General features: G+C 42.2%; 1 protein-coding gene and 2 pseudogenes across 1 annotated transcript; all 3 read right to left on the reverse strand.

The window, feature by feature from the left end:
* On the reverse strand, nucleotides 3,822–4,760 carry OR2L28P (olfactory receptor family 2 subfamily L member 28, pseudogene; annotated as a pseudogene).
* On the reverse strand, nucleotides 15,893–16,765 carry OR2L67P (olfactory receptor family 2 subfamily L member 67, pseudogene; annotated as a pseudogene).
* On the reverse strand, nucleotides 26,698–36,212 carry LOC102150158 (ral guanine nucleotide dissociation stimulator). The gene is made up of 12 exons (XM_070254845.1): nucleotides 36,049–36,212; nucleotides 35,535–35,645; nucleotides 34,467–34,660; nucleotides 33,770–33,877; nucleotides 32,580–32,770; nucleotides 31,136–32,437; nucleotides 30,677–30,742; nucleotides 30,099–30,168; nucleotides 28,151–28,177; nucleotides 27,658–27,779; nucleotides 27,349–27,452; nucleotides 26,698–27,007 (listed from the first exon to the last, which is right to left on the reverse strand). Exons 1-6 carry the CDS (start codon nucleotides 36,184–36,186, stop codon nucleotides 31,896–31,898), a joined length of 1,284 nt encoding a protein of 427 aa, XP_070110946.1. The 5' UTR covers nucleotides 36,187–36,212; the 3' UTR covers nucleotides 26,698–27,007; nucleotides 27,349–27,452; nucleotides 27,658–27,779; nucleotides 28,151–28,177; nucleotides 30,099–30,168; nucleotides 30,677–30,742; nucleotides 31,136–31,895.
* Between the last annotated feature and the right edge of the window lie 35,877 nt (nucleotides 36,213–72,089).

The following is a 72,089-nucleotide window of genomic DNA, read 5'->3' on the forward strand; positions in this document are numbered from 1 at the left end:
CTACACTATTTACTAATACTATATGGTAAAATGCCTCCATCTTGCTTTTCAGCAAACTAAATCCAAAGATATGGCATTATTTCCCCTAGGCTATGGTGAGCCAAGGCCAAAAATAGATACAGATCTCCTGATTATCTCCATTATTCACTACCTGAAATGGGTAAGAAGTCTGAAATGGGTACCTCTGCTCAATTCCACACTCTCTAAGATTATTTCTAATGAAAACAGCAGACATTTTCATAATTTTCCTGATTGTCATGACACCATTCCCTTCCTACTCACTCGTTCTACTCTTCTTAGGGCTGGCCTCATGGGCATGTGGCTTGTGTGCTTGCTAGGATCTCACACTCAGAGAACCCTTGCTTTGCTTGATACTCTGTTGTTGAAATCTTACAATTCTTAATAGTTTTATCTCTGAGAATACATGTGAGCAGAACAGCTATGCTGGGCAGCAGTGTTAGCATGCAGCTTTGGTCCAGCAACAATAGTTGCACAAGTGGGCTCAGGCAGCATGAACAAGGAGCAATTGGCCTGGCCTATCCATGCACACACAGGCAACTGTTCAAAGTACCACAGGACCCCGAGGGAGTGGCTGGGTTGTGATTTGGGCTTAGCACACAGGACTCCATTGTGGATCTGTTGTCTCTTTTTTAATAGTAGCCACTGCTACTCTTAGCATTAGATAATATCTCTCAGATGAGATTTTATTCTCTGCTACTGCATCTCTTAGTTCTACTGAAATATGTTGAGACAAGCCAATATCTATGGATCAATTTTTCTTGTTGATATTATGGCTCAGTCACTATCACAAATAGATGCCACCACTACATCCAATAAAAATCCATCAGCTCAAGGAAACTCTCTTGGTGAAGTGCTGGGTGGCAGTGATGACAGCAACATTGGTGGAGGTGGCGACTGCCCACTAAAGAGAAGAATCTCTGCCTGGCAGCAGCAATGGCCCATGATGGGGTCAGGGGCTGACTTACCCTTCAGTCCCGGAGCCCATCCCTGTGTCCACTAAAAAATTATTAACTATGTCACCTGAGTGTCAGGACAGGAAATGCTAGGGAGCTTAGGAAGTAAACTCTGTCAGTAAAGTATTTTAAATGAAAGTGTACACATGATCTTTGCACTAATGCATGTGAGGGAGTTATTAGAAATCATCAGAGTCCAGAATCCATAGTTTTCAAAGCTCCTGCAGGATTGCAAAACAAATATCCACAGGATCAGAAATAGAAATAAAATTTAAAGATAATTTGAAGATTTAAAATTTAATATGAAAGATTATTCATGGAATAGAAAAGTCTTTTTATATGAAGTTTCAGAAATCTATTATTAACAAAAAGAATAAAAATAGCATCGATTTAACCTGTGATAGAAAGTATAATGGTAAAATGAATAAATAAGCATTTGAAAAATGAAGCCACTTTTGCTTTATTATACAAAGTCCATAAGTTACCAGAAATTTGAAAGGAATTACTAAAATACCATTTGTTAGATTTATATTATATTTAAAATTAAATTCAGATTTACATGAAATTGATTTATATGGATAGGTTGAAATTTATTCATAGAGAAATCTTTTTTAGGAAAAAATTCTCCTTGATAATCATTAGTTCTACCTGTACCATAATTTATATTTTGATATAAGGTATCAGAAATTCAGTCTACATTTTCACAACCCACGAGCACTCTTAATATCTCCAGTAACTTAAGCAGATTCTTCTCAAAATTAAAAATCATCAAAACTTAACTGCATGTTAGCATTTGCCACCAGTGAATGACAATATTTTCAATTATATTGATAATAAATGAAGTTCCTAAAAGTACAAATTTTGACGAAAATAAGTTCGAAGAAAAGTGAGCCAGAAAAATCTTACAACCGATAAAGATATTACATAATAAAGTATTATTGATTATATATAAAATTATGATACAAAAATATTTGTAATTTGTATTTCATTTTATAGCTAATAAACTGATTTTGAAGGAAAAACTTTATACTTAGCACCAATAATGGTAGTCATTCCTGCTTTTGGACGAGGCCTCATATTTTCATTTTGTGCTATGCCCTTCAAATTCTGTAGAGTATGACCCTTCCCTCCCTGCCATACCTGATAGGGTAAAGAGCATTTCTACACTTATCACTGATGGGCAGTGCCAGCACTTCACCCAGGGAGTTTCCTTGAGTGGATGGACTTTTATTGGATGTAATGGTGGCATCTATTTGTGATAGTGACTGAGCCAAAATATCAATGAGTAAAATTGATCCCTAGATGTTAGCTTCTCTCAACACGTTTCAGTAAAACTAAGAGATGCAGTAGCAGAGAATAAAATCTCATCTGAGAGATATTATCTAATGCTAAGAGTAGCAGTGGCTACTATTAAAAAAGAGACAACAGGGGGCTGGCCCCGTGGCCGAGCGGTTAAGTTCGCGCGCTCCGCTGCAGGCGGCCCAGTGTTTCGTTGGTTCGAATCCTGGGCGCGGACATGACACTGCTCATCAAACCACGCTGAGGCAGCATCCCACATGCCACAACTAGAAGGACCCACAACAAAGAATATACAACTACGTACCGGGGGGCTTTGGGGAGAAAAAGGAAAAAATAAAATCTTTTAAAAAAAAAAAAAAGAGACAACAGATCCAGAATGGAGTCCCTTGTGCTAAGCCCAAATCACAAGACCGAGACTTAATACCTAACTCAATTATGATTTCAACCTTCCCCAGGGCTGGAGTCTCAGTCAATCTGGAATTACCTGTCAGCACCAGTGAGATAACTCACCTAACATACCCCTGCCATCCCCTAAGGGAAGGTGACCTTCCCTGAAACAATCAGCTCTTTGCAAGAATGACTTTCTTGTCCCACCTCCACCTCTTTACAAGAGCTCCTTGTAAAGCTCTTCAGAGCTCTTTTCTATTTGTTAGATGAGATGCTGCCTGATGCATTCAATAAAACCAATGTACCCTTCAAAGTTTACTCAGTTGAATTTGTTTTTTAACATTACTTAGGAAGTAAACTTAGTATATGTAGAATGCCAGGGATGGGTGTGGGAATGTCTTTGACTAATTAATTCCCACTAATTTGACTAAACCTTTGACCCACTCATCTTATAATTAACTTCACAGTTTCCTTGACCCCTGTTAGCACCTCCAACTTTTTATTGTTGTCCTGGGGTCTACCTGAAATTAAATCATTTCCTTAGAATTCATCACCCTAATAGAGACATAAACCTCTCATATTCCATTCAGAGTGATATAAGGAGTTCCAAATCCGCTGTGAAGTCTTGAAGTCTCAGCTAAATACCTGCAATGATAAGTTTCTTTAAATTAAGAGAAAGATTGACACAGGTAAATTACAGGTTTACTATGAAAATAACAAGAAGTCTTCTGACTTTCAATCGATTCTAATTAGATGTTGACATTTGGGGAAAATTTTTTTTGTTTTAGATATATTTGAAAATGGTAGAACTGCTATGCTGAATGACAACTTCAGTTAGTTTCTGCTTTAATTTCTACATGACAATGATTATCATGGACATCATATCAGCAAAAAATACATGAATTTGAAAATTAATTTGAAATTGATGGGAAAAAGCACCATGAAGAAAAAAGATAAGGCTTAGAATTTTATATACATATATATATATATACTCACATGTTTGTATATTTACAAGATAATTTTGTCCAGACCTAAGTGATATTCCTCCTCTCTACATTAATTGTAGTCCTTGCTCTCTAAGCATAAAATAATATTTTCAATTCTGTACACGGATGAATGAACTTATAACCAAGTCCTGGGTACACACGCAAAAAGCTTTGTCTACATTTTTTCAGTGCAGAGTCTCTGAATCACTCTTCTTAGGGCCCCCATCACCTCTCTGTTTCTCAGGCTGTAGATGATGGGGTTTAGCATTGGGGTCAGGATGGTGTAGAAGGCAGCCAGAACCTCGTCCTTTGTTGGACATCTGAGGGATCTTGGATGTAGATAAGTGTAAAAGAGTGGAACATTGTAGAAAGTCACCACAGTCAGGTGGGTGCTGCAGGTGGAATAGACCTTCTTCCTCCCTTCTGCTGAGTGCATGTGGTAGACAGCAAGGACAACCCGGCCATAGGAACATGCAATGCCAATGAAAGGAAAGATGAGGAAGAGTATGGTGCTCATAAACAGTGTGTACTCATAAACCCAGGTATCCATGCAGGCCAGAGTCAACATGGCTGGGACATCACAGAAGAAATGGTTGATGGCCCTGGATTCACAGTAAGGGATATGGAAGGCGTATGTGGTGTGGGCGCAAGAGTTTACAAAGCCCATTATCCAAGATCCTATTATCATCGGCACACACAGTCTTTTGCTCATACGAATGGAATAGTGGAGAGGAAAGCAAACAGCAATATAATGATCATAGGCCCTAGATGTCAAGAGCAGTGCTTTTGCACCTCCTAAAGTCAAGAAAAAGAAGTTCTGAGCCCCATATCCAATAAAGGAGATAGACTTGCTTCCAAAAAGAAAATTAGAAACCATTTTGGGGACAATGGTGGAGATGTGATTCAAGTCAATGATGGAGAGCTGACTAAGTAAAAACTACATGGGTGTGTGGAGATGGGTGTCTAGGAAGATGAGAAGCATTATGGACAAGTTGCCAAACAGAGCCATTAGGAAAATGAGAACAACGAGAATGAAGAAGAGCAGGCCAATTTTTGATGGTGGAAACAACCCCGATAAAATGAAATCAGTTGATGTTTGATTATAATTTTCCATAGGGCATTAATATGATTTTTCCTAGAGGCAGACACAAGAGTGAGTTAAGTATAAAACTATAAGATCTTTTTAACTTATTATTTTGGACTGTGTATTATTTAAAATTTTACAGCTCTTAAATGAAGAACTGAGCTTATCTATTTTGGGAAAAATAAACCTCATTTTCTGATCCAGAGATTAAAATGTGAATATGCAAACATTTGTGGCCAAAATATTTTGTAAGAAAATGTTAAAATTAGTTTAAAAACCAGGTTTCTGTCTTGACTTAATTAGGATAAATGTGTTGTTCTGCCCTACACAAACTCAGGTATCATTAAAATATATGCTGTATTCAAAATGCATACATATAAAATTTATGTAAACCAATATTTCATGGAGTTCTAGTATCAATAAATGTCTATCACCCTTAAGGGATGACTTTTCTTTCATATATGGCCCCAAAACCTACCTCTAAAATTGCAGTAACCTATCAGCTCATGTTTGAGGAGCTTTCTTTCTTTCTTAAATCTTCTTTTCACAAGAACGTCAAATCAAGTTTTCCTGAAGTCAGGTATTATCATTTGTTTCATTTGTTCTGAAATATAGCATGAATCCTTATTGTCAAGTTCCACTTACACAAAGTTATCCTCTTCTGCCTCCTCACTCAGGTTCTAAATGCTGCAGTTAAAGGAAACCCTTTACTTGACCATCTACACACACTTATTGTAGCGGTCATGACTCTGCTCAAGATTTCCCAAACAGCATGTTTTCTGTCTCTCTGCTTCTCTAACACATTTATAACATTATACACTGCTTTATGACACTTTCTCTTACTCATTCATTTTTCCATTTTGTTTTTTTGTATTTAAAATTATCTCCACTTCTAGATAAGTGTGTGAATTTAAGCATATATGCTTATCATTTATCTCTTTTAAAGCCTAAATATTATGATGATCAAGAAATAGATGTGTGATAAATTAAAAGACAGCAGGTAAGAAAAAGTCACAATGAGAAATGAAATAGTTCAGAACTCTTTGAAAGAAGGAATTTTGGATAGAGAAATGGTCAGTTACTTAATTGGAAAAAAAGGACATGGCACCCTGAGAGTCTTCACGGAGATAGGAGGAGAATTCTCCCCCAGAGACATCGTAAGTGAACAAGCTCCACACAGTATGTAATGTTTTAGTCTGAAATATTATTTTAGAGCCCAATGTTCCCAGACTTTTAAGGAAGTTTCCAACATTAAAGAGGAAGATGCACAAATGTGCATACATACACACGCACACATACGTATTCATACACACCCCAAACAAATATAAAGTGAGTTCTACATCATTGGGAAAATGCAGAAAGAGAATGCATTTTTAAAAATTAGGATTCATATCTTCAAAGAAGTATGTAACATTACTGTTCCACAATATATTATTAGATTTATTTAAAACGTGTCAGATAATAAGAAAGGGTTTTACAAATTAAAAAATATAATAATTGATAAAGTGATTAAGTGAAAGTTTCAAAGACAAAGTGAAAAATTTACTGGATTTAAAATAAAACAATAGCAACAGCAACATAAAAAGATTGTCATTTTGAAAAGTTAGGAGAATTAGAGAATTAAAGTAGGGAAACCAGTGTATGCTGGTTGTTTTTCCTAGACATGCATATTGACAAATAATAATGGAGTTAATATTATCAAAAAAACATTTTTCAGAATTGATATATATGATCTGTGAAGAGAACACAGAAAAGTAAATGAGAAATATTTTATTGAAAGATATTTTCTTGAAAATTCTAAATGTCTTTTTGAAAACACTTTCTGAAAATTGTCAATATTTCTGATAAATTTATGACCTGAAAAATGGCTTGACAGAGAAAATAGTCACAATAATGAAAAGAACTATATATATAAACAGTAATGAAATTATCATTAGATTTTACTATAGTTTATGTTTTTTTACTTTAGTAATATATACTGGACGATGAAACAATGCTGTCAACCTTGCCCCCACAGACTCAAAGTAGGATGTGACCATGTTCAAAGGATGGGAAACAGAAAAAAGGGTGGAAGTTGTGGTGTGTTGAGTGAGAGGGTTTCCATTCTAAACTGTCCACAGACAAAAATCTGTTAGAACTAATAAGTTGAGCAATGTTGCAAGATACAAAATCAGTTGTATTTCCATACACTAATAACGTACAATCCTAAGAAGAATATAAGAAAACAATTACATTTATAATATCATCAAAAAGAATAAAATACTTAGAAATAAACTTAACCAGGAAAGCAAAAAATGTGTGCACTGAAAATCACAAAATATCCTGAAAGAAATTGAAGAAGAGACAAATACATAGAAATGCATCCTGTGTTCATGGATTGGAAAAATAATATCATTAAGATGCCAATACTGCCATAAGCAACTTCAGGTTCAAGGAAATGACTATCATAATCCCAATGAGATTATCTGCAGAAGTGGAAAAATACATGCTAAAATTCATATGAAATCTCAAGGTACTCCGAATAGCCAAAATGATCATAAAAAAAGAATTGAAGTCCTTTTTTCTGATTCAAAACTTACTAAAAAGCTATTATGAAAAAAGTAGTGTAATATTGACACAAAGACAAGCATAAATCAATAAAATAGAGATACCGGAAAAAAAAAACCCTCACATGTATGGTCAAATGATTTTTATCAAGGATCTCAAAACCATTCAATGAGGATGTCTTTTCAACAAATGGTGGTGCGGAAACTGAATATCTAGATGCACATAATGAAATTGTACCATTACTTTACACTATACGCAAAAACTTAATGGATGGAAGAGGTAAATAGAGCTAAAACTATAAACTCTTAGAAGAAAACATACAGAAAACATTGTGTGATATTGGATTTAGCTGTGCTTTATTGACTATGACACCAAAGCATGTACAAGAATAAAAATATAGATAAACAGGACTTCATCAAAATTGAAAACTCCTGTGACTCAAAGAACTTTATCAGCAGAGTAAATCAGCACCCCACAGAATGGAAAAATATTTGCAAAATATATATCAGGTAAGGGATTGATACAGGGAATACGTAAATAACTCCTACAACACAGCAACAGAAAAATTAATTTAGAAAATAAAATTTAAAAAGAGTGGATTCCTGTAGAGTAAAAGAGCAAGTAGGAAGCAACATTAAGATTACCATGGGTGCCATGTAACCACTCTTCTTTCATGGGAAAAAAATATAATAAAACAGCAGGAAGTAAGAAAGGGTGAGCATTACAATCCTTATTGAGTATTTGGACCCTTAAGTGTTAGGTTTATTCTTCAAGTTTCACTTGGGCACATCCAAAGCACACTCCAATGTGATTAGGCCCTACCTCTTCCTGGGATGCTCATCTCACTTCCCATCTAGAAAGTGCATTTATGAATCAGCTGCAAAACCACTTTCTGTTGTCGATTTCATACTCTACAACTCCTCCTGAACAGCATCGAAAACGTGCTGCCACTGCTCAACCTCAAACTGCATGTCAGCTTTTTTATTTCTTAACTAACTCTTACATAGATTACATCACTCATTTTCTAAACTGATCACCTGAATGATTTCAATACTAACAGTAACCAACACTGCCAAAGTGGTTAACAATGAAGTCAATGCTTTTGTGATCACATCATTTCCTTGAATGAAACACCTACATATCTGAAGAATGTAATTCATGCTATGCTCTTGTCAAGCATTTTTTACTTGGCTTCAGTCTTCCCTGTTTCCAGAGTATACATCACAGGCTGTGGATACAATGCATCCTCTCTTATTCAATGAATATTGTTTATCTGTCAATTCCATTTTTTCTAAAAATATCTTGGGCCAATTATGGCCAAATAAATTCTTCTCACATTTGAAGTATCAGTTAAATTCATATAAACTTTTATTATATATTTTATCATAAAGTATCATAATTATTTTCAATTTTATTTCAGAATATGGTATAGTTGAGTCTAGGCCCACATTTTATTCACCGTATTTCCAGAACAGTAGTTCATAGACAATATCATCATCTGCCTTTTTTATTAATTTTACTGTATTTTATCATTTAATGACCAATTATTTACAAATCAGTTCTCAGAATTGTCTAATATCACACTTAATGAAGAACTCATATCTGAAAAAATATGAACAAGTGTTCAAGTAGTCCATCCATTTCTTATTTTTAAGGATAAAATATTTATGTATCTTATTCAAACCCACGATAGTGAAATGAAATTTTCTTCTGGAGTTCCCTGATTAATGAGATGTCTGAATGTATCCATTGCTTATTGTAAACAGAAGTACTTAATCCTGAATAAAGTTTTCTTAAGCACTTGCTGAAGAGTTCTTAAGTGGCTAATAAAGATAAACATACAATTAAGATTAATACCTTTCCTTATCTCCACACTTTCACAAACTCACTGGCTTGCTTAACTGGCAGTGGTCCAACTGTCATCATAATTCTGTAAATTTCCTTGAATATTTTCCAAACAAACATACATAATACACGTTCGTCTCTCTACTTGAAACTTTAGGTATGTCCAACGAAGCTCAGCAGCAACAATGATTCTAGGCCTTTTTTACCTGGAGATTTAGTCTAATGCTTACATAATTTTTTTCTTTTTATTCACTTGGGAATCTTCTCTGAGACTCAGAAAATGTAGGTTAAATCACTAATAGCCCAAGATGGCCACTAGCCAGGTGTGGGGAAGAAGTTCTAATAATTCCCTTCCATGTTTCCACAGGTGTGTTAAAGGTCAATTCAGTGGGGAAAGAAACAAATATAGTTGTTCATATTCTTCCAATATTATTACATCTCTAAAGTTTTACGGATCATATATTTCATATACTGTTGTTCTGTAAGTGCACAGTAATTATGTATCTGCATATATTATTTCCAAGTTTTGATTATATTGGCCTACAAATTTATAAAATTAATGGAACGTGGTTACTTTAATGAAAATGTATACACAGAAATTCTGACTGTATCACACATAGGGGAGTTATCTTTGATTTATTTTCATTATTACGTATTTTCAAATTATTTCCATTCTGTTGGAAAAACCCATTAAACTATAAATAATTTTCACTTAAACTAAATAATGAAAATAATGATAATGCTCACTTTGGTACAATTATAATTGCAAAATATTTAACAATACAATGTTATTGCAGAAAATAGCCTAATTGTTCTTCATATTTCTCATGGTTTCCAGTAACCAAATTAATAACATCTTTTACTTGGGAAGGGATAATATTGGTCTGGCTAAAATTGCTTAAAAATGTTTTTAAAATACTTGAAGTTCTGAGTATAATGTGTCTCAGTGAAGACTTCTGTATGTTCATTCTAGTTTGAGTTTTTTGGGCTTCATGGATCTGGATGTTCTTTTCCCTCTTCAGATTTGGAAAGTTGTCTGTCATTATTTCTTTAAATAAGCTTTCTGCCCCTTTCTCTTTATCTGTCCCTTCTCGGATTCACACAATGCATATATTTGTGCACTTATGGAATCCTGGAAGTGCTGTAGCCTTTTTTCACTCTTTTTTATTTTTATTCTACTGACTGGGTAATTTCAAATGATCTACTTTTGAGCTCACTGATTCTGTCTTTTGCTTGATTAAGTCTGCTGTTCAGACTCTTTATTGATTTTTTCCAGCTCAGTCATTGGTTCTCCAGTTCTAGAATTTCTGTTTGGTACATTTTTCTATTTTTTTAGAATTTGATCTCTTTGTTGAACTTCTCATTTTCTTCACATATTGTTTTCCTCATTTTGTTTAGTTATCTATATATGTTCTCTTTTAGACCACTAAGTGTCTTTAATGTAAATTTTCTGAATTCTATGTCAGGTGGGTTTTAGATCTCCATTTTTTAGGGCCACCTGCTTGTGCTTTATTTCATACCTTTGGTAGTGTTAGGTTTCTCTGACCCTTTGTGAACTTTGCAACCTTGTATTTGTGTTTGCATATTTGAAGAAATGTTCACTTTTCAAATGTTTATACACTGGATTTGATAGAAAAAGCCTTTCACCAGTCAGCCCGGCCAGAGATTTTGGGCACGCCAGTAAGCAGATACTTTGAATGGGCCTGTTCACAGGGTTCATAGGTGAGTGGACTTGATGCCTGGATCCACAGTTATATTGGATGCTCACTTGACACTCCTTTCCCCATGGGAGATCTCTAAAGCAAAGAAAATCTCTCTCTACCCTCTGTTGCATTGCATAGGGGGAAGATAACTCAGATAAATGAAACTGTCTTTTCTACCCACTTCAATGTGGCTTTTCCCATTTCTGTGCTACACCTAAGTGTTATAATCTCTTATCTAGAATTCAAGGCTCTCATGAAGGTATGTTCATACATGGATAATTATAAATATCCATGTCTCTGTGAAGAGGTGTGGGCTAAAAACCCCTATTCCACCATTTTTCTGACTCAATAACCATGTGTGAACAGGTCATGATAGCTCTGTGCTCCATCACAGAATCATTGAGTGAGTCCCTCACAGCCCAAACATGGCCCAGGAAACCCATGAAATGAAGTGATCCTGAAATACTTATGCACTCCCCAAGAGTGCAGTGGAAGGAGTGGAAGGAGGTGGGGATTCAGTGCTGAATACCTTGTAAGGAGAAACCACAAACTAAGCATGGTATGTGGCCATGGCATCTGGTTTATGTTAAGAGAAGAAAGAAGAGTGTGAAACTTAAATAAACTCCTGAGCTCTTTTTGTTAATTTTCTGTGTCCATTCCAGTTCAATTAGTCATAAAGTCACATAGCTCTTAAATGAATAATCACATTTACATATTTTGAAAAAGAAGCCCCATTCTGAAAAATGCAAGATTCAAATGACAAATATATTCATAAAATTTTTTAAAAGTATCCACAAAATCATAAAATAAAAAACATTTCTATACTAATTTCATAGAATATGGATGTGTTTCTAGCCTTTATAAATTGACATATATCTGGTGAGATTTTTTTTAATAAATCAAGAGTCAACTTGAAAAAGATTTTTTCTTTCCACAAATTATCATCCAGATTGTATGCAATCTCACTCAAAATCCCAATTTTTGGTGGAAATTTTATTAACTAATTCTAGTAAATATGTGGAAATGTATTGCTCTAAGAATAACCAAGACATGCTTTGATGTGTAAATGTTTTGGAGGTAGAACAAATACTCAGTAAGCAAGATCTGGGCACATGGAAAACAAAAAACAAGCCATTGATGATTAACAGTTAATGGTTCATATATATCAAATCATGTTGCACATCATAAATATATACAATTTCTATTTTCCAATGTACTTTAATAAAGCTGATAAAAAAAGATGAACATAAGCATGTCCAATAACTGAGAACTTCCACTGCTAAGTCTTTTCAAACAGAATTTTTTAGTAATGTCTCCAAAAGACGTGTACAAAATATCCATAGCAGCAACATTTGTAATAGTTAAATCCTACATTATTCACATATGTCTGTTAATGAAACTGCATATGTAAATAGAGGATAGTTACCAAATGGAGTATTTAGTAGAAATGTGGATTAATGACCTACAAATGTACAAATGACTGGAATGAATTTAACAGACATGATGTGAAGGAAAAGAAGCCAGAAAGAAAAAGGCACATGGTATACAAATAAAACACTTAAATGACAAAATTAATCTATGCTATCAGAAGTTGTAAAATGGACTACTTTTTGAGTGATAGACAATGAAAGAGAGCACAGGGGTAGCTTGTGAGGTTCTGGACATATCTGCTCACCAATCAGGATGCAAGTTGCAGTGGTTTCAAATTGTGAAAATCTATCAAGTGTTTTTAAATCATATTTTAAGAATATTTTTAAAGAAGGAAAAAAACACCTAATGGTCCATGGAATAATAGTGGAAAATATGATTACAATATGGTGATAACATGTTTTATTAGTAGGAATATTGGGATCTATGCAAGCAGAGAGGGAGAATACAGCTTCCTTGTGTAAATGACTCTTGATCTGAAACTTGAGATCAAGGAGAAATATGAATTATCCAGTCAAAGAACTTTATGTGAGGATAGTGGATAATTCAATAATAATATTGAAGATACAGCCCATTGTATACCTGATACTATTCTACTTTTTGAAAGATTTCAGAGAACTGCATTCAATTTAGCATGAAGAGAACATAAAGTTTTAGGTAGGGCATTGCACTGTATGATCCTGCAAATGTAGGGATGTACAAGCTAAAGGAGATAATTACTTACCATACTAAGGAAATTAAAATGATCAATATATATTGTAGCTAAGAAATTCTAGGAGAAATTCAAGCCAGTCAGGATTTAAAGGGAGATAGATGAGAAACAGACGTGCTAGGAGACTGCAGTCATAATAACACAATCATCTCTAGATTCTCTTAGTTCATGAGAATGGCTGTTGGGATCCTCCCCATGAAGGCACCATTCTGGAAAATTTGAAAGATGAAGGACCTTTGAGACACCAAGGGAAGTAAGAGACCTTCCTGTATTGTTGCTACCATATTACATTCACTACTGAAATGTAGGATCACTAGTCTTTAGAGGCACCAATATTCACACATTAGTTGCACAAACTTCCTGATAGGTGCTATTTCTCTGCTTCCATTCTCTGTGTCTATCCAAATAGAGTCATAGGAAGTCTCTGTCAATTAATCAAGGAGTAGAGACTGAATCCTTTCTATTTTTTCAATCTCTCATATCTATTTCCCGAGACTTTGTAATTAAAACAAACTCCTCACATATCCCCATATCTCACTTGTCACGGCTCCTGTAAATAGTTAAATGAAGGGCCACAGGACTTCTGGTTAAGCAGAAAGTCTAAAAATCATTTATCATTATGTTTTATCTGAACTCATTTGAGATGTCTTACAAAACAAACATTTTCATATATATGATAGAACCTAAATGCTTACTTCCCTGCCTGACTTACAGCTATGGCCAAGACATATGTCTACACTGTGCATTAGATTCTCTATTTGCAGGATTTAATTTGGGAGTGGGTCACTCAAAGAACCAGGGCGAGTGCACAACCTCTAAGGGAATATGGATGCAACAGAAATAAACTCATGAAGTTTCTAGAGGAGCCTGTCACATGTTTCTGAGGCTATAAATGGCACCCAGATGGGGCAACACACATATCATCACAGTAATCATTCTCAGGCTGATATTGCACGTTCTTCATGGTTGTAGTCTTCAGATAAGATGCACCTCTATTTCTGGATATTCTATAAGTCTTTCAATCATTTTCAGTATTATATTATCACTGTATATTGGACTGAATTTATTTCTCTTTTTCCACTTAAGAATCCTAGCTAATAATATTTTATTCCAAACTCCATTTTAATTCAGTTAGAAAATCTTGCTAAGAAATATTCTAGTAAAGAGAGAATGAGGACCTGGAGAAAGACAGTGATTACAGGAATTGAGGAAGAGAGATCTTAAAAATGTTCAATTAGAAAACATTTAGAAAATTTTATGGCTAGTTTATTGTAATGAAAGAACAAAAGGCTTACATTACTTTGCAATTGGCATTGGGTCATCATTTTGTGTGAAATATGTCTTTATGTCAATCACAATGTGTGAAGTGCTTTATAAGTATTTGGTCATTGGACTTAAGCAACAATTGTCTTTTTAATATTTTTGTATACCTTTAAATATTTTTTTCAATTTTTCCCAAATTCTGGAGGCATGTAGTTAAGTTGGATGAAGTAAATCTTTCAACAAGCAATTATGACCTTTTTTCACCTTATTATGACATTTTCATCTTGTTACTTGTGAAGAAAAAACTCCACTTAATTTAAATTTGAAGGAAGTTATAACCAATTACTATTCTATAAGTCAAGCTTTTAATGATTTTGTATTTTGGTAAACTCTAAATGCTTAATTGATATGCATATAAAATGTCAAAAATTGTATCATCTATTAAAATCTTTCCCACTGTTGATGGACTGCAAATTGACGCAGTCATTATGAAAATCAGTATTGAGGTTTCATGAAAAATTAAAAATAGAACCACCATATGATCCAGCAATTTCACTTTTGTGCGTATATCCAAAGGAAATGAAATCATTGTCTTGAAGATGTATTTGCATTCCCCTGTTCATTATTCATAATAATCAAGACATGGAAACAGTCTAAGTGGTTATTGATGGATGAAAGGATGAAGACAATGTGGTAAATATATATACAATGAAATATTTTTCAGCCTTAGAAAAGAAGGAAACCTTGTCGCTCACTGTGACAATATGGATGAACATCAAGGATGTTATGGTCTGTGATATAAGCCAGACACAGAAAGAAAAACACTGCATGTTCTCACTGATATGTGGGATATAAGAAAGTCAAACTCTTAAAGCAGAGAGTAAAATGTTTACCAGAGGATGGATTATGGGGGAAATTGGTAAATTTTATTCAAAGGATATATAGCTGCAGATATACAGGATAAGAAAGTTCTAGAGCTCTAATGTAGAATAGGGTGAATATACTTAATTGTGCTGTATTATATACCTGAAATTTGCTAAGAAATTAGGTTTTAACTGTGCTCAACAACAAAAATTAGCTATGTAAGGTTGTGGATATGTCAATTAGCTTGAGTGTGGTGATGGTTTCACAATGTATATGTATATCAAATCAACCTACTGCACAACTTAAAACTATATAATTTTATTAGTCAATTATATTCAATAAGGGTGAAAAAATGTAAATTACTATACAAATAAGTAAAATACTTGGTTCTAATTAGATCAGGTACATCCTAAGTCATTTATTGTTCTTTGGTCTTAATTTACTAATTTTGAGAGATAAAGATTTGTAGAACCGGTATGCTGAATGACATCACGTCTATGCATTTTCCATTTTCATTTATAAATGGTAGTTAAGCCTCTTTGCCCATGAGTTACAGGAAAATACGTTCCTTTCATATTGCTGAAAAAAGAGGGTTACAAAGAAAAACAAAATTTATGCCTTAGAATATACAATTATCATGTGAAACCTTAGTTTTTTTAATCTTCTAGATTAAGTTTAGTTCCTTCACTCTAGACATGGAATATCATTTTCTTCATAACTGGACACAGCTGAATTGATGTGTAACAGAGGCTTGGAGACTAAGATAGAGGGTTTGTGTACCTTGTCACTGAGTGGTTTCTCTAAATCATTCTTCTAAGGGCCCCCATCACCTCTTTGTATTTCATGCTGTAGATGATGGGGTTGAGCCTTGGGATCAGGATGGAGTGGAAGACAGCCAGATTAATGACCTCTCTAGGAGACTGGAGGAATTTCAGGCACAGGAAGTGTAAGCAAAAGGCACATATTAGGGAGTCATCACAGTGAGGTGGGTGCTGCAGTTTGAATAGGACTTCCTCCTCCCTTCTGCTAATTATGTGTGGTAGAGAGCCAGGCGAACCCAGACATCGGAACACACAGTACAAATAAAAGGCAACACAAGGAAGAGGATGGGACTCAAACATTATATACTCATAGACCCAGGTTTCCATGTAGGCCATAGTCAAAATGGCTGGGACATCATAGAAGAAATGATTGATGATCCTACATCAGCCATAAGAGAAATGGAGGGCATACACAATGTGGGCACAAGAGTTGATAGAGCCAATTATTCAGGATCCTATAAATATCAGCACACAAGCTGCCTTGCTCATATGAATAACATAGTGGAGAGGAAAGCAAACAGCTATATGACAATCATAGAACATAGAGGCAAATAGTAAGCCTTATCCTCTTGCTAAAGTTAAGAAGAAGCTCTGAATTTAATACTCAATGAAAGAATACACTTATTTCAAAAAGAAGATTGGAAGCCATTTTGGGGACAACGGTGGAGATGTAGTTCAGGTCCATGAAGGAGAGCTAAGTAGGAAATACATGGGTGTGTGGAGATGGGTGTCCAGGAGGATAAGGAGGATCATGGACAGATTGCCAAATACAGTCATCATGAAAATGAGAACAATGAAAACGAGGTAGGGGCCAATTCTTGATGGTGGAATAACCTCAATAATTAACAATTTTCCATGGGGTTTTCATTAATATTTTCCTAAAGACAGACAAAAAATTGTTAGGATAGAGTAATAAAGTATTTTTAATTTATAATTTTAGTCATACTGTGACTTATTCATGAAAACTTGCAGCTCTTAAATGAAGAACAGAATTACCTATTTTGAAAAAAAATCTACAGTTTTTGCCTCACAGATAAAAGCTTGATGAGACAAACATCTGTGGCCAAAATATTTTATACACATTGTGAATTTTTAAGAAAAAATGTATTCCTTTAATGAATTTATTAGGATATGGATATATTCCCCAACATAATTCCAGCATTACTAATTTCAGACCTTATACTTTAAGTGTATGCAAACAAGTTCAATGTAAACGCATAAAATATAGACCGATATTTGAATACATTTTTATGACCCTCAGGCAATGAGTTTTTCTTTTGTAGTGAAGTCCTGATACATCTCAGACTGCAGCAGCCTATCAGCTCACGTTGCAGACGTAAACTCATTTTTTGAATTCTCCTCAAGAAGTTTGCCAAATCAAGCTGCTTAGATATCATTTCATTATTTTCTTCTTCTTTTCAGAAATCTACAATGAATCTTTATTGCCAAACACTATTCATGCGAAGGAATTTTCTTCTGCCTCTTCACTCAACCTCCAACTGCTCAAGTTAAAATAGACCTTTTTCTTGAGAATCTATCCTCCAGTTTCATTGTAGCCTCCGTGACTCTGCTCAAGGTCTCCCAATAGAGATGCATTCTGTCCATCTGCTTCTCAATGCTTTTATAGCATTGTACATTTCTTTATGGAATCTTTTCTTACTCATTCATTTTTTCCCTTTCGTTTTTATGTATTTAAAACTCTTTCCATTTGTAAATGAGTGTGGGAGTATAAACACATCTATTTATCACCTCTCTGCCATAAAACTCGACTAACATGGTAATAAAAAAGTAAATGTTATCATTTAAAGAAAGTGCGGATGAGAGTAAAGGAGGAGAATCAGGGATGAAAGAGTTCAGGACCTTTTGGAAGAAAGAATTCTGAGAAAAATTCAATCACTTAAGTGGAGAAGGGGAGATGGCATCCTGAGAATCTTCTTCGGGGGAATGAGTGGGGGAATTCTCTTTCAAAGACAATATCATCAGTGAGCAAGCTCAGCATGCCATGCCCATAAAGGGGCTCTAGGTCTTCAGTCTTATAATACTGCTCTAAGACCAAAGGTCATCAGACTTTTGAGGAAGTCTCCAAATGAAAGAAGGAGATACACACACAGATGCACAGGCACACATACTGAGTTAAAAAATGATTGGTAAAAATGCAAGAAATCTCTACAAAACAATTTCACATTCAGAGAAACATGAGAAGTTAAATCCACAGTACAAACATCAAGAGTAATATAAGAGGAAATGTCAGATGACAATAAAGAAGTTCTAAAAATTAAAGATACAATAATTAATATAATATATTCAATGAAAGCTTTTAAAGATAAATTGGAGGAATTGGTCAGAAAGAAAACAACCACAACCAAACAAAAGTCTGACATTCAGAAACGATAGAATTAGAGAGTTAATATAAGACGATACAATATATACTTATGGGCATTCATGTTTTCTGCTATTGAGTTCCTCTAGTGAATTTTTCCTTTCCAGTATTGTATTTGTTATTTTGGATTGGTTCTTTTTTATATTTTCCAATTTTCTGTTGATGATCTCATTGCCTTCATCCATTCTTCTCCCAAGATTATTGAGCATCCTTAGGACTTTTTGTTTGAAGTCTTTGTCAGGGACATTGTTTATTTCTGTTTCATTTAGTTCTTTTTCTGGGGATTTCTCCTGTTCCCTTGCTTGTAACATATTCCTTTTCTTCCTCATTTTGCCTCTTTCTCTGTGCTTATGTCTATTATTAGATGGATCACTTATATCTCCTCATCTTGGAGAAGTGGCCTTATGTGAGAGACACCTTTTGAGGCCCAACCGTGTCCTTCCCTCTCATTCCCAGTTCCAAACATTCCAGGGGTTTCCCCTATGTGGGCTACGTATGTCCTTGTGTTATGGCAGGGTTGCTTTTGCTGCAGATTCCCAGGGCATCTGGGTTATCTCCCTTGCCCAGTTGGTTGCAATGCTCAGGTGAGTGTGGCTGATATGGACCCTTCAGTCAGTTTCTTGGGTTTGGGGAGCCCCAGCACAGTTGGCTACAAGATCTAATAGCACATTCCTGTTGCAGTTTTTCTGTTAAGTGAGTATGCCCCCAGCGTACCTGGTTGCTAGGTTCAGGTGCTTACCATTGCTGTGAGCCTTGGGCCTGCAAGGCTGTTGTCAGCTCTCTCAGGATTGTAGCTGAGTGAGGCTGGGCCCAGGCACAGGCGCACCCAATTGTTTCAGGCTTTGGAAGGTGGGCCTGATCACCTATGTGGCTGTTTGCAAAGCACAGGTCTTCTGCCACTGATAAACCCAATGGCCCATAGGTCCACACACACTGTCAACACCGTCCTGGCCCATGCAAATGTCTTGACCCCCTGGAGTGTCCATCCATGGATCTCAAGGTCCATCCATGTTGGCACAAATGGCAAGATTTTATGTTTTCTTATTGCTGAGTAGTGGTCCATGGTGTATATATATAAATATACCACATCTTCTTTATCTATCCATCCATTGATGGGCACTTAGGTTGTTTCTAAGTCTAACCTATTGTGAATAATACTAGAATGAACATAGGAGTGCAAACATCTTTTCACATTCATGTTTTCACATTTTTTTGGATGAATACCCAGAAGTGGAATCGTTGAATCATATGGCAGTTCTATTTTTAATTTTTTGAGAAATCTCTATGCTGCTTCCATAATGGCTACACAAGTTTACATTCTCATCAGCAGTGTATGAGGGTTCCTTTCTCTCCACATCCTCTCCAACACTTGTTTCCTGTTTGTTAATTATAGTCATTCTGGTGAGTGTGAGGAGATATCTTATTGAGGTTCTGATTTGCATTTCTCTAATAATTGGTGAGGTTTAACATCTTTTCATGTGTCCGTTGACCCTCTACATATCTTTGGAAAAATTACTGTTCAGACAGTCATATTTTCAGCTTTGATTATATCATTTATCCCTGATCTCAAAGTTTCTTTTGAAAAACCTACCTGTAGGCGTGTTGATGTTTTTCGTATGCGTAGAGTCACTTTTCTGTTGCTACTTTCAGAATTCTCTCAGTTTTAAAGGTTTGACAACTTAATTATAAATATTTTTGTGTAGACTTCTTTATATAGGGAAAAGGTGGAGCTCTCACAGGATGATTAATAACATCTATACCCGCCTGATTGCAAACGTCTCTCTCAAAACCAAAACACAAGGAAAGCAGCAAAGAGGCCTTCCTTCTTGTGGAATGTTCCTGAATCCTGAACTGCAGTTCTGGTGACACACCCATTTAGGTGAGTGGCAGGAGAAAAAGAGTATCACTGCTCATCATTTTCTACATTATCAGCGGTTCCAAGAGGCTATCTCTATTTCTCCCCTGAGAAGAGAGCATATTTTTACCTTCTATTACATCCCTACACTCTCCCCAAGGTCCACGTGGCTTGATATTATCTACACAGCTAATTGTGAGTTACCAGGCTTATGTTCCCTCTTTCTTTCTTCTCTTCTGAACTACTTACAGAGACAAAGGCAATTTTACCAAATTATTTTATCACTTTTGTTGCATATATTACTGGCAACATACATTGGTTTTCTCTTATTTAAACACTTCATCCAAAAATTCTTTCCAAGCAGATATGTATGTGGCCACAATACTGAGCCATTATGTGGCTAAACCTATTTGATATGCTCTCTTACCTGGCTGGATAGTAGATTCTAGGTTCCAGGAAAGAGAAGCTAAGAAGCTGAAAAGTAGACACACTACTAAAGGTCCTTCCATAAAAAATCAATGTGGTCCTGGCAGACACAAACTATGAGAGCATGTTATGAAACGCAGATCTGGATTAACCCAGTCCTGGGCTCCTGATTCAGGTATGGCACTGCTTTGTCAGAAAATTAGCAACATATTAAGGACACAAAGTACTATGATTTTATAAATCAACTACAAAATGACCTGGGAGTTTTTAACTATGGGAAAGTTAAGGGAAATAGTCGTCAATGCTTTGTGATGCTAAGCAGAATGGAGTTTGATAACCAGATGGTATGTAAATAAAGTAACCAAGAGAAAATGTAAGTGGGGTCTACCCAGAGAGTAGACATCCGTAATCTACTTGTCTTGGCAGTGCATCCAAACATAAGAAGCTCTCTTATCATGCATACAGGAGGCTCAGGATGCCCGATATATCCATCCACTTCATTCATGGCACTCACACAACCGCTGCCTGGGTGCATATACTCAAATAAAGAGAATAACATGCACAAACCTGCTCTTTCTAGGCATTGGCTCTGAATATAGGTGAGCAGCATGACACAGGATGAAGTTAAGGCATCTCCTTCCAAAGGTGAACTGGTTGCAGCGTTCAGTGAGCGCACGCTTCGTCTCATATGAGGGTTCTGCTCTGATACCTTTACAATCTACCAATCTAGTCTTGAGAAGATGGCATACTGCTTTGCTTCCAACGGGCCATCCTATCACCTCTTCACTGATGACCAAGTCTTCGTCACATAGACTATTGGACCCAAAGTCTCTCATTCTGGCCAGGAGCCCGATACCAGCAGGAATATTTAGTGTTCAGCGTGTCCTATCACGTCACAGCATTTCTTTTTCATCAAAGAAGGTGTGCTCCACAGCACCTTTTCTAAGTTGGGTTTTGTTCAGGACTGGGTGAAGCTAGCAGACAGGGAAGATTGAAAAGTGGAGAGTGCCTTCAAATGAGAAATGGAAGGCGCCTCCTTACAAAGCCACCATTCTTTTCCCAACTTCCCACTCTCAGGCTTTCTCCTTGCTAGAAGCTAAGTTTGGTTTGGGTGTTTCCCATCTGATGGACTCAGGCGACATGACCTTTTCCTCTCAGCTGAGAACAGTGGGGAAGGAATATTTTAGGGCGTAAATATCAAGGAGTGGAAGTGCCAGGTCATATGGTTATTCTATGTTTAACTATTTTAAACAAACTTCAAATTCAGGTTGAAATTTACTCCACGAAATTGAGTTTCAGCACCAAAAATAACAGCCATATTTTCTGTACTATTGGTAGAAAATCCCCAAAACAATTGCTTTGGTAGGTTTTCCAGGTTTTGCTTGTAAAGCAAGATGAGACAGTAGATATAGTTATGGAGAGAGAAGAAAATAGACAAATCGGTTGCTGGTATCCATGACCTCTGACTCTGTCTTACCCTGAAACAGAGCTGTTCAGCATCCCCGCGACAAGCTTATGAAGACATAGCCTCAGAACAGGAGTGTGAATAGCAAAAAGCAGACAAAATTTTCTGCAGTAACGCCTCAGTGCTTCCTCAAGGGCCCCTTCTAATCATTACATTTCCTCTGTATGAGCCATCCTTCTTTGTCTCTTTGTATGCCCTCCAACTTCTTGCAGAAGACTGAGTATTTGGAATAGGATGATGTGCCAATTGTGGATGTCAGGTTCTCCCCATCCCCAGCGTTTCTTGTTTCTGCTTATTACAATAGTCCTTGTTAGTTTCTTTAGTGAATTTTCGGATCTACTCCTGCGAGTTCTGTATTCTGTCACGTGTAGCCCCTGAAGTCTTTGTCCCATTAGCCCAAGGGTCAGTTAGGGTTTCTGAGTTTACCGGGTCTTCAGATGTCCTCCTTTTGAAAGAGGGTGAGTGAATTCTCTATGTGAGAGGGAGAGCAATCATATCCTTTGGTGAAAAGAGAGTGTGGTGGCCAGCATCCACATCTGCTTTCACTCTGGCACACAGAAGACTATGTTTCCTTGACCTCTTGGTTTTGGAAAGGATGTGTGGCACCTTCCGACCAATGGCATCAGTTTTAAGCCAAAGAATAAAAGAGGAGGTGTAAGACCCTAGGTGCTCTTTCTGTCCTTTGGTGGCAACTGAAGAAGGCATCAGTTTCAGTTGGTGTACCAACAAGATCGTGGGGCCTCCATCAGCCTTGCCCCACGTGCCTTAGGAAACAGGGGTCCCTTCACCTCAACTGTCAATGTATGATGGAAATCTGAGGAGAAATACATCTTTAGTCATGAATTTCTCAATTGTTCCATTTATTACCAGAGCATTACCTAAGTTATCCTGGAGATTACAATGACCTACACTCTCAGATTGTCTAACAGATAATTCTTCCAGAATAACATTTGCCGAATCTCATGCTGCTGTGTTCAGCATTATTGTCTCCTGATTGCTGCTTGTCACAGATGGGGCCCTGGAAAGAGACTGTGAGGGGGAGGATTCCATGTGGAAGGTATAGGGAAAGGTTGTGGGGAGATACCCCTATGGGAATTTAGCAAGGCGGGGCTAGTTGAAGGAGAAGCTGAAGCACAAGACAGTTGCCACTGAGTCTCTGCCAACCCTCAAGGATCTCTGGAGCTTTGACTGCCCTTTGGTGTTGTCCCAAATTGAGAGCAGGCTTCTTATTCCCGTATTGGCCAGACATGGGCCTCTGGCTGTCCCTTGAGAGGGCTGTGTCCTAAGTTTAGGTGGTTCCCTATGCTGTGGGCATGTCCTGTGAGGGAAAGAGCTATCAGCTGTCCTCAGTCAATGTTCCCAGGAGCAGTGCGGTGGATGCATTGGCCTTGAGCATGACCCTGGGCTGAGTCTCAGTGTTTCCATGGCACTTCTCCTTCACCATCATCTTCCTTCGCAACCCACTTAATAATCTCACACACTGAGAAGTCCTTGGGATGACATACGTAGAGCTTCTGCCTTTCTGTATGATTGGATGAGAGAACTCATTGGTGAAGGCCAGAATCTCTCTTTCCAGAATCCAGACCCCTTACCAAGGGGCTTTGGTAGATCTCCAGAAGTGTTCCAACCTTAGCTGCAAATGCTGGACTTGTTCCTAAAACAGTGGCCACAGATTTGCTCTAGTCTGGTGGTTGTAGTTAGAGAGAGTTCAATTCCCTAAGGAGAGTCAGAGTGGTCTCCAAGGTCTTGTGGTCACTGGGACAGGCAGTGTAGACGTCAAAACCTAAGGACAGGTTGGGGAGTCAAGAGGGGTTCTCATTGGTCTCCTCAATGGTGAAGGAAAGGCCAGTACCTCTTGGTACTTCTTTCAGAGCCACCAAAACCGAGAGGGCAGCAGTCCGGTGAATGGTCCAATCATGTCATTCAGGGACAAATCCTAAGGTGAGCCAAGGGAAAGGCAGTGTTTGAGAGTCAGGGTTCCCATTCAGAGATCCTCCTGTCTTGGCAATTGGAGGTGGTATGAATACGGTTCCCAGGGCTCTGGAATACTCTGGCATGACTCCATCACTGTGATGAGACATATAACCAAGAGAGGCTTGCAGGGCACTGTGAGTGGGGTGAGGTGGCATTTAGCTAGATGGTATGGCTGTCAATGGGACAGAGTTTTTGTTAGCTCCTGTAAATGGAAGATGCATCAATGAATGGACCACGTGGCAAGACATTCTTGAGGTATGTGAGTGAGGAGTACAATCCCATGTCTTACACCACTTTGGAAAGACTGAGTTCACTCCTAATGTGATCTTGTTTTCACTTTGACTGGAAGACAAGATGGAAGCACCCATCCCCACCTTACACCTGCAACAGTTTAAACAGAACCCGGCTTTCCAGTTCCTCAAACATTTTGAGGATTTCTCTCTGACACTATATTCACATGGGGCATTTCAAGATTCACATTATTATTTTCTCTTGCCTTCAGTTAGCTCTTAGGAAGCCAGTTTTGGTAACTCATACTTTCCTTCAAAAATAAACCTGTCATCCAGATTTTCTATCTGCTTTACTCACGGACTTTAGCAAACAATTTCCAATTTGGAAACCCAAAGATGGCATAAATTGTCCCTCCTCTGCCACAGCTGTACCCATGTAACTTACTGAATGTTGCTACCTGCTGAGCCGGCTCTCAGGAGCATCCCAGTCCTGGAGGAGACACTCTTGGGACATCCGTGCCTTCATCCTGGCCTTGGACTAGCCCTGGGACCTGCCACGACTCTTTCTCCCTGGAGGGACAGCACAGCCTTCCCCACCTTCCTCTGACAAGTCTCTTTCCTGGGTGGCTGTGCTGCATCAGCAAGGGCCTGGGCTGTCGGGAACCAGGATTTATCCTCAGCTTCTGGCTGTCCTGAAATGGCCTCGCTGGCAGAGTCCAGCCTGCCGAGTGTCTGAGTGACACTTGCAGTGATCAGGAAGGAGGGGATAACTCAGAAGTGACAAGCGATTCATCCGGTCCTTGCTTAAATGATGTTTCCTAGGGATGAGGCTCAAAAGGCCGGGTAGTCACCTTTTAGCTGTTGATTATCAGGCGGGTTCTCCGGTTGAGCCAGACCAGTGTCTGTTGGACACCCACATGGGGAGCATTTCTGGATTATACTTGGTGACGCTGTGTCCATGCACATCCACAGAACATTAGTTTGGTGGCATTGCCCGCAGGACCCCCAACTCACACCTTTCTTAGGCCTCATCTTTCCAACTTCCCAACAGGAAAGGTTCACACCTCGATGACAGAACCACAGCACCAGACTGTGGAAAAGACCCCAGTCATCCCAGGGGCTCCATGCTTCATGGGCTCGGGCCCAGCTACTACTTTAGGAAAAGACAGTCAAATAACACCAGAGTGTGTAAACTGGTGATAGTCCAAGACCATGGACCTGAGAACCACACAGGCCCAGAGGTCACCCTGGGCAGCAAGGAACACTGTGGGGTCATTCCTGGTCAGGACGATGGTCTGTTATCCTGGAAAACCAGAGCTCACCTGGGATCTATCTGGTCAAGCCTGGAAGGAGTGGCCAGGATGGACCTGACAGAAAGGCTAAGGGCATCTAGGGAATTTCTGCCCTAAGAAAGAATAGCATGGGGAAGTGCAGGGATGCTGAAAATCCTAGTTCACAGGGAGCACCAGGTTCGTGGAGGGAGACCCGGCTGTCTCTCTAAAAGCTGCCTCCCCAATCTTTCCCCTTGGAGAGAAAATAAGCAGGAAATGGGAATCAGAGTCACTGACCCGAATCGCAGGAGGACCAAGCCCAGGTCAAAGGTGAACAGGGAGACCCTAGAGGGGCCCAGAGAGGGAGAGTCCTGCCTGCCCTTAGTCCATTTGCCCAGGACCTTCCTCTAGCCTCTCCCTCTCCACGTGCACATTTTGAAGTTTTACAGTATTTTCCCCACTTACTGTTGAGGCAATTCCAGGGACTGAATCAAAAAACAAGTTCCTCATTTGGGCAAGAGGAACTGGGAAAATGATCCCTCGTCCTCCAAGTGCAGAAAGGCAGCCACAGTCCTGAGCAGGAATTGTGCTAGGCACAGGCCAGGGCCAGCTTTTTTGTTGTTGAGGAAGGTTAGCTCTGACCTAACATCTGCAGCCAATCCTCCTATTTTTGCTGAGGAAGACTGACCCTAAGATGACATCCGTGCCCATCTTCCTCTACTTTATATGCAGGACACCTGCCATAGCGTGGCTGGACAAGGGGTGCATAGGTCCGCGCTCGGGATCTGTACCAGTGAACCTCAGTCCGCGGAAGGGGACCATGGGAACTGAACCTCTGCACCACTGGGCTGGCCCCAAGCAAGTGCTACTTTTAAAGACATCCCTGTTTCCGTGGCTGTTGTTCTGCCAGAGAAAGTCCCTCCAACGTCTCAGCCCCGGGAGATCGGAGGGGCCGTTTCTGTTCCAGGACCAGGTGAACCACACTGCAATGATCCTGTGCTCTGAGTGAGGGGGACACGGGACTGTCCTTCAGCAGCCAGGGATGGCACTGGCACTTCTCCCTTCACCACATACCCTGAGCTGAGGACTCTGCGAGGTTTCTGAATTCAAGGAGGAATGTGAGATTCTGGATCTCATTTCCATGAGCACAGAGAGCGAAAGAACCACATGTCCACTCCCAGGCTGAGAACAAAACAGAAATTTAATAAAATACCCAAACTTAGCATTTATCATTGACAACAAAAACATGGCCCCTCCAAAGAGGGAAACAGGCGCTTGGGAAAATGTGTGAGGGAGATGGTGGGGGGAGTCGTCCACTCCCTTGTGGCCTTCAGCGGACCCCAGGGAATGGATCACAATGTTATCATTCATGTCAGCATCTGAGACGTGGCCCCGTGCACTTGAGTGTCCCCGCTGTGTCCCTTCTGTGGTTCAGCTGGTCTCAGGAGCATTATCTGCCATCACCGCTGGGCTCTTTTTTGGGGACCTGGTGTCTGGATAGAGAGAGGAATTTCCTAGGGGGCCTCCCCCAGTATCACAGCATACTCTCCCCCCTCCCTGCACCCACTGTACCCTGTGCTCCAGCCCCAGTGATGAGTTCTTAGTCAGCCAATAGCACCCCATTTGTCCCTGACACAGGGGCTGATATTTAGTATCACCCACTTCACAGAGGAACAAACCAGTCCCAGAAATGAGAGGGGAATCGCCCATGACAGGACTGCTCAGCAGTGGAGCTGGGGCCCCAGCACCACAGCTGTCCGACTCCCCTGGCCCAGACTTGGCCTGAATCTGTACTGAGCCCCTGGATTCAGCCACTGCCAGTCCAGACACTCACTCAGCCCTGGGCAGGAAGATGCACGGCTCTTCTTGTCTTTGAAGAAGAGTCGAATTTTTCTGGTCCACTGGTATCGGGACTCCAGCTGACAGGACAGGCTGTAGCTACAGGACAGAGTGGAGCTGTGGGCTCCCAGGAGCCACACCTCAGCTGTGCCTCCCAGAGCCTCCCAGCACCTGGAGTCCCAGGGCCCCAGGGCTCCCCATGCAGCCAGATCTGAGACTGACCATAGAGCCACGCCCATGGACACTGGAGCTGGTCTGCAGAGGCAGTCTGCCCTGCCCTCACCCAACTCCTGCCCCGCCTCACCTCGCTTCCTTGCTCAGGGGCTCCATGGCCTGGAACCAGGCCCCAAAGTGCTCGTCGGGCTGCACGGTGTACAGATTTGCAGCCTTCTGGACCAGCTTGATGTCCTTGATGAATTTGAATTCCTGGGACAGAGGAAGGACAGGATGGAGACATGGCCTGGGTGGGGGACCCTGAAGGGCTCTTGGCGGGGATGAGGAGGGGAGCAAGGAGCCAGTCTGGGGAGTTTGCCAACTTGGGAACCTTCCTTCCCTGCAATTCCAGTCAGGACGTGCCTGTTCTCACAGTTGGCCCGAAATAGATCCTCTACCACTAAGGGGTCCTTGATGCCAGCCCTTCCCCCACCCACCAACGCCATAGGATCCCCAGCTCTGTATATCAAACTCTGCAAATAAATGTCCGAACCCAGGGATTGGGCTAGAGGGTTTCTTATGAAAGGGGGGCTCTCTGATTCCCACACACCCACTCTCACCACAGTGAGGCGTCAGCTCCTTACCTCATTCCGACAGCTGAGCACATTCCCCTGGAAGGCAGACAACCAAAGTCCATCAGAAACAGCCCCCTTAGCCCAGAACTAGCCCTGATCCCACCTCTTCCAGTGTTGCACTGGTGCCAGTGGGCAGGCCCTTCCAGAGACCGGACTTGGACCTGGGCCAGGCTCTGGGCTCCAGACCTGGGGTCAGAGGAGCTGAGACCTTGTAATCCAACCCTCTTTAATGACACATGGGGAGACTGAGGCCTCAGGCAGGAAGGGACAGCTCAGCCACTGATGTGCTTCCTGACTTGGAGGGGCCCAAATTCTCTTCCCTCATGGGCAGGGCCAGAGGGAGAGGCTGAGTCCAGCTCAGACACCCCCTCCTGTGGCCACACAGCCAGGCAGATCTGAGCCTCAGCAACCCAGGGAGCCTGGATGGCAGCTAAGGCAGAGCCTCCCATCACTCGTTGCTGAGATGGGCCTGATGTCCTGGCTTCCACAGGAGTCTGGGAGGCTCTGCAGAGAGGACCTTTCCAAGTGTGAGAGCTCAGGGCTCAGGCAGGACTCTCTCCTAGCAAGACCTCAGGAGACTGATCCCAAGGCCCACCTCCAGATTCACTCACCTCCACATAATAATCCATCTCATCATGCAGTAGCTACAGGTAACTGAATATCATCTCAAGGGAGGGGATGACACCCTGCTCCATCAATGGTGATGAGTTTCAGCACTCAGGTGCCCCCCATGAACCCTCCCCTGAAATCCTTCACCCCAGCCCCCTGCACACCACAGGCTCCCACATACAGTAGCCTAGGACCCTCAGAAGCCCCCACCACACACAATTCCCTCCTCCCCTCCTCTCCAGGAACAACAAAATCCCCCAGTCACGTCCAAGGGCTGGCTGTTGGCCAATCCCAGGGGGTGTGGCCCGTGCCCCTCCCCACCCCAAAACCATCCTGCTCCCAGCCCTTCCAGGCCTCCTCCTGCTCACTGCCAAGGCGGGCACTTCAGGCTCGGTGGCCACAGCAGATGCGCTGGAGGAGGAAGGATCCTCTCTTGAGGGAGGCCTCTAGCTGGGAGGGGGAGCCCCTCTCCTCTGACTCCTGGACACCTCCCCCCCAGGCACCCTCACCTGCTGCCGCTGCCTCTCCCAGGCTCAATGGTGGGCCCTCTGTGCACTGGCCAACACGGAGGTTGCCTCCTGTCAGTGCCGAGGACAGGGTCAGAGAGGCCATGCTCCACTTCACATGTTCCCCAAGGCCCCTGACCTCAGACCCTGGCCATCTGGCTCCAGTCCCCTGCTGCCTATGGTGTTCCAGCCTCCAGGGTGTTCTGATTCTAGACGAGTCCCAGCTCCAGGACTCACTCTTGTGTGACCTTGGGCCTGCCCAGGCCTCCCTGAGCCTCTTTCCTCATCAGGAAAGAGTGAGGAGAACTCCACCTGCGTCCAGCGCTCTCCTGAGGACTCCGCGTCATCTGACTGTCATCACTGCTCTCCCCTCACCTCTTGAGGAGGGGCCAGCGCATATATCCTCCCATTCCTGTCCTCCCTTGGATGGTATCACCCCGCCTTGAGGCCTGCACCGGGTCATCTCCCTCCATTTCCCAGAGGAGGAGACCGAGGCCCACACAGGGGCAGAGACTTGCTCCAGAACCCACTGAGGAGATGCCACTCTCCCTCCCAGCCAGATTCCCTGTCCCTGCTGCCTTCACCCATCGCCCAGCTCCACCACTGATCATGGTCCCGACCTCTGCACTCCCAGAGTGTGTCCCAACAACAGTCAAACTAGGACTTGGAGGGAGAGGGCAGAGGGTGTTGGGGGTGGCCGTGTGGCATCTCCATCCTGGCTCCCCGACAGGGGTCTCTGAACCCCAGGATGGCCTTACCATAGCTTCACTTCCTAGGATGCCCTCAGGATGTTCCCGGCCACCTCCCTCACCCCTCCTCCAAGATCTCCAGCCCCAGGTTACCTTCAGGAACAGTCTCCTGCTCACGTGCTGCTCTCCCCTCCACCACTTCTTAAAGGTGTAGGAACTCTCCCTGGGGGAGTGGGGAAAGAAAGATAGAAAGACTATGGGATGGTTGAAGGGCAAATCCCGTTTGTTTGAGATCCCAGAAGATCCAAACAGCCTGGGGCCTGGATAAGGCATTTCACTGGGTTGCTGTCAGCCCCGAGGTCCCCATGGGACTGGGGAGCGGCCCCTCCTGTTGTCACCTGGGGCCTCCATTCCCATCTCTACCACACAGATCTGTTTTGAACACTCTTGGTTTCAGTTGGATGGAGATTTCTGTTGCTGCAAAGGAAACACTTGAGAATCTCCAACTGGGCTCAAGTCAGGATCTGATATTGAAGGAAATGAATGCCTGGGCAGAACCGCTGGCCTAAGGGCCCTTAGAGGCTCAGACCCAGGAACCGGATCAGTCCGTGTCCCAGGCATTCACTGTTTCCCAGGTGGTCTCAGCTGACTGTGGGGGCCATGGCGACCCAATGCCGTCTGCCTGGTCCACCTTACTCTCGTGGTGCTTGGATGGAGAGCAGCCTACCCACCTGGAAACTTGTCCCCAGGTCTCTTTGAGATGCTTAATGGCAGGGCTCTGCAGAGCAGAAAGGATCCTGTGGAAGGAGGAGAAGTTTCTGAGGCCTCGGCACCCCTGGGGAAGGGAAGAGATTGAGCTATGAGGGGGGGCTGGAGCTCACCAGCTCTGGATTCTGTGCCCTAATGGACTTCGCCTGTCCTGGATGGGACATATGCCCAGGAAACCCAGGGAGGGCACACCTGGGACACGACAAGTAACAGTGCCAGGCAAAAGGATTTTTAGCTGAACACAAGTAAGGAGCACAGGAAGGAAGTGAGCTTGCCACTACCAGGACCTCAAGTCAAGGTCAGTGTGGCCTTGGCACGAGGGTCTAGGGACAGTGCAGGGACTTAGACCACAGACTTCAATCTCGAGAGCTGAGAAACAAGAGGCAATTCCTGTGACTCCAGACAGGGCCTCCATGACTTACCTCAGCCACCTGAATCCACAGCTCCACCACCCTGGCCCTCTCCTGGGCTGTCATGCCTGGGGCCCCGAAGCATGTAGCGATGGCACTGTTGGCCAAGGTGTTCATGTGTGCCACAGTATCACGGATGGTGGGTGCCAGGTACTCGTGGTCCCTGTTGTCTCGCTGGGACCAGATGGGGCCCAGGCACTGAGCAGGCACTAATTTCTTGAACAGCTCCTGAGGAAGATTCAGAGTGTTGCCAGCACTGCCTCACCCCAGCTCGGCATCCACGGTCCCCCACAGTCCCCACAGGCTGGTTGAGGACAGAGCTGGAGCTCAGGAAGCAGAGGATGTGATCTCTGAGGTGTGTGGGACTCCCTGGGTTTTCTCTGTGTGCACTGAAGGTGCCAGCACAAGATGGCCCAGGACACAGTGCTGTGCAGAAGGAAGGGCATTTGCTCCCAGCCCTGTCTCACTCCCTCCAAGCTCCGGAACACAGCCCTCATTGGCCCACCCCAAGGGCCATCTTCCACCCATCCCAGTCCCACTCGGGTGCCACTCCCCATTCCCATGCACATTCCCCTGAGGCAGGGAGAAGTGCAGGCTTTGTGCGATTGTCTCCACTGGAGTCAGTACACATCATGTGCCTGATACGTGCTGAGGATGTGAAGGCCCTCTGGGCACATGCGTGATCGACCCAAGGACCTGGCAGAACTTCAGTGAGCTCCCTCCCACACCAAAGGGCCAGACGCTGCCCAACTTCCTCTCTGTTCCACCTCATTCATCGGCACAGCCATCCCATGCAGCAGGTGCCCTTAGTGTCTGGTTCTGCTGTGCACATGGGGACAGCCAGAGCTTGGGGTTTAGAAAGTGCCCAAGTCACAGTGTTGGTAACAGGGGAGCAGGAATATGGACCCAGATCATCACATTCTGGATCAGGGAATGGCAGGTGTGGGGCAGCTAATGGCACAGGAAGGCAGGACCCCTCTGCCCTGCAAGACCCAATGCTCGCTGCCTCCATCCTTGCCAGCTGGTCTGCCACCAGCTTGGGAGGGAAGTCCAAGAGGTTCGGCTTATCCTCCCTCAGCTGGTTTTCGGTGGTCACAGCCCAGGGTCCAGTGGGCTCTAGTTCAGGAGCTGGCACTGGGGCTGCAGTTAATGGTGGCCCTTCCTCCAGCTCTGTAGGGTCCGATGCAGTTGATACTGGCTCCAGCTCTGCCACAGGTTGTGGGGCTGGAGCTGGAGCTGGCTCTAGCCCAGGGGCTGGTTCTGGCTCTGGCTCTGGCTCTGGCTCTGGATGTGGCAGGAGCTTTGGAGCTGGCTCTGGAGCAGGATAAGGAGAAAGTGTCACCCACACACCTGACAGTTCCTGTGCCTTTCCAAAGACAGGAAAGACTCCACTGCCTTTAAGGAAATTCCAGCCCATGAACCCCAGAACAGTCTTCCCACACTGCAGTCCCCTCACCTTTCTGCTCGGGCTCAATGGTCTTGAGAGGCTCCATGTGGCCCGGCAGAAGGTACGCATGGCCCTCCAAGTCGGAGCCACCAAAGCTGATGTGACCAGTGGCCAGACTCAACATCCAACAGGAAAACTGCAGGGGCTCCCTGAAATCCTGCCCTTGGTCCAGCCAGCTTCCCAGCATCAGATAGATAGGACTGTGGGGAGACAGATGGGCCATAGAGTCAGAGGCCCAGCCTTTCCTTAAACACTGCCCTCCCAAGGCACCCTGGTTAGCATCTGCACCCCTGTGCCAGACACTCCCCCTTCAGATGAGGGCCCAATCCCAGCCCTGAGCCCTGGCTGGCCATCCTAGCAGTGGCAGGACTGCTCATCCGGCAGGTTGAACACAAAGTCTGTGGGAGTCTCCTTTTCCCACTGACACTCTTCTCCCAAAGGGTCTGGACACAGCCAACCCCACCCAGCCCTCCATGCACGTGGGCAGCTGGACTGAGGATGGATGGAAACTTTGAGCCGCTTGCTCAGGCACCTCCTGCTCTGGACCTGGTGGTGGTGGTCACAAGGTGTGGATGTGGAGAAAGGGAGCCAGAAGGAGCTGGGAGTCTGGTAGGAATGTGCCTGTAGGGGACAAGCCAGTCCATCCTCCATTGTCGTTCTGAGGGTCCCTGGGACCATCCACAGCTCTCTATGACTCCTGTCCTACTGGTGTGGAAGCCACCAGAACTCAGCCCTCCCATAGGAATCTAAAGATGAGTGAAATGCAGGGTTCCGCCAGGCCTGCCACAGCCACAGCCTCCATCCTCTCCCCCTACTCTGTTATCCAGAGACAGGAGGCCCTCCTTCTGGACCCAAAGATCACTCACTTTTTCTTTTCGGATTACTTGTGGAATTGATGCTATGATAGTTTACAGCATTGTGACGGTTCAGCTGTACACTATTATTTGTCAGTCATCTTATAGGTGCACACTTCACCCTTTGTGGCCACCTCACTTCCCCTTTCCCCTGGTCATCACTAATCTGTTCTTTTTGTCCGTGTGTTTGTTTATCTTCCACAACTGAGAGGAACCACACAGTTTGTCTTTCTTTCTCTGTCTTACTTTGCTTAACGTAATACCCTTAAGGTCCATCCATGTTGTTGTCAATGGGACGATTTTGTCTTTTTTTACAGCTGAGTAGTATTCCATCAGGCCACTCACATTTTTAGTTGGTCCTGTGGAGAATCATCCCACTCACAAGGGGAGAAGGTGCTTCCAGAACTCCCATAGTGTATGAGGGCTTCACACGGGATGGATGGTGGACAGGACCTGTGACCAAGGCCAAATGTGACTGTCAGACACTCAGACTAGACTTGAAGCCCAGGGAGGGTGTCTCCTTCATTCAGTGAGTTACACTCAGTGTCTCCAGATGTCATGCCAGAGTAGGTGCTTCATATACCATGTTGAATGAACTCCATCCAGAACGATCCTAGATATACGAGTTGTCCTAGGAACACCCCATTCCCCCAGAGATCTGTAATGGCTACACCAAGGACAAGCACCAAGGCCAGCAGGATGGAATCTCAAACTCCTTGACAGGGTGCTCTGCATGTACTTTTCCAAACTCAGAAAGGCCACAAGCCAGTGATGGTATAGGAAGTCTACTTTTCGTGGGATACAGAGAAATAATCACCAACAACCCCAGCATGGCCCACAGCCCTCTCAGAGTCAGGCGGCAGGGAAGCACCTGGATGGCTGATCCCATTCATCCCTGGGAGAACCCTAGTAAGTTCATCCTCCCCCACCACACTGTCCACAGGAGCCAACCGAAGCTCAGAGTGATGTGATGACATTCCCAAGACACTCAGCTGACAGTGGGCAGAGTCACCACTGTGCTGAGGAGGAGATGGGCAGTCACCTGGGAAACAGCTGGTCAAGGACCCGGTGGGATGAGCTGAAGACCAAGTAGTGGCTCATGGATGTGGTATCACTGCAGATGACTCTACCTGGGAAGGCTGGTACCAGGGACTCTGACAGGTGGTCCATCGTGCCTGCCTGGAGGGCATGCATCCTGCAGGCCGCGGTTAGACAGAAATTGGACTCACCTTCAAGCTGGGTGGGATGAGGAGGGACATAGACTCAGTTGCACCACCGTGAACCAACAGGAGGCTCGAGGTCTGCAGCTCACCCGGGAACTCCTAGCCCCTCCCAGACGTGTGCCACAGGAGAGACAGGGGCTCCCACACTCGGCAAGGTTCTGCACTTTCAAAGTACAATCTGACTTTGGGAGGGAGAAGGATTCAACATTCACCTCCCTCGAGGCCATTTGCTCGCTGAGGGAGAACAGACCTCCCTCTGTGAAGAGCACCAGCCCAGTGAATCCTCAACAGACACCCCCTCTCTAGAGAGGAGAATAGAGGTTTAGGCATGCCAAATGGCTTCTCTAGGTCCTGCGGATCAGAAGTGAGTACTGCCCCAAGTGAGGGCTGAGGAACATTCCCTCTAAACTGCCTCAGGCTTCATTGGACCCTGACCTGGAGGGAAATGCTATGTGGCCATCTCACCCCTCCCCGGTCTGGAAACTGTGCATAGGGCAGGGACATGCTCTGAGAATCCCTTTGACTTCAAAAACACGCTGATGGTTATTTCTCTTACATCAAAGGGAGTTTGGAGACCCTCTTGATCGAGGTTCCATGTTCCAAAAAAGGCAAAATTCAAAGATACTCAGGGCCTAGTGGGAAGTGACAACGACATCAACGTTTTCTCTAATCTTCCTCGGAAAATGCAAAGAGTGCCCTCCTACCCTCCTATGCATCTGGTGGGGAGGAGCAGAAGTCCAGATTCCTTTGGGAATGGGACTGTGGGACACTCAGGTGGGACAGCCCTTTTAGGGTCCCAGGAGAACGGCAGTTTGAGTTTGGATTCTGGGCCTGCCCTGGTCAACCCAGGGTCCTGGGTGGGAAGACCCCTCTGTGTCCACTCTCACCTCAGAGCAGCCCTGGTTATTGATGGTGGCGCAGTGCAGCTGCCCCCTGTCCAGGGAGACGGAGTACCCAAAGCCATCCACCAGCTCTTCGACCACGTCCTGTGTGTAGCTCTGCAAAGACAGTGCCCGAGAGCTGGGCCAGAAGGTCTGAGGGACCTGCCTTGGCTTGGCCACAGGAGGAAACCCCAGCATAGATCAGGTACCCAGCAGCGTCTGCATAGACCTCCAGCCAGGGAGGGAATGAGATGACACCCGGATGGCTCGGGACTAACTTATGGGTAGAGGAGCTTGGTCCCCAGCACCCACTCTCCCATCCTGCTAGCCACCACCCAGTCTGGGAACATGACACACTGCCAGGCTTCCAACACTGAGCAAACGGCTCCTGCCCAGGGTGGGTCCCTGCTGAGCCCTGATGTCCCTCACTCCACTCCCCGCCCGACACACAACGAGGCTCAAAGGGGTGTGGGGGTGACATCAAGTTGTGGGCTAACCTCTTTGGCCTGCCCTGTGTTACCTGAGGGCTCCTCCTGACAAATGGCCAGAGGCAGTGCAGGTGAGGGCCAAGCCAGTGTCTATGGTCACTGAAAAGGCTCTTTTTCTTGGCTTTCCTGAAGCCAGAGCCCCGACAAGTCGGGAGACAACAGGAGAACATCCTCTTCTCTTCAGTGTCTCCACTCAAGTGAGCTCAGTAGGAGGCTATGTCTAGAATGTGGTCGCCTGGAGACCAGTTTGCTAAGTTCTGTTGGGGCCTGTCTCCAAGGAAGTGAGGTCACTTCCTCAGGGTTCCCTTACCTTGGCCCCTTCCTTCAATCACACCCACCCAAAACCCCTCTGGGTTCTTGGCTGCTCACACTCCTTCCCCATGTCCTCCCCATAACTGCACACTAATACCCATCACAGTGCCCCACACAGGACCTTGAGATGGAACCAGGGTTCCAGCTTGAGGACATGCAGCTGAGTTCCGACCTCTTTTTTCTACAAGCTCTGTGTCCTGGAAACTCCATTGTGCCTCCCAGGGCCTCCTCAATCACCCAACCTGCATGATGGGGACGATGCCAGAAATTTCTCCCTCGGGACGTCCTCAGGTGTAGAAGAGACAATAGCAGCAACCCCTGTGGTCTGGTTTCCATGTGTCTGATGCACACATTTAGAGATGAATGAATGACAAGAAGGGGTGGGATGTAGTGTGGAGTACCCCTTAAAACAGGCTTGGGTTCCAGGTCTGTGACCTTGAGAAAGTCACTGCCCCTCTGGGCCTCATTTCCAGGTCTGCACCTTTAAGAGGTGGAAATTATGGGAAATTCAGATATTTCCATTCACTGGCATGAAATCTTCCATGGTCTCAGTTTGACTTAGAATCAGACCCAAGTCCCTTGTGTCAGCCTATGTGGAGGGCAGCCTCCACCATGGCTCCCTGTGCTCACTGTCTTCTGCTGTGTGCGTCCTTGTGGAACCACACAGTGGTCACGAACTGGCTTCTGAACAGAATGCAGCCAAGGTGATGGGATGGCACGAAACCCAGGGTTAAGAATAAAAAGCCTGGCCCTTCCTTCTTACTCATTTTCTCCAGCCCCCTCCCTTTTTCCCTCCTCCTGTTTCCATCTTTCTCTCTCTCTCTCTCTGCGTCTTACATCTCTAGAACTGGGGGAGCAAGTGCGCATGTTTTCAGTTGCCCTATGAAGAGGTTCCATAGGAGAGAACAGAGAGAATGATTGGCCAACACACACGCAGGATCTCAGATTTTCAGTCCAAACAAAACCCGGCAACACGCATGTGAGTGAACATGGGAGCAAACCCTCCCCGAGTGGAGCCCCAATAGAGTCACAGCCCCTGCTTCAGAGAGACCTTGAGGCAGAAGCACCCAGCCGAGCCATGCCCCATTTCTGGCACACAGAATTTGTGAGATGTTAAGGATTCGTACTTTTTGGGTGCAAGCTCTTGGAGCAATGTCGTCAGAGATTGATGACAAAAAGCACAGTCTACCAGTTCCCACCACCTGACCCTGCCATGCCCCTATCCGCCCTCTCCCTTCTCAGGCTCCTTCTCACCACACCGCCACATTTCTACCCTTCTCTGGCCACACTCACTTCTTCCTGTGAGTCTCTGCACCAGTGGTGCCTTCTCCTTGACGCTCAAACTGTTCCCAGGCACAGGCAGGCATGCCTCTCATCTGTCACTCTCCTCACAGTAAATGTCACCTCTGTGAAGCCTTCCAGAGCGTCCCAGGCACAATCTCCACCTTCACAGATCTCCCACCTGCAAGGGCATCTCATGATGTCCTTCTTCTTGGTCTCATATGGATAAAGGGAGTCCATGAGGGAGGGCTTTCTGCTTGGCGGACACAGAGGCAACTTCTTCCTGTTTCCTCAGGAACATGACTGTCTCTTCTGGGCTCAATGTTTCCCCTCCCAATTCCATTGTGAAAGGAAACCCTCACTCCCTCACTTTCAAGGGTCTGGTTTCCCCAAGAACACAGGGAGACTCTCCTCTCCTTGGAATGCAGCACCAACCCCTAAACCCAAAGCAAGAAAATTAGCACCCAGCTTGAAACACCACCGGATCCAGAAGTCAGTTCCTGCTGAGGCCTCCCATCCATTTTGTAATCCCATGGGAACTCCTGAGCTCACCTTTCCCCTCAGACCCAGCTCCAAGCCTGCCCTTGGCTTCTCAGAGGAAGAGTGGGATTTCCCAGAAGCACTCCCAGCCTGGGCAAGAAATGTTTTGAAATGTTCTCTATGTATTTTCCTGGACATGGGATATGGGAGAAGCCATTTTGGTTGTGTATGTGCAACAATTTTGATGCAAATAGCATCTTTTTCAGACAGAGATCAAAGAGTGGGGCTACTGGGTGTAACAAGTAAATGGATACACTGAGCCAACGTCTTCATGGTGTGAAGTCTTAGAGAGCAAAGAACATGGTTAAAAGCAGAGAATATGGAGCCACATCTTATGTTCAAATTCCAGCTCAATCACTTCCTAGATATTGGTAGAGAGCAAGTTACTCACCTCATCGGTGCCTCACTTTCTTCATCTGTTGTTGGCAAGAATGATAAGCATACCTAATCTGTGAGGATACGGAGAGTATTAATGGAGTTAATGTTTCTAAACGCTTGCAACATCCAGCACATTACAAGCACTGTACCTATCCATTATAAATGAAATGCAAATGTTCTTCTGAGGCTGTCTGTTTGCTTCAGAGAGGACACTAGTGCCTGGATGGATGTAGCCAGCACTCCCTGAGACAGGACGGATCGATGAATGAACAACACTGTTGAAGGCATTACCAATGGTACATCCGCCTCCATACAGACATTCCCAAGCACAATCATACCCAAGCATCCCTCCTCTGTCCTGCATCATCTTCTGGGATTCTATCCAGGAATCACGGGGGCTTCTTGAACCCTGGGACCCACATCCACTACAGGTTCTCTTCTCTCTGGCAGCAAACCCCAGGCCTTGTGTTAATGGCTGAAGCCCACAGGTTCTGCTCTCTGATCCTTTTCTTCACCTGAGGGAGAAGTGCCATCCCCAGAGCTGGGCACCCAAAGTGTGAGCCTTGGAGGGAACGTCTCCCTGGCCGGTAGCAGGTGGAAGAGTGCCGTGACGGAGTGGGATTTGGGGAGAGTCCTCAAGGTGTGATCAGAAGGGGCCCAGCCAGGGTATTTGTCAGAAGGACTGGTCTGGTTGGTGGATCTTGGTGGGAAAAGAGTGGCTGGGGCAGCATGTTTCAGAGGTCCTGGCACAAGACAATCCATAGGATGGTCATCAAGTCAGAATCAGTCTAATGAGGTCCAGCTCAATCCACTGTCATCTGTTCCCTGACTGGCTCACTAATCCAGGAGTGATTTACAAGAGTGATATTCATGTTCTACCATCTTTTCATTGATTGGCAGGAGCTATTATTCTTTACACAACTTGTATATTTTTACATAGGAAAGGAAAGGTGAGTTCTGTAACAACGCTTCTTGCAAAGTTCTCCCTAATGTATTGAATCACTAACAGAATCCACCGCTGGGAACCTCTCAAAAGATCCTGACCTTTACTCTATGGTTTTAGATCTTCTTGATTGGTAAATTCTCTTGACTCCTGGCTGCTTTCCTGAGGTTCGTCCACTTAGGACAATGTAGGAGTGCAACCTCTTGCCACTTGAGAAGAGTGGTGCAACTCTATGATGATTTTGGTCTTGTTTTCTATGTGTGTGTGTGTGTTTGTGTGTGTATGTGTATATGAGACTGTTTTCTGCATCTTGCTGTGTGGGTCAGATTGACTCCTTTCCTTGGAAAAATTATCCCTAACCACTTTCTCTGGGCTTTATTCTCATGGCTTGAACAGTGCTGTGCAACAGTAGAATTTCTCAATCTGTCTTCTGGAATTTAATTTTTTTTAGTAACCACATTTAAAAATGTAAAAATAAACAGGTGAAACTAATTTTAATAGTATATTTAAACCCATTATAACCAAGCTATTATCATTTGTCCATGAAATCTATATAAAAATTAATAATGAAATAGTTCACATTCTTTTTCTTTTTAATTGGGATCTACAAATCCATTTAGAGCACAGTCTTCATTTGTAAGTTGTATATTTTCTCATCTGCATTATCTGTATTGAGATACTATAATGCTCACAGTTGTAACATAAGATTCACATATCTAAGGAGCTCCAAGCTTATCAAAGTTTCCCACTGAATGATTATGTCAGATGAATGATGAAAAGCCCCTATTGGTCTAGTAAGAAAGGAGTCAATGTGGCCTTATAAGGGAAGAAGCCATAGAATTGTGAGGGCAGAGGGAGCATGGGGTTTTCTGAGGAGGTGTTTGGAGGTGAGACCACAGAAACACATAAGGTAGATGACCTTTACTCACTGCTTCATGTCAAAAGGGAAGGAGAAGAGAGCAATTTCTCTGTGAAATATCAGGCAAGTTAAGGGACCCTGAATATGTATGAAGGAAAAAGAAATGTGTGGAACATTGAAAACAGGCTTTGTGGAAAATCAAGGAGTAAATATGCCAATACATAAAAGAAATTAGAATTTCCAGGCATTAGGGATGTTTCCCAGTTGATGCAGCTGATTTTGCATTTACACTGGTACCAAAAAATCCTGTTTTGTCATAACATCATAAGATCAGCAGCAGCTAAGGCATGGCAGACAATCAGGATCTTCTGGGGTTGAAATTTTACTAGACAGATATGATGAGCAGTAAGATATTTTGCATGGCTCCAAGGGAATTACTGAGATCATAGACCACAGAATGCAGGAATGGCAGGACAGGAGAAGAGAAATTAAGCTGAGAACACGGTGATGTGGCATCACTTCCGATCTTGAGGAATGAGTATCTGTTGTTTGAGTGTTTGAGCAAAATCCGGCCATCAGGGATTTGTGGTGGGTTAATATGTTTCTGAATTATTTATTTTTGAACATGATCCTTTGGGTTGATGGAAACATGTGGGACAGGGGAGTCAGTCACTCAGAGTTGGGCAGATGACAATTTCACAACTGGTTCAAGATCTAAAAGAGCTATGAACACCAGCTGGCCGATGGGAGACACTATCTGCACAACAGATCCTTAGCAAAGCACGTATATTTATAATATCCAAAGAGCTCTTACAACCCAATAGTAAGAAGACAAGCGACACTTCCCTGCTTACTAGGAGACAGCAGTTCAGGCATGTGATGAGCACCAGTAGTCCTGCTAAGCAGATGAGGACGATGGCCCAGGAGGGGAGGTCTGGGGAGACAAATGTCGGGCTGAGCCACCTCCTGCTATTGCCCCAGGGCTCCTGCTGTTGCCCACTGTGCTCAGCAGTCCTTGGCATGGTCTGGCCAGCTTTCATCATCAGCCAAGACCCTGTGTGCAAGGTGCTCTTTGATGAGGCACAGCATCAAGATATGAAGAGCAAGCCCCACCCTGGGATAGGACTTCCTTGAGACTTACTAGAATTCTCAGTCAAGGCATCACTTCTGTTGGTAAAGTACCCTGGAAGTCAATAAAATGGAGAATACATGTGAATGTGTTTTACTTTTTTAAATAAAATTTTTCAAACAGGTAGAAAAGTAGAACAACTTTGGAAACATCCATGACCTAGATTTAACAATGTAAACTTCATCCAATTAAAACTATATTTCATCCAATGTGTAAATTATTCAGACCTGCCACCCATGCTTTCTCCCATATTTTCACTGAGCTATTAAAGTCAAGTAGACATCCTATTTCACCCTATCTCAGTTTGCATATATGAAAAATTAGGACACTTTGCTACATAATCCAAGGCCATGATCACATTACAAGAGTGTAACAAATTAAATCAAATTTATACCTCTGGGCACAGAGGACTGAAATTGCACCAGGCCCTCCTATGATGGCGTGGGGGAGCATGGGTCATCAGTTGGCAAGACCATGGGACCTCTTTAAATTTGTAAATTCCCTCTCAAATTATTTCTTCCCTGTCTAGAAACACATTCCTCCCCTTCTCCTTTACCATGTGTTTCATATTCATATGCCAGGATTCACCTACAATGGAATTTCCTTCAGGATGTCTTCTCTGATTACCACTCCTAAGTGTGGAATGGCTAGCATCAAATCATTTATAACTTTCAATCATCTGTTCCTGTTATTGCCAACTATGCCATCTACTCTAGGGGGTACAGACACAGAGCACTCATTGGGCACCAGGGGAGGGTTGTAGGTCCCCCTACTTGTGCAACTTCTCTCCAGGTCACTTCTTAGAGATGTGTTGTCCAATATGGAGCAGCAAATGCCCTTTTACATTAAAATTAATTCTAATTGAATAAAATTAACAGTCTAGTACCTCAGTAACATTAAAAATCAGTAACCATAAAAACCAATCACAATGCCGCCCTTCAAGTACTCAATAGCCACAAATGGAAATGGCAAGCAATAGGATATATTGGAATATATGAGGAAGCCATTTGGCGTAAACCTAATTCGGCCTGACTTTCTTTTTCCAAAGGGGCCTGGCCTGACATGGCCATCAAGCATGAGTTGTATATCTGCTTTAAACATTTCCTATGGCAAGAACAAATGCCCTTAAGATAAAGGTGCAACTTCCCCCAACACTGGCATTTCCTTAAGGATAAGTGTCTTTCCTTAGGCTAGGAGCTGATTGTTGTGCTCACCTTTGACCACCCAACTCACCTGTGACCACACGGCTCAAAACAACAGACCTGCCATTCTGCTGTGTCCACTGAGACAGAAGACCTACCTGCTGTGTCCATTAATCGCTGTGCTGACAGAGCAGTCTCGTGACCATTGTAAAAGGGACATTTCAATCATATGTGAAACATCCTGTTTGGGGGTATATAACAGCTCTGTACACCCCACTTCTTTGGTGCCCTTCCTTCCTCTGGGAAGAAAGACCCTGGGCCATGGTCCTCACATTTTAGCTCAGAATGAAGTCACCCAAATCTTCATTTATGGATTGGTTATGGATTATTTTTGTTGACATTTTCTGGTATAGGCATGGCAGGATTTCAGAGAAACCCACCGGTGACCACCTGAAATCTACACTGAACCAGCATTTGGTACTAATAGGGGCCCATTCAGCTCCCCGGATCATTGCATTCTTCAGGTGACCCTGGTGAGTTCTCCTGAAACCCAGACCTCCTTATTTTATGTTGATGGTCCAAGAGCTAATATGATCTGGTTAAGATCTTAAGACTAGGTGTCTTAAGGGGTACTGGTACATACCCTAGGTAAGAGGAACCTAGGAGGAATTTGCTAGGCCAGAGCAGCCTAGAGGAACTTTGAAGCGAATGGGGAAGGCTGACCTTTTTAATTTGGCTTTAAAATTGGAAATAATTGTGTTTGTAAAGTCTGAACAAACTGCTTGATAGAGAAATGAGAGACTGAAGGTGTTCAGCTCCAAAGAAAAGGGACACCTGCTCCTCCTGGCCTTTACCAAAAGGAGTCCTTTGGTGACTAAGGGCCTCAGCAGGAGTGTCAGAGGATCAATCCTCAGGAAGTGCAGCTGTCCCATAGGGAACTCTATTATCATTCATGTTACCTAATTATAGGTCAATCTTTCCTCCCCCTGTCATCCCACCACCACCAGCCACAAGGCAAGCCAAGCCTGCAAGAGTGAGAAGAGCCAGCTGCAGCTGCCCACCCGACCCCGGGGACAGCCCCACGGAGACCGGCCACCATGACCCCAGTGGAGCCCGGCTGTGACACTCAGTGATGATTGGCGTGTGTAGTTTTAGCCTCCAAGCTGCGGGTAGACGGGATGCAGCTTCAGACAACAACCCATGGTGAGGGCCTGGTGCTGGAACAGCCCCATCTTCACCCCAAAAGAGGCCGACAGCGCTATTTGCAGGACACTGCCCCGAGACTTGGTTTGAGGCATTTTCTGAAGGGCCCAAATCGTCTGACCCCTTAAGCCCTCTCTGAGGATGTGTTATTTCCCCAGGTGTCTGTGACTTTGTCCTCATGCTCTGTGCTAATTCCGCACTTTTCCCCCATGTTCAGGCTCCCTAGTTTTGTGCCAAGCCAGGTCATGTTGGGGGGGGCCATCTGCTGCCTGTGGGGAGGATTCTGGGACCTCATCCCAGCCCTGCGGGAGAGCTCGGTGGAGGGTCTGCAGCATCCCGGGAACAACCGAGGATGCAGTGATGACTCCTGGCACCAGACACGCTGAATTACAGAGAAATGCGTGTTGTGTGGGTAGTGACATAGCAATAAGTTTAATGAAGTGTGTTTGCCTCCGACTCTTCGAGGTGGAGTCTGAGGGAGGCTGTAGCTCCTGGAAGGTGATCCCAGAGGCAGGGGGACCAGGTAAAGACGGGGAGGCGGAAGCTGTGTGGGGCTGTGGGTTGAGTGGTGGCCCCCACAGGCCCTGGGCCTCCATCCCACATACCTGCTAACAGGCATGTGGACCACCGGCCTCTCAGCACCATCTCCCAAACAGCCGCAGGGAGCCACGGGCAGGGAGTTCCCCAGTGGCAGGATGTGACTCCCCACTCCTGGGCTGTGGTCCTGCCTGTGGCCAGCAAGCTAGTTGGAGAAGCTGCCCCTGCCTCAGTGGCTGGAGCTACTGGTCCCCACCACTGGGGTTGCAGTCGCCTCCGCTGACTCGAGGGGCTGAGCTCCATGGTGTCAGCTCTGTTCTCCAGAGGACAGCTGACCCTCTCTGCACACTGACCAGCCACGCTGCACGTCCACCTCGCTCACTGAAGACCACCCTCTGAGGGCCAGGACCTCAGTAGGGAGCCTGGGCCAGCACAGCCGTGTCACCAACCCTGATCACCACCTACCCTGTGCCAGTCCTTGTGGGTCCACCTGCCCCGTTTCCCTGGGTCCTGATGGTTCGTGTTCTCTGGGTTTAACCTGTTTGCTGGATTTCTGTCTGGCATTGTGCTGGGATCTGACCCTGGTCATTATTCTAGAAGAGCGGGGGGAGACCAGCCGAGGTGAGGAGGACGATGCTTACACAAGGCCTGGGAGGCCTGGCATGACCTCTGGCTTCCAGGTAAGGGGCCTCTGTCCTCTGTCAGGGAGTGGGACTGCCCCTTCGAGCTCAGAGAGCCCAGGACTCCAGGGGCATCTGCCTGAACCTCCCTGACCAGGCTCCGGGTGCCCTCACTGCATATGGGTACTGACCGCGATGTGGAGGGCCGTGAGGGCCCACAGCTACCACCCCGTGGCTCAGCCACACGCTGGCCATGCCAGGGGAGCAGCTGCAGCTGTTCAGCCTTCACGGCAGGCCCCCATGGATGCCATGCTCTGTCTTCAAGGCTCTGCAGCTGCCTTCCACAGTCTTTCACCATGCCGCCCCTCACCTGCCCAGCTGTCTAAATCACCGGGAAACCCAGGCTCCCCTCCCACTCCCTCCACCGAGATTCTCTGTAAATGGGATGTCACCTATGAAGGGGGGATCACCACCTCACCTTCTAGGGTCCAGGGCCCTGTCAGCCCCTGAGCAGGGTGCCTACCTGCACAGTCCCTTCCTGGGGCTCTGCCCTCAGTGCTCCACCCTGGAATCTGGGCTGAGACGATGCCTTCTAGAGAGGCGACCCCAGGGAGCAAATGTGATAAGAGAGCCAGACAGAGGTAGGGAAGGCCAGTAGATGGTGTGCTGCATTCAAGAAAATCCCAGCTCCTGGCCCTGGGTTCCAGCCTCCTGGACCTGCTGAGAAGCCAGGAGAACCACCCTCAGAATTGCCGATCTACAGGGAGAAGGTCTCCCAGCGCCCACCAGTGGAGGATGCCAGAGGGGCACCAACACCCCTGCACTTGGGGGCTGCACACATGTTAGTCAGCTGTTGCCACAATGATGCTAAGTAACCACCCGCCCCAGTGCAGCGTCTTAGATAACAGGCATTTATTGTCACTCTTGGGTGGGGAGAGACCAGCAGGAATGAAGACAGGGTGCGCGTGGGGTGGAGCAGATGGAATCCCAGTGAGGACCTGGAGGAGTGTATGTGGGGGCCGCCAGGCCTGGCCAGCATAGCATCAGAGGGAATGGCCGTGCAGGCACCTTGGGGATCTCCCCTGGACAGACACAGTCCTTGCATGGGTTCAGCAGAGCAGGGGCATCCCTGTGAGGATGTAGCTGCCATGGCTGCTGTGTTGAAAATTGAGAAGGGCAGAGACAGACACAGTCTGCATTCAAACGAAAAGGATACAGAAGGATTACAGAGGCAGCCCCACCACCGTGGCCTCTATTAATACAACTAATGACTGGATTAGCTGAGGCTGTGAATTGCTCTCCTCATTTTTTTCTACTTAGATAATGCAGTTGCAAAACTTTGCTGCCTACTGTGTGGGTGAGAGGTCCATGCTGAGGGTCTCTGTCTTGGAGCCAGGCGCTCAGGATGCTGTCAGCCACCGTCTGGTCCACACACCCTCTGCTCCACTTGAGCAACTGTCCACACCTTGCCGTGTGCATTGGCCACCAGCCTGGAGACCAGAAGTCCACCTTCAATTCAGCCTACCTACTCCTTCAGATCACTCACTCAGACCTCGTGCTGTGTTCTTTTGTGAGGATTTTCCATCTGACTATCTGCATAGCAGTCATAATGAAAATAATGATTTTTGATACTATCTTTAATATTTATTCTTTCCGCCTATTAAAGAGGAATCTCAATATGTCTTATTTCTCTCATATTAAGCTATGCGTATATAAAACTTGAACTTAACAATGAGCTAACAGAAAAAGATCTCAAGAACTCAATCCCATTCACAATCGCAAAAAAAGAGTAAAATACCTTGGGATAAACTTAACCAAGGAAGTGAAGGATCTATACAATGAAAACTATAACACTTTCTTGAAAGAAATTGACGATGACATAAAGAGATGGAAAGACATTCCATGCACATGGATTGGAAGAATAAACATAGTTAAAATGTCCATACTACCTAAAGCAATCTACAGATTCAATGCTATCCCAATCAGAATCCCAAGAACATTCTTCACAGAAATTGAACAAGCAATCCTAAAATTCATATGGGGCAACAAAAGACCGTGAATTGCTAAAGCAATCCTGAGCAAGAAAAACAAAGCCGGCAGAATCACAATCCCCGATTTCAAAACATACTACAAAGCTACAGTGATCAAAACAGCATGGTACTGGTACAAAAACAGGACCACAGATCAATGGAACAGAATTGAAAGCCCAGAGATAAAACCACACATCTATGGACAGCTAATCTTCGACAAAGGAGCAGAGGGCCTACAATGGAGAAAAGAAAGTCTCTTTAACAAATGGTGCTGGAAAAACTGGACAGCCACATGTAAAAGATTGAAAATTGACCATTCTTTTTCACCACACACCAAAATAAACTCAAAATGGATCAAAGACGTAAAGATTAGGCCTGAAACAATAAGTCTTCTGGAAGAGAATATAGGCAGTACACTCTTTGACATCAGTTTCAAAAGAATCTTTTCAGACACTATAACTCTTCAGTTGAGTGAAACAATAGAAAGAATAAACAAATGGGACTTCATCAGACTAAAGAGCTTCTTCAAGGCAAGGGAAAACAGGATTGAAACAAAAAAACAGCCCACTAATTGGGAAAAAATATTTACAAGCCACTTATCTGACAAAGGGTTAATCTCCACAATATACAAAGAACTCACACGGCTTAACAACAAAAAGACAAACAACCCGATCAAAAAATGGGCAGAGGAGATGAACAGACATTTCTCAAAAGAAGATATGAATATGGCCAATAGACACATGAAAAGATGTTCATCATCGCTAATCATCAGGGAAATGCAAATCAAAACTACACTAAGATATCACCTTACACCCGTTAGATTGGCAAAAACATCCAAAACCAAGAGCGACACATGTTGGAGAAGTTGTGGAGAAAAAGGAACCCTCATACACTGTTTGTGGGAATGCAAACTGGTACAGCCACTATGGAAAACAGTATGGAGATTTCTCAAAAAGTTAAAAATAGAAATACCCTATGACCCAGCCATCCCATTACTAGGTATCTATCCTAAGAACCTGAAATCAGAAATCCAAAGAGTCCCTTGCACCCCTATGTTCATCGCAGCATTATTTACAATAGCCAAGATGTGGAACCAACCTACATGCCCAGAAACTGATGATTGGATAAAGAAGATGTGGTATATATACACAATGGAATACTACTCAGCCATAAAAAAGACAAAATTGGCCCATTCACAGCAACATGCATGGACCTTGAGAGTATTATGTTAAGCGAAATAAGCCAGTCAGAGAAAGATGAACTCTATATGACTCCACTCATAGGTGGAAGTTAGCATATTGATAAGGAGATCTGATCGGTGGTTACCAAGGAAAAGGGGAGGTGGGGGGAGGGCACAAAGGGGGAAGTGGTGTACCCACAACATAACTAACAAAAATGTACAACTGAAATCTCACAAGGTTGTAATCTATCACAACATTAATAAAAAAAAAAAACTTGAACTTTGGATGGTTTTTTAAGTCCATTTGAAAAATGGCTTAACAATTCTCCCGGAATAACATGATAGCACATATTCATAAGTAACATGATTGTTTTTGAATTGAAGCTGAAGGACTTCTGAGTGCTCTGCGCTGTGTAAGCATGTTTCATATAATAGGTTTGGAAACCAGCCTGCGGTAGTCGCCTTTGACAAATGACAGCTGAGGAGTAGCTGCAGGGTGAGAGGAGGAGCCACAGGGACACTTGACTTGTCTCACTTTCCCTTGAGGGGAACTCGCAGGATTTTCTGCCTATGAGCTTCCATCTTCCCCAAGATGAGCCCAGGCAGACAGACTACATGACGGAGACGACTGTGAACACCTGGCTCATCTGGTGCCAGTTTTACATTGTCAGTGTGTTTGTTTATACCCTCTGTTAAGACTCTGCTGGCCTCTGAAGAAGGTACAAAGTAGAATAATTCACAATCCCACGCCTAATAAAAGTGCACTTTGGTGATGGGGCAAGGAGTGCCTGCCTGCCTTTTATTTCACGTTTCTGAAAGCTGCTATTTGTCTCATTACTCTGGAAGACTCCGGCACCAGGTCTCGCCCATCCCTTCCCCCTAATTCTCCGTCATCGCCCTTCCCACATGGAGCTTCCTGACATCCACATTGTTGTCATTGAATTTACAGCCAACATGGGGAGAAGAGGCATCGTACACAGTGCTGAGTCCTCCTATTTTGTAACAGTCAAGGTTCAACAAGAGAATCAGAATCAGTAGAAGGTGACCACAGGTCGACTTATCCCAAGGAGTCAGCTTTCATGACTATGCGGTCTGGCTGGGCAAGTCCAGGAAGGGCAGGCTGGAGCTTTGGGTGCAGGCTGGAGCCGCTCTGCACAGGTGACATTCCTTCTCCCTCAGAGAAGACTCAGTGCTGCTCTTAAGGGCTTTGAGCTTATTGGACCCGAGCCACCCAGACTATCCAGCATAATCTCCCTTCCCTCAAGTCAGCTGATGTTGACTTTGATCCCATCTGCAAACACCTTCATGGCAACACCTGGATCAGTGTTTGACTGAGTAGCTGTCACCATATTCAAGCCAAGGTGACACACAAAACTAACCATTATGGTCCACCCCTTGTCAACTTGGCACCCATTTTAATCTCCTTAAGCCATACTTAATCCCCTAATAAAGACAGTATTAAAGGTATGCTTTCACCTAATATATTACTGTCTTTTGTATAACCAAAAACGTGTTAACATTTTCCCCACAAAAGGATGCAGAGTCCTTGGGTGACACTCACGCTTATCTTTGATGTCCCATAACCTAAATGCTAGAACATAAAATTAACTGTTATTAACACATCTTACATTAGATGATAATGGAATAAGAAAGGGAAGAAAACAAATACGTTAGCTTAATTTATCTGCCTGTCTATCTATCATCTATATATCTATAGCCATCTATCTATGTACACACATACAGACAGACAGACATTCATGACAAAATAAGGAGGAAACACTCATGATGATTACAGTCCTCATTTCTGTAACTGGGGTCACGTGGTCATAGCTGCCATCATAACCAGATTCTTCCACCTCCCATTCTGTATTCCTTTACACTTGTAAGTACCACAGCTGGTCATGGTCTTTACCTGGTGGGGTGACCCAAACTTTCACTCCTGAAGGATAGGGGTCATGATGGGCAGCCCTGGCTGCATGGCCCATGGTCAAGCATTCAGTCTCTACTAAGGCCCAGTAGCAAGCCAACTTTATGTGTCAAAAAGATGATTACACTTTTCATGAATACAGCATATCTCTCCACTCACATAAGTCTTACGTAATGTCCATAAAATAAAGTTTTATAATTTTCTCCAGTATACTTTAAATATCTTTTCAGAAACACTCAAGTACATTACATTTTTGTTGTTATTATAAATGGCTATTTTTTAATTACACGTTTAGTCATTCTGGCATATAGAAACATGACTCATACTGGTATATTGATCATATACCCAGCCTTTCTGTTAGATCTTACTGTTTATGATAATTTCACTGTGTTATTAGTTTTGCACTTCCCTTTGTCTATGAATTATGACAGTTCTCCATTGTCCCCCTGTTTCTTAGACACTGTGCTCCCTCTCCTTTCTCGTTGTGCTATTTGGGTCACCAGGAGAAGTCACAGTGGACATCCTATTGTTTTCTAATGCTTCTGACCTTCTCTGTTAACACTGGGGTTTGCAATGTTTCAGGTTATGATTTTCCAAAGGGCTATAACAAGTGTGTTAACCTGAATTCGGTGTTTCCCCCCGGCAGATAACTATGATGACACACTAGTTTCTGCCCTGCCCTGTCCTCCTCCAGCAGCTCCTCTGAGCTGTCCATCAGCCACAGTCCTGGGTTTGCAAGACTTAACCAAAGAGATGGTAAGTCAACTTCCTACCACCTATTGATTGTGTTAGGCTCATGATTTTCAAAATCCCTGCACTTCTTTTGACAAAGTATTACAAGTGAATTATCTATTGCACAGAAAATAAAATTCCAAACAAATATTTAAACAGATTTACAAGCATGCTTCCATTTGAAATTTGTGTAGATATTGTCTATCTGTTGATCACCAAGAACGGCAAAGCTGGTTTATCTCCCTGCACGTTGGGGCCATGGAGCGAATCATGGCTGAAATTGTGTGACCTGCACTCACATAAATATTTTGTAGTAATTTTACCATGAAAATATTTAAACACCTTTGGATATACTGTGGGGGAGTGGAATTGCCCCCCGCCCCAAGATACCTCTCTGGCATGAGGGTTATTTGGGGCTGGTTACTTTTAAAAACTGCAGACATGAGAGAAACTCTGAAAAGTAGAATTTACTTACGCTTTGTTGAGAGACATTTACATTGTAAATGAAATCTCTACCTGTAAAGTTGTATCCCTCTCTGAACCAGGAAGAAGGGGGGATGACCTTATGTCTAGAAACTCTTAACAATGCAGAAGGCAAGGACTTAAATCTGCATATAACCTTACTCTTGTTTACTGTGCTTTTTTGGTAATCTCCCATAACTGACTCTCCCCACCCCCAACATCCTCCTTTGTCTTTAGCTGAGGACAGAATTTAAGGCGAGTTACTCAGCCATTTTGGTGAGTTACTCAGTTTTTCTGGGTCTCTTCCATGTATACATGTTGTAAAGCTTTGTTTAATTTTCTCCTGTTATTCTGTCTCGTGTGAATTTAATTCATTGTCTGGCCAGAAGGACGCAGAGTGGTTAGAGAAAATGTCTTCCTCCCCTACAAAGGTGTGTAAGTTTCTTATTGCCTCCATAGAAGATCCCATTAAAAATTCAGTGGCTTAACCCAGAAGTAAAACCACACATCTATGGACAGCTAATCTTTGACAAAGGAGTTGAGGGCGCACAATGGAGAAAAGAAAGTCTTTTCAACAAGCAGTGCTGGGAAAACTGGAAAGCCACATGTAAAAGAATGAAAATTGACTATTCTTTTTCACCATTCACCAAAATAAACTTAAAACGGATCAAATAACTAAAGGTAAGATATGAACCATAAGGCTTCTAGAAGAAAATGTAGGCAGTACACTCTTTGACATCAGTATTAAAAGGATCTTTTTAGACAAAAAATATTTGGAAGTCATACATCCAACAAAGGCTTACTATCCATAATATATAGAGAACTCACACAACTCAACAACAAAAAATCAAACAACCTGATCAAAATATGGGCAGGAGACATGAACAGACATTTCTCCAAAGAAGATACATGGATGGCCAATATGTGCATGAAAAGCTGTTCATCATCGTTGATCATCAGGGAAATGCAAATCAAAACTACACTAAGATATCATCTTACACCCATTAGAATGACAAAAATAACTAAAACAAATAGTAACAAATGTTGGAGAGGTTATAGAGAAAAAGGTATCCTCATACACTGTTGGTGGGAATGCAAACTGGTGCAGCCACTATGGAAAACAGTACAGAGATTCCTCAAAAAATTAAAAATAGAACTACCATATGACCCAGCTGTCCCACTACTGGGTATCTATCCAAAGAGCTTGAAGTCACCAATTCCAAAATTCCCATACACCACAATGTTCATTGCAGCATTATTTACAATAGCCAAGATGTGGAAGCAACCCAAGTGACCATCAACAGATGATTGGATAAAGAAGTTGTGGTGTATATATATACAATGGAATACTACTCAGCCGTAAAAAAGAACAAAATCATCCCATTTGCACCAACATGGATGGACCTTGAAGAATTATGTTAAGTGAAATAAACCAGATAGAGAAGGACAATCTCTGTATGACTCCACTCATATGAGGAATTTAAAAATGTAGACAAAGAGAACAGATTAGTGGCTACCAGGGGAAAGGTGGGGTGGGGGGTGGGCACAAAGGGTAAAGGGGTGCACCTGCAACACGACTGACAAACAATAATGTACAACTGAATTTTCACAAGGTTGTAACCTATCGTTAACTCAATAAAATTAAAAAAAAAGCGTGAGACAGCTGGCTCTCAATGCCTATAATATGTTGACTTACTGGTCACTATGCAACGTATTATTTTTTTAACTAATAGACTCTTTTTTTAAAACAGTTTAAGTTTGCAGTAATATTGAGCAGACAGTAGAGAGTGTTCTCATATACCCCCTCATGCCCCCACCACATACACACACAAGCAGAGTTTCCCCTATTATTAACATCTTGCATTAATGTGACTCATCTGTTACAATTGATGAGCCAATAGGATATATTATTATTAACTGGAGTCCACAGTTGACATTAGGGTTCACTCTTGGTGTTGTACATTCTATGGATTTTGCCAAATGCATAATCTCACGTGTCCACCATTACAGTATTATACACAGCAGTCCTCTGTGCCCCACCCATTCATCCTGCCCTCCTCACCCCTGGCAAACACCGATCTTTACAGTCTCTAGGGTTTTCTCTTTTCCAGAGTGTCATTTAGTTGGAATCATACAGCGCGGAAACTTTTCAGATTGGCTTCTCTCACTTAGTGATGTGCGTTTAAGTTTCCTCTGTGCCTTTTCATGGCTTTACCACTCCTTAGAGTCTGGCTCTGGCCCTAATGGTGTGGGCCTGAGGTGGGCTCCACTTCACAGATCAGCTCCCTGCCCCTACCCTGGCCGCTGTGTCATCCCCACAGCATCCCGCTCTGTCCCCCCAGGTTCTCTGCTCAGGGCTGGGGTCACGGGGAGCACCGGGCTCTGTGCTGTCCTGCTGCTGTTCCTCCTCTTGCCCTCTGTCAGTTTGCCATCTATTGGTTCTCTGTGCAGGATGCTGAGGTGCAGTTTCCTCCGTGAGGCCCCCCTCACTGCCCTGCAGGGCATTTGGCATGGTTCCTTCTGCCGTCACGACTCCCCCCATCCCCCATGGATCTCACCAGCAGCACCACCCCTGAGTGAGCTCCTGATCCTGCTTCAGATGCCCTGATTTTACTTTGTCCAGAGTCTGGGAACTCCTTGCAGCAGGGCTGGGTCCTAGGATCCTTGCGTCTCAGCTAGACGTTTGGCTCCACCGTAAGCTAGCTGTACCCCGACGAGTCCTGTAAAGTGTTAAGGCTCAATGGTGGGCACCCCGGCACGAAGGCCAGGAAGACACTGGTTCTGAGAGTATATGGCCTCCACTGGGTGTCCATCCATCACATGGAGCACTTGGACCCTCCGTGGACACCTGACCTCCAGTGTGAGGAAGTCACATGACCTGGCAGCACACAGATGATTCCATTCAGTCGTTCATTATGTGATGCATATAATCACGAGGGCAATTTTTCTAGGTTTAGAGATGCACACGTTCTTGCCTGGGTCTCACCTCCTTCCAGACACATTCTAACATTTCCTCCTCTTCCTGTGTCCTTCCTGTTTCCTCTCCACCAACAAGAGCTGGGGGCTGGACGCCACTTGTGTCTGACAAGAACAAGTGGCTGCAGATTGACCTTGGAGAGAGGGCGGAGGTCACCACGGTGGCCACTCAAGGTGGGTCCGGGAGGTCCGACCTGGTGACCAGCTACCTCCTGATGTTCAGCGGCAGCAGCAGGAACTGGAAGCAGTACTGGGAGGAAAGCATCTCCATATGTCCCATTGATGTGACACGACTCCCTAGGCCACAGCAGGGCGATTCCTCACCCAGCCACAAAGGTCTCAAATCCAGCAGAGAAATGCAACCAGCAGAATTACTTTGTGGAGGTTTTTGTGCATTTCAGATGCATGACAAATGCATAACTAGCAGGTCTCCAAAAGTGAAATTATTTTAGAGCATATTGGAAGAATTGAGGAGAAGGTCCTTTGTTTCACTGAATGTGTGGACAGCGTCACATGTAACAAGCTGTGTGCCACAGCACAGAGGCCTCACTGTCCCCGAGTCATTTCACATGCATGCAGGGGCCATTGTCTTCACTCCTTTGATCCCAAGTTTCTGAAGGGCACCACTGAATGACCTCCATTCCTGGCATGTGTAGAAATTGCCACGTGTGGTCTGCAGGGTCTGTCCTTCCTTCTGTGGCCACGTTTACTGAGTTTTTGGGTAGAAACCTCAGTGGGATTCTGTGACCTTGTGTCTCTGAACACCAGTGCTTCTTTGGGACAAAGGATTTTTGTTTGGTTAACTTTTGTGACTTTTAGAAAGTTATACAATTGACTGCATCTCTTTTATTACAGGATCATTTAAGGAACCTTTGCTAACCTTTATTCAAACTTGCCTATCTCTGATAATGGTTTAAATTGTTGGATTTTGTGGCTGGCGTGTGGGCTGATAAAGGAGGGACTGGCCATTTAAAGAGGCAGGTTATTTAAAGAAGGCAGTGGTGACAAAGCCACAAATGGGAAACAAGCACTGAGGGAGCGAGCTTGAAGGAGACTGTCAGCAAAAAGACCTCCTTCTTTTCTGATCTAAAATGACATACAAAAGTTAGTCTGAGTTTGTGCCCACCAAGTACCATGTCGCAGCTGGATAACCCTCAATTCTTTGTTCTGAGCTGTCGTGATGAAGTGAAGATGCAGAAAGTAACCACCAGTGATGAGCAGACAGCGAGGGGACCCATCCTAATGGGTGTAGGGATGTGGGGTGATATCCCATTTTGGTTTTGATTTGCATTTTCCTTTTTTTTTTTGAGGAAGATTAGCTCTGAGCTGACATCTGCTGCCAATCCTCTTCTTTTTGCTGAGGAAGACTGGCCTTGAGCTAACATCTGTGCCCATCTTCCTCTACTTTATATGTGGGACGCCTACCACAGTGTGGCCTGTCAAGCAGTGCCATGTGCACACCCAGGACCCAAACTGGTGAACCCCGGGCCGCCAAAGCAGAGCATGCAAACTAAACTGCTGCTCCACCAGGCAGGCCCCATTAATATTCTTTTAATCAGAGCTGTTTTTACTTTAAGAGAAGTAAAATCTCACAGTTAATAATTACTAGTTTTATCCTGTTGTACTCACTTAAATAACACAGGCTGCTCCTTGTGTCTCCAGCACTGTCATTTGTATTAGTTAGTTCCTTTATAACAAATCAACATCTTATTAGAAATACTGCCTTTTCCATATGCAGTTGTATTAGATTGAAATTGTAAAAGTCAGAAGCATTTAAGTATTTACTTTCATCCCCTAAAATATTAACACTCTTGTTAATGAAAATAATATACTTACCCTTAGCCAAGTCAGCATGTTTGTAGATCTCTGACCTTTTAAATTATTGTTGGCGTCTGTGCCTTTGAAATGAGGATTCTTTGGATAAATACCCAGTATTGGGATAGCTGGGTCGTATGGTAGTTCTATTTTTCACTTTTTGAGGAATCTCCATCCTGTTTCCATAGTGGCTGCACTGGCTTGCATTCCCGCTAAAAGTGTACGTGGGTTCCCTTCTCTCCACATCCTCTCCAACACTTGTTATTTCTTGTCTTGTTAATTACAGCCATTCCGATAGGAGTGAGGTTATAATTCACTGGAGTTTTGATTTCCATTTCCCTAGTCATTAGCGATGTTGAACATCTTTTCCTGTGCCTGTTGGCCATCTGTATATCTTCTTTGGAAAGATATCTTTTCAGATCCTCTGCTCCCGCCTTTTTTGTGCGTGAGGAAGATTGGCCCTGGGCTAACCTCTGTTGCCAATCCACCTCCTTTTGCTTGAGGAAGATTGCTCAATGCTACTTATGGACCTTCTGTCAACAAGAGAGACCGGTCTGAGTGGCAAAATGGAATAAGGCCGAGAATCAGGACCTGGCAAGTTGCCCTAAGTGAACGGTGAGAATCTAGGGGTGTTTTCCTGTTCTGTCTTCTCTTCTCTCGCTCTCTTTCTCAATCTCTCTCTTTCTTACATAGAATTTCTAGCGTCTGAAAACACCTGGTCGATTCTCCACCTGCCATTTCTCTATAATGAAGGTTCCCATTATCACTACCCCATTTCTTAGGAGTGGGTGCCTTAGCCCCAGACCCACCCCAGGCTTGTTCCCTGGAACAGACATGAGCTTGGGCTCTGAATAGGGGCACAGAGCTGAAGGGGCACTGAGGAGGGGGAGGAGGAAGATGTGGAGGAGGATGAGGAGGATGTGGAAGAGGAGGAGGATGTGGAGGAGGAGGATGATGTGGAAGAGGAGGAGGATATGGAGGAGGAGGATGTGGAGGAGAAGGAGAATGTGCATGCGGAGGAGGAGGATGTGCAGGACGATGAGGAAGATGTGGAGGAGGAGGATGTGGAGGAGGAGGATGTGGAGGAGGAGGATGTGGAGGGGGAGAATGTGGAGGAGGAGGAGAAGGATGTGGAGAACGAAGAGGATGTGGAGGAGGAGGAAGATGTGGACGAGGAGGAGGATTTGGTGGAGGAGGTTGTGGAGGAGGAGAATTGGAGGAGGATGAGGAGGATATGGAGAATGAAGAGGATGTGGATGGATAAGCAAACTTTTGTCTATTCAAACAATGGAATATTATTCAGCAATAAAAAAGACAGGAACTATCAAGTCATGAAAAAAACGTGGAGGCATAGGCATCTTAAATGTGTATTTCTTAGTAAAAGAAGCCAATTGGAAAAGGCTACATACTGCATGATTCCAATTATATGCCATTTTGGAAAAGGCAAAACCAGGGAGATGGTAAAAAGTTCAGTAGTTACCAGGGCTTGGGCAGAGGGAGGGAGGAATGAATAGGAGGAGCACAGAGGAATTTTATGACAGAGAAATTATGCTGTATGATACCGTAAAAGTGAAAAAATGTCCTTATACATTCGTCAAAGCCCATTAAAGATAAAACACACAGAATGAACCCTAATATAAGCTGTTTACTTTATAATATTGTGTCAATGTTGGCTCATCAAATATAACCAATGTATCTCACAAATGCAAGATATTGATAACAAGGGAAAGTGTGTGTGAACTGGGGTATGAAGGGGCTATTGGAACTTGTGCTGTCTGCAGAATATATATATATATTTTTTTTGGTGAGGAAGATTGGCCTTGGGCTAACAAGTATTGCTAATCTTCCTCTTTTTGCTTGAGGAATACTGCTGCTGAGCGAACATCTGTGCCAATCTTCCTATATTTTGTAAGTGGGACACCACCACAGCATGGCTTCATCAGTGGTACATAGGTCTCCACCTGGGATGGAGCCTGCAAAACCTGGGCAGCCAAAGTGGAATGTATGAACTTAATCACTATGCCACCGGGCCAGCCCCCTGCTGAATTTTTCTATAAACTTAAAACTATTCTAAAAAGTAAAGTCTATTAATAAAAAAATTAAATTCTAGAACACGGAATTATTTGAGTACTGATAAATAAAATAATGAATGATATTAATTAGTAAATCACAAATATTCATGAATATTAAGTAATTTAGATTAATAAAAACATCCAATATATATGGGTTTTTTCTTTTTACATTTTTGAATTTCCTATTACAAAGGCAATGCATGTTCAATATATAAAAATAAGAAAATTAAGTATAAAATAACATGAAATACTCATTGGTCTGACACAGCTATGAAATGGCACAGTCTAAACTTGGATACATATGTTCCCAGATGCTGGGTAATGAATATATTATGGTATATCCCCTCCTTTCATACCTTTTTACTGCAAATTTAATCTACTCAGTTCATCAATTTTTGGATAAGTAGATTTACCAACAAATTATTTGATATATATTTTTTGCTAAACCCAGAGAGCAGGAAGAAAATACCAGATTAGAAATAGAAACAAAAAGCAAGAAAATGGAAAGTATTCTGAAAGATGGAGTTTCACATGACCACTTTTTAAAACACAGAATCTGAGATATTCATTACAAATGGAATCCATCCCTTTGACTAAACTGTGCTGTGGAACTATTTGCCCAGGAAATGGGCTCCTGGACTCGTCCATCCACACCACCCTACAGAGACAGTGCAGGTTCTCAGTGTTGGAGAATGCAGGGCTGAGGAGGAGTGATGGGCACAGCAGCTCTGGGGAGGCTCTGGGCCCCCAGCCCCCCAGGAACGCCCACAAGTGGAAACATTATCCAGCATCCTTTCCATCTCCTTCTCCTGGCTTGGGATGCCAAGAAGGGCTAGGGTAGTTCATTCGTGAGTGGTAAAGGGGAAGGGATGAAGTGGCTTTATAGGGAGGTCAGAACATTAGCATCCTTTTGGCCAGATCCAAGCCCCTGGAAGATAGAGAGGGTAGCACAGAGCTTCCACCTGGGGCACACTTTGCACATGCCAGCTTCAGCACATTTGACCTAGAAGGTGCTGGAAGGTAGTGGTCATGGCTCTGAACTGGAAGGCTGGGGAATGGGTAGAGTAAAGGTAAGATCGCAGACATTGGTCTGCTCTGGAGGACTTCTCAGGACCCTGCTGCTGTTTACTTGTTTACTGCCATTGTGACATAAGGGATGCTTGTTTCCTTTTTCCTTACTTGGTGGTGAGGTTAGCACTATGAATGTCACTCCCTGTGGACAAAGCCACTGACAACCAGGCCTCACCTAGTTCCCCAAGACTCATACTCCTGGATGACTGCTTGCACCTTCTTGGTAAAGCTGCCTGTGTCCTCCTCTCATGCCATAATGTGGAAGGAAAGACAGAAATTTAAAAATCACCATTAAAACACATGGTAATAATTGCTGCAGACAATGGATACATGCTAAAATTAGAATTTAAGAAGTCAAAAGGTTTTGTGCATCCTCAAGTTAACATCCACAAAGTACTTACTTAATTTTCTGTCATTCCAAAAACACTTCCTGTTTTTCCAAAGAGAGAGAGAATCACTTGATGGTGAATAAATCTGGCAAAAACTCAATCAATGTGATACACCACATTAGAAAAATGAAGAATAAAACTCACATGATCATCTCAATAGATGCAGAGAAAGCATTTGACAAGACCCAACAGCCATTTATGATTAAAATTGTCAATAAAATGGGAATAGAAGTAAAGTACCTCAACATGATAAAGGCCATATATGACAAACCCACAACTGACATCATACTCAATGGTGAAAAACCGAAAGCTATTCCTCTAAGAATGGGTACAAGACAAGATGCCCATTCTCTCCACTCTTATTCAACACAGTGCTGGACATCCTAGCTAGAGTGATTAGGCAAGAAAAAGAAATAAAAGGGATCCAAATGGGAAAAGAAGAAGTAAAACTTTCATTTTTTGTGGATGATATGATTCTATAAATAGAAAACCGTAAAGAATCCACCAAAAAACTATTGGAAATAATCAACAAATGCAGTCACATTGCAGGATACAAAATGAACATAGAAAAATCATTTGTATTTATATATACTAACAATGAACAAGGCCAAAGGAGAAATCAAGAATGCAATCCCATTTAAAATCAGCACAAAAAGAATAAAATACCTAGGAATAAATTTAACCAAGGAGGTGAAAGACCTACACACTGAAAACTGTAAGATATTATAGAGAGAAACTGAGGAAGACATAAAGAAATGGAAAGATATTCCATGCTCATGGATTGGAAGCATAAACATAGTTATAATGTTCGGATTGCCTACAGAAATCTGTAGATTAAATGCAGTCCCAATCAGAATCCCACTGACATTTTTCATGGAAAAACAACAAAGAACCCTAAGATTTATATGGAACAAGAAAAAACTCTGAATAGCCCAAGCGGTCCTGAGAACAAAGAACAAAGTTGGAGGTATCACACTCCCTGAGTTCAAAATAGACTACAAAGCTATAGTAATCAAAATGGCTTGGTACTAGCAGCAAAAGAGACACACAGATCAATGGAACAGAGTTGAAAACCTAGAAATAAAACCACACATCTATGGATAGCTAATCTTCAACAAAGGGGCCAAGAATATGTAATGGAGAAAGGAAAGTCTCTTCAACTAAATGGTGATGGGAAAACTGGACAGCCACACACAAAAGAATGAAAGCAGACCACTATCTTACACCGTACACAAAAATTAACTCAGGCTGAATTAAAGACTTGAATGTCAGACCTGAAACCATAAAACAATTCGAAGAAAACATAAGCAGTACACTCTTTGACATCAGTCTTAGTGACAACTATTTTGTGTGTGTGTGAGGAAGATTGGTTCTGAGCTAACATGTGTTGCCAATCTTCTTTTTGCTTGAAGAAGATTATCACTGAGCTAACATCTGCTCCAATCTTCCTCTATTTTATGTGGGATGCTGCCACAGCATGGCTTAATGAGTGGTGCTAGGTCCGTGACTGAGATCTGAACCTGTGGACCCCAGGCTGCTGAAGCAGAGCATCCAAACTTAAACACTGTGCCACTGGGCTAGGCGCAGCTATATCATTTTGAATACCATGTCTCCTCAGGCAAGGGAAAGAAAAGAATAAATAAACAAATGGGACTATATCAAACTAAAAAGCTTCTGCACAGCTAAGGAAACCATCAATAAAATGAAAAGACACTCACGAACTGGGAGAAAATACTTGCGAATTATATATCCAATAAGGGGTTAATATCCAAAATATGTAAACAACTCATACAACTGAACAACAAATAAATGAACAACCTCATCAAAAGTGTGCAGAGGATATGAACAGATATTTTTCCAAAAAAGGTGTACAGATGTCCAACGGGCATATGAAAAGATGTTCAATACCACTAATTCTTAGGGAAATGCAAATAAAAGCTACAATGAGATATCACTTCACACACATCGGAATGGCTATTATTAAAAAGATAAGAAATAGCAATTGTTGGAGAGGATGTGGAGTAAAGGGAACCCTCATATACTGCTGGTGGGAATGCAAACTTGTGCAGCCACTATGGAAAACAATATGGAGATTCCTCAAAATTTAAAAGTAGAAATACTACATGACCCAGCTATTCCACTTCTGGATATCTATGCAAGAATATGAAAGCATTAATTCAAAAAGATATATGCACCCCTATGTTCATTGCAGCATTATTTTCCATAGCCAAGACTCGGAAGCAACCTAAGTGCCCAACAATGGGTGAAAAGGTAAAGAAGATATGAAATATATATACACAAAGGAATACTTAGCCATTAAAAAAGATGAAATTGTGCCATTTTGACAACATGGATGTATCTTGAGGGAATTACACTAAGATAAATAAGTCAGACAGAGAAAGACAAAGACCGTATGATTTCACTCATATGTGGAAGATAAACAAACAAACTCACGGATACGGAGAACAGATTGGTGGTTACCAGAAGGTAAGGGGGTGGGGGGGCAGAGGTAAAGGGGCACATATATATTGTGATGGATGGAAACTGGAATTTTGGTGGTGAACACAAACGCAATGCAGTCTATACAGAAGCCAAAACATAATGATGCACACCTGAAATTTACATAACGTTATAAACCAATGTGAACTCATTAGAAAAATAAAACAGGAAAACAAATATAACAAAAACATCAACAAAGAAATCAGGCAGACAAAAACTTAACTACAGGATTCAAGTTAACATCATCAGTAAGAAGAGAGATTAACCTCACGGATCCCTTGATATGATGCACCGCCGAAGGCACATCACCTTTGTGGTTCTTCTCAAAAATGTAAAATCTCAATCTAATCATAAGAAAACATTAGAAAGATTGAAAGCGAGTCTAACAAATAACTGTATTTCAAAAGTGTCAACATCATGAAAACAAGGAAAGACTGAAAAATTGTCCCGGATTGGAGAAACCTGAGACGGCATGAGGGGTAAATGTAATGTGGGATGCTATTGGAATTCTTGAAGTGAAAAAGGACGTTAATGGATAAATTGCTGAAATCCAAATAAAGACTGTGATTTAATTAATTATTTTACACTAAGTTGATTTCTTAGTCTTGGCAATTGCAGAAGATGTTAGATAAGATGTATTAGGGATGCTGGGTGAAAGATATGCAGAAGCTTTGCTACTCTTTAATATCTTTATTGAAATGTAATTCACATACCATCTAATTCACTCATTTCCAGTGTAGAATTCAATGGCTTTCAGTATATTCACAGATTTGTGCAACCAACACCACCGTCAAACTTAGAACCTTTTTAATACTCCCTCCAAAAAGCCCACACACCTGTCGGCCATCACCTGCGTCCTCCCCAGCCATAGGCAACCACTAATCAATTTTTGATTACTATAGATTTACCTGTTTTGGACACTTCATATCAATGGAATCATATAGTTTGTGGTCTTTGTGACTGACATCTGTCACACAGCATAATGTTTTCAAGGTTTATCTCTGTTGTAGCTTGTATCAGAATTTCATTTCTTTTTCTTGCCAGATGATATTCCATTGTATGGCTATACCAAATTTTTTTATATTCATTCATCAGTTGATGAACATTTGGGTTGTTTCCACTTTGGGACTATTATAAATAATGTTGCTATGAACATTTGTGCACAAAGCTTTCTAGGGACATCGGGTTTCATTTCCGTTGGGCATATGCCTAGGAGTCAAATTGCTGGGTCACATGTTCACCAGGTGTTTAGCCATTTACAGAGTTGCCATGTTGTTTTCCAAGCAGGTGTGTCTTTTTACATTTCTGCCAGCAGTGAATGAGGGTTCCAACTGGTATAAATATCACTTGTTATTGTCTGTCTTCTTAAATTGCAGCCATCCCAGGGATGTTGAAGCAGTATTTCATTGTGGTTTTGATTTCCATTTTTCTGATGGCTAACGAGGTTGAGCATCTTTCCATGTACTTCTTGGCCATTTGTATATGTCCTTTGGAGAGCTGTCTATTCAGATCTTTGACCCATATTTTAGCTGGTTTATTTGCCTTATTTTTATAGAATTGTAGTAGTTCTTTAGATGTTCTAGATACAAGTTTCTCATCAGATACATGATTCATAAACATTTTCTTCTATACGGTTCATTGTCTTTTCACTTTCAGAATGGTGTCCTTTGAATAGAATAAACTTTGATGATAACCAGTTTATCTAGTTTGGTTTAGTAGTTTGTGCTCACTGTATCACATCTAAGAAACCATTGCCTAATCCCAGGTCACTATGATTTATGCCTATGTTTTCTTCAGAGAGCTTTGTGCTTTTAGCCCTTTCACATAGGTCTTTAATCCACTTAGAGGTTATCTTAGTGTGTTGTGAGGTAGAGATCAAACTTCATTCTTTTGCATGAGAATATCCAGGTGTCCCAGCACTATTTATTGAAAAGAGTTTTTTCCCAAATTGAATTGTCTTGGCATCATTATTGGCAATCACTGTAAATGTGAGGGTTTATTTCCAGACTCTTAATTCTATTTCATTGAACTCTCTGCAGTATTTGTGACACCCTGATGTTGCAAAGTCTAAAATCATTTCAACATTTAAAAAGTAATGTTATCCATTTTGGACTTGTAGCTTTCATTTCATTGAATTTTCCCTATTTTTATTTACTTCTGCTGGTTTAAACTCTCAATGACTGAGGGAAATTGAAGGAGAACCTTAAAGAACATCATTTTATGTCAAAACTTTCCATTCAACCTCATAGATTTGCCCATTTTAATTATGTGTTACTGGGATCTAAAGTAAGATACATACAATTTCAGAACTGTGACATCTTCCTAGTGAATTAAACTTTTTATCAATATATACTGATTATTTTAGGTCTACAGTCATCATTTCAAAGTAATGCCTATCTTGTCTGATCCCAAATTACATTAAGATTCTCTTTCTTTAGCTGGTATGATTTTTATCATCTTTTCCGTTGAAACCTCTTTCGCCTCAAGCTTTAGACGTGACATCTTTAAACACAAACACTTGTATTTTTAAATTCATATTTATCCTCCTTTTACATTTAAAAAGATTTAATCCATTTAAATTAACAGTGATTATTGAGAAACATGAATCAGTTATAGCTGTCTAATGTTCTTCCTTTATTTTTCTGCTAGTTTCTTGTTTTCCTTTACATTTACTTATTCTTTCTCAATCCATTTTTTCTTCTGTCACTTTGGAAAATATTCACTCCTGTTTGATTGTGTAGGCTGTTAACATAGAAATATACCAAGCATTTTAAGTTAATAAAGTTGAATTTTAATTATTTCTACCATTTTCCACACACTTGACATTTGTTAGAATTCTTCAGCTCCAATCCACCCTGACAACTGTGGCCATTGTGTAGTTCCTTAATACTTTTTTCTTTTATTTTTAACCCAACAAATTATACATTACATTAGCACTTTTTCACACAAAATAGTAAGATATAGACAGGACATACAGTAGGAATAGTTTATATATTTTACATACAATCTTATATATGTATTACGATTATCTCTTCCTAGTCTGTGGTCTAGCTTTTCCCTCTCCTGACAGTGTCTTTGAAGAACAAAAGTTCTTAATTTTAAGGAAGTCCAAATTATCAATATTGTCTTTTGTGGATTGTGCTCTTTGCTTTCTCATTCTCTTTGTCCTACCCCAGGGGATATTTTCATATTTATTCTTGTAGAAGACTTAATGTTGTAGCTTTCCCATTTAGGTTTGTTTCAAATTAATCATTATAGTCATTCATATTTCCACCAAGGAAAATTTTCCCATACAGATATCCTTTTGTTCCAAAGAGCATTTCTTTTGCAAGGTTACAGTTACCCCAGTGAACTGCAGCGGTTCTTTTACCATAATCAAGGACTTTATATGTGTTGATCTATTTAGGGACGTATTATTGTGTTCCATTTGTCTATTTATCTATATGTTTGAGTGGTATTTGCATGTCTTCTTTGGAAAAATGTCTATTCAGATCCTTTGCCTATTTTTTATTTGGATTGTTTGGTTTTTGCTATAGAGTTGTATGTGCTCTTTATACATTTTGAATAATAACCCCTTATCCAATAGATGATTTGAAAATATTTTCTCCTGTGCATAGGTTGTCTTTTCATTTTGTTAACCATTTCCTTTGCTGTGCGGAAGATTTTTAGTTTGACATAGTCACATTTATTAATTTTTGCTTTTCTTGCTTGCACTTTTGGTTTCATATCAAAAAAATTCATTGCCAAGACCAATGTCAAAGGCCTTTTTCCCTAGGTTGTCTTCTAGGAATTTTACTGTTTCAGTACTTATGTTTAATTCTTTGATCCATTCTGAGATCATTTTTGTGAAAGGTGTAAGATAGGGACCAATTTCATTTTTCTGCATGTGGTTATCCAGTTTTCCCAACATCATTTACTGAAGAGGTTATCTTTTTTCCATTGAGTATTCTTGACTTCCTGGTCAAATAACTGTTGACTATATATGCAAGGTTTATTTCTGTGTTCTGGATTCTGTTCCATTTGTCCATGTATCTATTTTTATGCCAATGGCAAACTGTTTCGTATACTATAGCTTTGTAGCATAATTTGAAATCATGAAGTTTGATGCCTCCCTCTTGTTTTTTCTTTCTCAGGATGTATTTGGCTATTTAGGGTCTTTTGTGGCTCCATACAAATTTTAGGAATTATTTTTTCTATTTCTGTGAAAAATGCCAATTGAATTTTGATATGTATTGCATTGAATCTCCAGATGCGTTTGAATAGCATGGACATTTTTACAACATTAATTCTTATGATCCATGAACATATGATATCTTTCCATTTGTTTGTGTCTTCTTCAATTTCTTCCATCAAAGTCTTATAGTTTTCAGTATACAGATCTTCCTCTTCCTTGGTGAAATTGATTCATAAATATTTTATTGTTTTTGATGCTATTCTAATGGAATTGTTTTCTTCTTTTCTTTTTCAGATGTTTTGTTATTAAGGTATAGAACCACAACTGATTTCTGTGTTGATTTTGTATCCTGCAACTTTATTGAATTCTTCGATTACTTCTTACAGCTTTTTGGTTGAGTCTTTAGGATTTTCTATAGGTAAGATCGTATAATCTGCAAAGACATTTTTAATTTTCTCTTTCCAATTGGGATGCCTCCTATTTCCTTTTTTTTTTTTGCCTGGTTGCTCTTGCTAGGACATCCAGCACCGATTTGAATATGAATGGTGAGAGTGGGCACTCATGTCTTGTTCCTGATCATAGAAGGAAAGTTTCCAACCTTTCACTGTTGCATCTGATGTTGGCTCTGAGTTTGTCATGTATGGCCTTGTGTTGAAGTATATTCCTTATATACCCAATTTGTTAAGAATTTTTAACATGGAAGGATGTTGTATTTTGTCAAGTGGTCTTTTTGCATCTGTTCAAAGGATCATTTGATTTCTTCTTTCATTCTATTAAAGTGGCACATAACATGGATTGATTTGTGTACGTTGAACCATCCTTACAACCCTGACACAAATACCTCTTGAACATGGTGTATGCTTCTTTTAATGTGCTGTTGAATTTGGTTTGCACAGTTTAATTTTAATTCATTTAATGGTCATACCATTAGTGTCTGGAGAGTTGCTTTTCTACCTCTTTTTCTCTACATGTTTAAAATAGTTTCTTGTAGAATTAGATCTTGAAAATTTTCTGTTGCTCGTTTTATATGAATTTTGTTTCCTGAACATTAGAAGGAAGCGTGGTTCTGGAGAGTTCTTTCCGACTTCACAGAGCTACAAATTCTTCTGTTTTAGTGACTTGCTAACAAGCATAGTAGCATCTCCTCTGAGAATTTGCGGCTCTGTTTTCAGCCCCATCCTATTTCTTCTCTTCCTTTTTTCTTCATTGCCCAAGCCCTGCTCAGTTGTGATTCTATTCCCAGAAGTTTCTCCTCAGTGTGGGGTTTCATTCACAAAGGGAAATTTGGCTGGTTGTTCTTCAGAATTTATGTGGCCCAGATTGCTGTAGTTCCTCTCAGATCTTACTCTTCACCCCTTGCACCTCTCCAATCCCTTGTACTCACGTGGTATTAGGTTGGGTGTAAGCCCTCGCATTTCCACTGGTGTTCTCAAAATCCTTTCCAAAATTCCCAAGTATGCCTGTTGTCTCTTTTTCGTGGTTCTCTTGTTCTCAGGTACACTAGCAGCTCCCTTATGCTCCTACCCGCTTTCCACAAAGAAGCTAATGACACTGTGGGTAGGTGTTGAGGTTTTTCCTGGTTTGCCCTACTCCATTTGTATTTTGCATTTTGTGGTATTTTAATTTCTCATATAGTTTTGTTGTCAATGATCTCCATGGGCTTTTTATTTTGTTTTCTATTTGCTCTGCAGTTTTTACGTGGGAGTTCAGAGAGATTAAAAACCTACCACTACCACCTCCATCTTTCCATCTTTCTAGAAACTCTCAAACTTTCTCATTTTTAATTTAACTTATGCTCATACAATAAAAAGTGCCTCTTTTATGAACAGTAATGGGGACCACTGTAGCTGATCCATATACAATTCATCTTCAGATTGGTTACTATATCAGAATGGTCATGAGTCGAAGCCCTTTTGAAACGTTCTTTGCAAAAGCATCTAAACACAATTGAAGTTTTGAGTATTGATTTTATAGCTGACAACCTTGTTGAACACCTTAATAATTCGAATAGTTTTTTTATTGGTTCTCTCAGGAATTTCTATATACAAGGTCAAGTCATCTGCAAGTAAAGATTGTTTTCTCCCTCTTTACAAATATGCATGCCTTTATTTCGTTTCCTTGGTTAATTGCCCCCGCTAGAAGCTGTAATGCAATGTTGAATAGAAGTGGCAAAGCAAATAGCATTGTCTGTTCCTGATGTTGTGGGGAAAGCATTCAGTCTCTCACGATAAATATGACATTAGCCATGGTATCCCTAGATGCATTCTATCAGGTAGGGAGGTCTTCGGCTATTCCTACTTGGTGGAGTGTGTTTATTATGAAGGATTATTGGATTTTATTAAATACTTTTTCCAGAATATTGAGATGGCTATGTGGTATTGTCCTTTATTCTACGTAGTCAAAATATTTCACTCACTGACTTTTGTATGTTGAACCTCACTCTTCTGTTCCTGGGATAAGTCCTACGTGGTCATGGTATAAAATGCTCTTTATATGTTGCTAGATACGATTCGCTCATATTTTTTGAGGATTTTTGCATCTATATTTATGGAAAATATTGGTGTGATGTTTTATTTTCTTTGAATTTTTTTTCCTGTTTTTCCTATTTCTAGTACTGGACCCATAGCATGATTTGGGAAGTGTTTCTGCTCCTTTTGGTTTTTTAGAAAGTTCTTTATAAAATTAGTTCTAATTATTTTTTGGACATGGTAAAATTCACTGTAAAGCAAACTTGGGTTGAACTTATCATTGTGGGGATTTAAAAAATACATTTATTCAATGTCTTTACTTGTTATAGGGCTACACAAATTTTCTTTCTTTCTTTCTTTCTTTCTTTCTTTCTTTTTGAGGAAGATTAGCCTTGCGCTAACATCTGCTGCCAATCCTTCTCTTTTTGCTGAGGAAGACTGGCCCTGAGCTAACATCCATTCCAATCTTCCTCCACTTTATATGTGGGGCGCCTACTACAGCATGGCTTGCCAAGTGGTGCCATGTCCACACCTGGGATCTAAACTGGTGAACCCTGGGCTGCCGAAGTGGAACGTGCACACTTCACTCCTGTGCCACTGGGCCAGTCCCCAAATTTTCTATTTCTTTGTGATATAGTTTCAATGGTTTGTGTTCCTTTATGAACTTTATCCTTCCATCTAAGATATCGAAATCATGGTAAAGTTCATAGTGTGTCCTTGTGGTTTGTAGTATAGATCATAGTATAACATATGGTTCATAGCATGCCCTTATAATCATTTTTATATCTGTAAAGTCAGTAGTAATGTCATCTCCTTTGATCCCTATTTCAGTAATTTGAATCTTCATCCATTTTTTTCTTGGTCAGTCTAGCTACCGGTTTGTCAACTTTGTTGATGTTTTCAAGGACACAACTTTTGGCTTTCTTGACTTTCTTTATTCAGTTTCTATTCTCTAGTGAATTAATCTCTGGCTTCGTCTTTAGTATTTCCCTCCTTCTGCTTGTTTTGTTTTTAGTTTGCTCTTCTTTTATTGATTTGAGATCTTTCTTTTTTTTTCCCCTTCATTACCCCATTCCTCAGAAGTAAGTCACTCTGTCTAGCCTACCCTCATGGGAGAGATGCACATTTCTGAATTTTTAAGGTCTGTTAAAACATTTTTTAAAAAAATTGTGTAAAAATATACAGGACATAAAATTTGCTATCTGAATCATTTTTAAGTTTTATAAAGTTCACTAGTGCTAAGTACATCCACATTGTTTGTGCAGCTAGTCTCCAGAAGTCTTTTTATTTTTGAATATTGAAAATCTATACTCATTAAGCAATTCCCTGTTCCCTCTGTTCCCCATCTCTTGGCAACCACTTTCTTCTCTATTAATTTGACTGCTCTGGTAACTTATATGAATAGAATCATGTAGGATTTTTTTTTTATGTGACTGGCTTATTTCACTTAGCATAGTGTCCTCAAGGTCCATCCATGTTGTAGCATGTGTCAGAAATTTCTTCCTTTTTAAGGTGGAATAATGTTCCTTTATAAGTTTATACCACATTTTGTTTATCCATTTATTCCTTGGTGGAAAAATGTGTTGGGTCCACCTATTGGTTGCTGTGAATAATGCTGCATTGAACACGGATGTACAAATATTTCCTCAAGACTTTGCTTTCAATTTTCTTGTGTGTATACCAAGAAGTGGAGTTGCTGGATCATAAGTTAATCCTATTTTTTGTTTTTTGAAGAAATGCCATACTGTTCCCCATACTTCTTGTTCCATGTTACATTCCCGCCAACAGTGCACAAGGACTCCAGTCTATCTACATCTTTGCTGACACTTTTGGATATTAATCTCTTATCTTATCCCATATATGATTTGCAAATAGTTTCTTCCATCCTGTAGGTGGCCAGATGTTTGAAAATTATGATGCAGTCCAAATTATCTATTATTACTTTTGTTGCCTGTGCTTTTGGTATCATCCCTGAGAAATCACTGCCACAACCAATGTCATGAAAATTTCTCCCTTATGTTTTCTTCTAAGATTTTAATAATTTTAGCTCTTATGCCTAGGAATTTGATGTATTTTGAATTATTTTTGTATATGCTGTGAAGTAAAGATACGACTTCTTTTTCCACACATATCTAGTTTTCTCAACACCATTTCTTAAAAAGAATGCCCTCACCCCATTGAATGCTCTTAGCATGATCTTTCTTATTATTTAATATATTTATAACATGTATTTAATATAATTTAGTGCATTAATCAATAATTAATGTAATTAATATTTTAAGTGATATGATTTCTAAAGATATAAAATATATTTATGGCTACAAATTAATTTCCCTCTAAACACAGCATTAGCAACATCTCATAGGTTTTGGTATACTGTGTGTTCACTTTCGTTCATCTCAAAGTATTTTTTAATTTCCTTTGCAATTTCTTCTTTGACCTTGATTTTTTAGGAATATGCTGTTTCATTTTCACACTTGTGAGATTCCCAAATTTCTTTCTGGTATTGATTTCCAATTTCATTCCATTGTGATTGGTGAACATATGTTCATGTTGTCAAGTCTTTTAAATTTGTTGAGGTTTGTTTTATGGCTCATCATATGATCGCTCCTGGAAAACGTTCCCTGTGTACTTGCAAAGAACATGTATTTTACTGCCGTTGGGTGAGGGTTCTACAGATATCTGTTAGGTCTAGTTCATTTATCATGTTGTTCAATCCTTCCAACAGTTTGTTCATTTTCTACCTAGTTGTTCCATCCATATTGAAAGTGAGGTATTGCAGTTTCCAAGTATTACTGTGGCATTCTCTCACTCTCCCTCCATTTCTGTCAGCTTTTGCTTTCTGTGTTCTGGTAAACTGTTATCAGATAGTTATACATTTATGATTATTATATAGTCGATGGACTAACACTTTTATAATTATAAATTATCCCTCTTTATTTCTAGTAACATTTTCTGTTTTAAAGTCTATTTTGTCTGATATTAGTGTAGTCACTCTAACTTTCCAGTGGTTGATGTTTGCACGCTAGGCTTTTTTCCAGTTTGTTAAAACTTTCCACATTTTATTTATATTTGGAACCTACTGTATGTATCTTGTAGACAAACTATAGTTGAATATTGTTTTCCATTCTTTCTGACATGTGTATTTTCATTGGACTATTTAATCTGGTAAACGTTAATGGTATTGATTCATATATTAGGATTTATGTTTTCCTTTTCACTTTCCATTTTATATGTCTTATTCCTTTTTTTAACCTCTATGCCTCCTTCACTGCTTTTTATTGGCATTAAGTGAGTGTTTTCTAGTGCAATATTTTAAATGATTCTTTCTACT

This window comes from Equus caballus, chromosome 29, assembly GCF_041296265.1.
Source record: "Equus caballus isolate H_3958 breed thoroughbred chromosome 29, TB-T2T, whole genome shotgun sequence".
In the NCBI taxonomy this organism is placed as follows: Eukaryota; Metazoa; Chordata; class Mammalia; order Perissodactyla; family Equidae; genus Equus; species Equus caballus.

Bases quoted from the DNA above. Each gene is read 5' to 3' on its own strand.
- LOC102150158 (XM_070254845.1), bottom strand. From the start codon at position 36,186: ATGTTCTCCTGTTGTCTCCCGACTTGTCGGGGCTCTGGCTTCAGGAAA. The intron at 35,646-36,048 runs GTAACACAGGGC...CTGTCTTTGCAG, and splicing joins TTGTCAGGAGGAGCCCTCAG to AGCTACACACAGGACGTGGT. The intron at 34,661-35,534 runs GTGAGAGTGGAC...CATCCCACCCAG, and splicing joins ATAACCAGGGCTGCTCTGAG to CTTGAAGGTGAGTCCAATTT.